The 70,931-nt window shown below is 42.6% G+C and overlaps 4 protein-coding genes and 1 long non-coding RNA gene across 8 annotated transcripts in view; 3 read left to right on the top strand and 2 right to left on the bottom strand.

Moving 5' to 3' along the window:
• Positions 1-3,124, bottom strand: part of kcng4b (potassium voltage-gated channel, subfamily G, member 4b) — a 5,160-nt gene extending 2,036 nt beyond the window's left edge. The window contains exons 1-3 of the mRNA XM_063189325.1: positions 2,868-3,124; positions 1,899-2,029; positions 380-1,224 (exon numbers count right to left, since the gene is read on the bottom strand). Coding sequence (XP_063045395.1) covers positions 380-1,144 — 765 coding nt within the window. The 5' untranslated portion in view covers positions 1,145-1,224; positions 1,899-2,029; positions 2,868-3,124. The remainder of the gene's footprint in view (positions 1-379; positions 1,225-1,898; positions 2,030-2,867) is intronic.
• A 6,013-nt stretch (positions 3,125-9,137) lies between these two features.
• Positions 9,138-10,860, top strand: LOC134438315 (uncharacterized). The gene is made up of 3 exons (XR_010032553.1): positions 9,138-9,602; positions 10,221-10,318; positions 10,469-10,860. It is a non-coding gene; the product is annotated as an uncharacterized LOC134438315 (long non-coding RNA).
• Positions 10,861-18,738: 7,878 nt separating this feature from the next.
• Positions 18,739-28,075, top strand: ist1 (IST1 factor associated with ESCRT-III). 3 transcript variants are annotated; one of them, XM_063188824.1, is made up of 10 exons: positions 18,739-18,843; positions 19,639-19,743; positions 19,891-20,071; positions 20,451-20,538; positions 22,095-22,178; positions 22,274-22,378; positions 23,471-23,671; positions 24,430-24,525; positions 25,289-25,331; positions 25,659-28,075. In XM_063188824.1, exons 2-10 carry the CDS (start codon positions 19,656-19,658, stop codon positions 25,856-25,858), a joined length of 1,086 nt encoding a protein of 361 aa, XP_063044894.1. In that variant the 5' UTR covers positions 18,739-18,843; positions 19,639-19,655; the 3' UTR covers positions 25,859-28,075. The 3 variants fall into 3 exon arrangements, with proteins under 3 accessions (XP_063044894.1, XP_063044893.1, XP_063044892.1); XM_063188823.1 differs by having other exon boundaries at positions 22,274-22,384; positions 25,662-28,075; XM_063188822.1 differs by having other exon boundaries at positions 22,274-22,384.
• Positions 28,076-29,255: 1,180 nt separating this feature from the next.
• On the bottom strand, positions 29,256-52,362 carry pkd1l3 (polycystic kidney disease 1-like 3). Its single transcript, XM_063188701.1, has 21 exons — positions 52,352-52,362; positions 52,212-52,260; positions 52,035-52,108; positions 51,887-51,949; positions 48,626-48,790; positions 46,591-46,715; positions 46,135-46,255; positions 45,212-45,340; positions 43,917-44,136; positions 43,314-43,492; positions 42,142-42,372; positions 41,655-41,756; positions 41,232-41,410; positions 40,401-40,547; positions 39,589-39,791; positions 36,234-36,421; positions 35,740-35,875; positions 35,257-35,452; positions 31,667-31,889; positions 31,183-31,267; positions 29,256-30,698 (listed from the first exon to the last, which is right to left on the bottom strand). Exons 3-21 carry the CDS (start codon positions 52,074-52,076, stop codon positions 30,652-30,654), a joined length of 2,781 nt encoding a protein of 926 aa, XP_063044771.1. The 5' UTR covers positions 52,077-52,108; positions 52,212-52,260; positions 52,352-52,362; the 3' UTR covers positions 29,256-30,651.
• Positions 52,363-54,678: 2,316 nt separating this feature from the next.
• dhodh (dihydroorotate dehydrogenase) lies at positions 54,679-69,212 on the top strand. 2 transcript variants are annotated; one of them, XM_063188859.1, is made up of 10 exons: positions 54,679-54,720; positions 55,417-55,629; positions 60,091-60,290; positions 60,427-60,447; positions 63,604-63,686; positions 64,050-64,237; positions 64,591-64,704; positions 67,642-67,795; positions 68,355-68,514; positions 68,660-69,212. In XM_063188859.1, exons 1-10 carry the CDS (start codon positions 54,703-54,705, stop codon positions 68,832-68,834), a joined length of 1,326 nt encoding a protein of 441 aa, XP_063044929.1. In that variant the 5' UTR covers positions 54,679-54,702; the 3' UTR covers positions 68,835-69,212. The 2 variants fall into 2 exon arrangements, with proteins under 2 accessions (XP_063044929.1, XP_063044930.1); XM_063188860.1 differs by lacking the exon at positions 60,427-60,447.
• Positions 69,213-70,931: the final 1,719 nt, after the last annotated feature.

The raw sequence follows: 70,931 nt of genomic DNA, 5'->3' as shown, positions 1-70,931 counted from the left end.
TCTGGCTAAATATTAGTTGCATCTTAATTTACACTTTTATACTGTATGTAACTCTATATAATGATGCTAATGCCTGATCTTAATTAAAAGACACATAGGTCTAATGCCTGGCCTTCATGAAGACACATCATATTGCGACAGATGGTTGGTTTACCAATAGTCTCAGCATTTGAAGTTCTATGGAACCTAATATCGGACCATCTGAACAAAGAATGACCATTTGATCTCGGACTAATCAGAGATCCAGCATCTGAACTCGCTCATCAAGCTGTTAAGAACCCTAAGAGCCTAAAGTTGCACAACAGGATCCATGCCTACTTCTACTTTTCCATTACCAAAAGCTTTTAACATTGTAACATGAAACATCTGCTTCCCTCACCCTTTTCTCCTCCTCCCTGAGGTCCGGCATGGTGCTTATGCACAGGCTGATGACCGTCACGGCGATCATGATGATGGAGAAGAGGGCGAAGCCTTTGCCCAGCCAGCCCGACTGGGGGTTCTCCACCATGTCTCTCAGCATGCCCATCACCTTGCGGTACCCTCTTTCCTCCAGGTGGGGGCGGTGTAGCAGGTCCAGTCGTCGCTGCCGCCACTCCTCGTCCCTGCGCTTCCTCTCGGCCGCCTCGTCCACGTCGCTCATCATGCGTCGCCGGCAGCAGCGCTCCATCTGCGCCGGGTCCACGCCCCAGTAGTTGAGCTCGTCCCACAGCGAGACGGCACAGGACTCGCGCAGCAGTCGCAGCTTGCCGGCCGCCAGGAAGTTGAGGATGACGCGGAAGGCGGCCGAGCTGCGGTCGAAGAAGTACTCGTGGCGCGCCTCGTCGAAGTCATCGCACAGCCGGCAGATGTCGTCGCGGCCGCGGCAGAAGCGTAGCTGGCCCAGTCGCGTCAGGGGGAACTCGTCCAGGGTGGACCAGGGGAAGGCATAGCGGTCACCCCCCACGTTGATGAGGGCCAGCTGGGCAGGGTCCACCTTCTCCTCAGAGGCCTCTGTTGGCTCCCGGAGGAATTTGGCCCGCTTGTAGTAAACCCCCTTGACAGTCTCGGTCTCGGGGATCTCTGTAAAGAAGCGATCGAGGCTGCTGTTGTCGGTGCTGACGGAGAGGTTGCTGAAGTCCCGGTTGGCATTGCTGATGATGGGCATGGTGGCCAGTGGATCAGGTTTTGCTTCTCAGTCCAGTTGAGCTCTGAGATGGTCTGTGGGGCCTACACTGGTTTTGTGTCCTGATCGAAAAGAAATTCATTAGGGTTGAAAGCCTCTGTTATAGCCTTATTGTCACCAAAATTGTAATGGCCAAATCTTAATACGTTACTTAGGGCTCTTGGTAATGGCATAGCCATTGTCATGATGTTGAGCGCTTCGAGCAAAGTGAACGGGCCCGCCGGCGGGCACATCTGCATAAAGACGCTACTTCAGTGTTGACCAAATGAATAACCAAGTTGAAACAAGAAAAAAGACTTCACTTTGCATAGATCACTTTTTATTTGCTACAGACACATTTCGATGGCCTGACTTGATTTTCAACGGAGGAATCAAGAAATCCTTGTATCGGTGCTCATTCCATTCATCATGTTCTCCAAAGAAGTTCAGTTGTAAGCGTACTCCAACCACAAATCGCTTGCAACTTCACTCCTCTGGAAATTATAGTCCAATGTGAGAGCACCGCAAAATATTGTACAAGTGTGTACTGAGCCATGAGAGTCCAGTGAGAGCTGGGGGCTTAAGGCAGTAGGACACAATGTACTGAGGTTTCGGATATATCTAGGGAAATAAGATAATCCTTTCAAAACTTTGTATGTGGCTTTGAAATAACCACACATAGAGTGGCACAAGAGGCATGTGCAGCACAGACTGGCATTACTGAGAATAGTGTGTTGAAAGGCACATGAACACCTACCTTGACCTTTACTGAGTGCGATTTTTTTCTTTTGTTATTTCAACAGCAAGCTCCTCTGTGGAATTTTATACAACAGAGAGGCAGAGAGCCACCTGAGTATGTGCATCAAGCTGTGCATTCTCCTACAATACCTAGGGGAAAAAAACAGAGAAAAAGAATAAAACCAAGCACAGAAAAAAACAACCACAATCCCCAACAGCTGAAGCGCATCCTTCCTCCAGCTCTTGTTAAAATGATTAGGCAATTCTTATAATTGAGTTACAAAAGTCATTACATGACGCAATGGCCTTTCTTTTTTTTCTTTAAAAGGTTGGTTGACAATGGTTATCTTAATTGGATCGCCTCATCATGCATATACTTTATATACAGAAGTCGTTCCAGAGTGTTCACTTCCCCCTGCTTATCTGTGTAAATTCATTTTTAAGACAGTGAAGCAAAGACTCTTTCCACGGCCATAAAAATCCTATGTAGGTTATTGTTTTTATGATATGACCAGTGCATTGCCTACGCATTGATGCATTTCAACAAATCAACGGGAGTAATGGAAAAACCTCGGGTGTCCGTTTGATAGACCTAGGTACTAGCTGTACTGGTGAAATTCACCTCGCATCACCATACTCTGAACATTCTACGCTTCTGTTTTTAAACACAAAATCATTGTTCTTTCCCCCAAGTTATCCATTCAACCGCCCATGTGAAAGGGTGTGTGTTTTGCAAGGGAGAATCTTAAGTTTACTTATGGATAGATAAGTTCAATTTCTTACGAAAGAAAAAGTAAACAAATGTAGAGGACACTTGACTCCTAAAACACTAGTTTAGCAACGTCCTGGACATGCCACATTTCACATTTCATTGTGTAGGCTACGTGCCTAAAACGGAATTTACATGCATTACCACCTACGTCAGATGATGTGACCGCGTGAGAGCATCTGTGACATGAATCTACGCATAAATCAGCAGTTAACCTACCTACGTGATAAAACGCTCCTCTAGTACAGGTGAGGCACATAACCTGTTGTAGTTTGCATACGCGGATGGTGCTTGTAGACTCCGCATCAATCAAATCAAAACTAGTCCTTTCAGATCAGCATCCCCAAAGTTATTGGTTAAACCCTGGAGGGGTTCAAAAAGAGGAAGACACATCCGTCCATTCCGAGTGGCCAGGAATAAACCCGATTATCCAACGCGACTGTCCTCCCAAAACCCAACACTATGTGATTTCTGGAGGCTTGTGTGCGTGTATGAGAGAGAGAGAGAGAGAGAGAGAGAGAGAGAGAGAGAGAGAGAGAGAGAGAGAGAGAGAGAGAGAGAGAGAGAGTGTTTGTGCGTAACCTCGTGCGTAAGAGCGTGCGTGCGCGGTAATAGTAGACGATGGACATGGATGGAGACACTAGGGATGACGAGTGAGTTCATGTTCAAATATAATATTGCATTTTATTATGTTATGGCAGCAGTTATAAGACAAAATTATACTCTGAGATTCCATTTAGCCCAGTCACCAATGCACCCAATATCAACATCCAATATCCAATAACTATTCCATGTCATGCCAAGCCACAACATCAAGGCAACTGATCAACATCGTAGTCATAACATAATACTAAAATAATTCACCTCTTCTATACCTAAAAGTTCACCTTGTCATATTTGCCTGTGCATCATTTTACCGCTTGTATAACACACGTCCCCAAATGCAAAGACAATGGTGACAGATGTACACACAGTTTTGTAATAGTTGAATGGTAATCACTTGACTCCTGATCCTGTTGTCTGATGCATATCAGCCAAGGATTACCAGTAATCTCCCAGACCCATGATAATATCTGAACAGCTTGCTGCTGGAAATAACCTACCTTTCAAGTCATTATTGTCGGATAGACACACTGAGAATGCATACAACTCACCCGCTCCTGGTGGTGTGAGTCATATTTTTTAAGTGAACCTTTCTTTGAAAAAAATATTTAAAACACTTACTTTGTGTTGGTGATGGACAGAGCTTTTCTTCCAGGTCATTGTGGAGCCAGACCTACCATTGTCCTGAGCGAGGCAAACACTTGAGTATTCAATGGCAGTGTTACCTGAAAGCATCATTTTTTAATGGCTGTTTTACTCAGTTTAAAACCGCCCTTTACATCCCCCTGGCCTATTTCTGTGACTTGGGTTTCCGTTAATGGGATGTGGCCGTCACGAATCAGACAACTTGAGAGGATTCTCAGCTGGAGTGTGTTTGAGGGTTTCCTTACACCTCTCATCTAGGCTTTCCTCCCCACCCCCCCAACCCCACCTACGTACACCTCATGCTCTCTAGTTTCCAGAGTGAAGCCCCAGGAAATGATGGCATGGATAAAAAAGACCGTAGTTAAGGCTAGACCTCATCATCTGGAACAACGAAACCGCACGTGCACTCTCTCTCTCTCTCTCTCTCTCTCTGAACTTAAATTGAGTCTAGAAAGGTGAAAGGGCGAGGTAGAAGATCATTACAATGCTATAAATCCCTTATGTAATCTCCAAATTACATTCTCAGTATCACGTTGCCTCAATTGTGTATCTTTGAAGAGAAAAGACCTAAAAACTGCTTTAAGAGAAGAAGAGACTATTACATTCACTCATTTGTGTATTGTTTAAAAAAAGAGTATAAATCCCTACAAATACCTAACCCTACGAATAGGTCTGCCTACTACCAACACAACAATCACTGCATCATGATAATGATTTTTTGGTATTTTCCAGGACTTGAGAGTTGTAATTGCATCTCTGTATTGACATGGCAGGTGTCAGGGGGAGGAAAAGTCTTTAATCATTTGCAAACTCTAATCAAGGACATGGGTGGGATGGCGTTAACTGGGTTTCCTAAAGTGCTCCTTTAATATTGTATGAATCCAACGCACCCCATTGCTTAATCTCCACTGCAACAAGATCCGACAAACAACCTAGGCAAACGCAGAGAGAGAGAGAGAGAGAGAGAGAGAGAGAGAGAGAGAGAGAGAGAAAGAGAGAGAGAGAGAGAGAGAGAGAGAGAACCTGCACTATTGACAATGGAATGGACTGAATAACACTGTTCTGTAACCTCCTGTCCCCTTTCCCCCTGTGGAAATTGAAAATGCTAAAGAGCTGGAAGTACATGTAGTTTGCAAATCAATCATTAAGTATTTAGTTCTCAGCGACCTCAATTTTTTCAATTAGGATGATCAATAAATGTGCAAACACAATGCATTAATGTGTAAGGTATACGTCCTTTTTAGGTGCTTGTCATCAAAGCCTGTGTTGCTGAATCAGAAATATCTCTTTTTGGTGAATATTTGTCACTATTGTTATTTCCAAGCAGGACTGAATTGGGATCAAAAATGGCCCAGGCATGGCCCATGTCTCTAAGAAAATACAAACCTAAAAGCATTCCTGAGGACTGTCGGCCCACCTGGAAATACCCTGTATGCCAGATTACCAGTCCAGGTTCGATTCAAAAGTATTCCCTCTGACTCTGCATTTTACATTAGTTGTATGTTGTACAGAAGGGAGTTTCAGATGCATGTTGAATTATGAGGAACTGAATTTCTCATTTCCATTCCAAATAAACTTACAACAGCTCATGATGAACTCCCAACAGCATTATATTGACATTTCAAGCACCAAGTGAATGCATGTAAGGCATTTTTTCACTATTGGAAAGAAAATATTTCAAGATTGAATATATTGAGCACCTAAGGCTGGGCCCCCTTCCTGGTTTTGGAAAAACTGATCCATTTGTCCTCATCTGCATAGTTCCATATACAGTAGACTAGGTGATAAAAAGATAACCTGAGGTAACTTTGCCTTGGAAAATAAAATTATTTCGTATACCATATGCTGGGGTGTTTTCAAAATTATAAATAATCTGCCCCTTGATTATGCCCTATCACTTTACGGTTACTCCACAACCTGGCCTTCCTACCTCTCTTGCTAATACACAATGTAACTCCATATTTTCGGTACAACCAATGCACTCTGTTTTCATTGCACCTTGCAATGTTTTTGTATGCGTCATCCCCTGTTATGTATTAGCCCCTTTGGTTTTATTTCATGCACCACCCCCTTAGTTTGGTTTTGTCTGGTACTGTTGAATTTTGGGCATGACAAAATTGCTGGCAACTTTTGTTTTTATACTGTTGAAATGGCTAAATAAACTTGACATTTGAAACACTGCCTGACATTTACGCATTTCAACCAAAAGGGGTGGTTTTGTAAGATAAATATGAGTATACATTGCAGAGATGTTTACTTGTGACTTGGACTTGAGTCAGACTTGAGCCACAAATGACTTGACTCGAGACTTGACTTGGCAATATTAAGAATGACTTGTGACTTGACTCGACCTGTACACTATTGACTAGAGAATTGACTTGACTTGACAGTTTTAGCTTGCAATGACTTGCAATAATATGGCAAGTCTAAATGTATTCATTTTTTGCATTTGTATGAAAAAAATGAAATATTAAATTAATTGCCCTTAAACAATGCCAGTAGGCCTAGGCTATTTTTGATTAGAACGCGACTGGCAAAGGGGGACATGCAGAGCAGTGTGGAGAGGCAATTAATGTATGACCAAAAGTAATTGTCAATGTTGAGCATAGAATACAAGGTGACTTGATAGGGACTTTGAAAAAAAATGAGACTTGGACTTGGAGTTGACTTGGCTTTACGACTTGGACTTGACTTGAATTGGTCAAATGTGTCATGACTTGTGACTTGACTTGGACTTGACTGGAAAGACTTGAGACTTACTTGTGACTTGCAAATTAGTGACTTGGTCCCATCTCTGTTATACATACTTTTTCACACCTTCTCCTAACTTAATAGGCCTACTGTCAACAGATAAAACTGTTTTTCTGACAACCACAACACAGTCAATCTAATATTGAACTTTGTTTAAGCTGTGTGACATAGGCTAGAGTATGAGGACGCACGATGTGTTGATTTTTTTTTCAGTGATCGCCGACACTGAATTGGACAATGGAAGCAGCTTATTTTTGTTTCCCTATAATGGGCTACCCCTTATTCAGTAGCTATGTCTCCATCTGGTGGTGAAACTCTGCCAGCCGATGTGATTTGGGCTTCATGCTTCATCAGCTGTTACTGAAAAATTTGGAACCTCCGACTTCTTACCGAAAGTCTCTGGCTGTCCATGTGTAATGGACATATTCTGGATATCCTGACTACCAGCAGTTCATTTTTGTCCCTCATTTGACTATGTTTGACTGTTTTTTAGTCTTTCTGCCTTCTTTTTGTTAGGTTAGAGACTGGAATGACAAAATTTGCAATGGAGAAGAATCTCTATAAAATTCCTGGTGATCTAGATTGTGATCTTTCCTGGTGAACCAGAAGCTATGTGTTGACGCCAGGCTACTGGTTCACCAGGAAAATTGTGATCCGGATCACCACCAAAATAAAATCACTTGTTCCTTTGGTCATTTCCAACAACTCCACAAAATTTCATCCAAATCCGTTCATACCTTTTTGAGTTATCCTGATGATAGACAGACAAACAAACAAATAGACAGACAGACAAAAAGACACACTAACATAGATAACCTCCTTGGCAGAGGTAATTAATGTAATACTGTTTAATCCTAACATTTAGGTGTTAAAACATGTCCTCCAAAATGTACATTGGTAGTGAAATCTTAAATTTTCCCTCTATTTGTGAAATCAGAAAGAGGGTATCAGTATCAGAAGGAGATACACTATTATCGCAAAGTATTAATGAATACTCCAAGATGTTATGTTTGAGGGCAGGGGTGGCTCTAAGCCAAAATGACCAGGGGGACCAAGGTGGGGCCATTATTTTTTCAGGGGGGCACATACATTGGCAAAAGACAAACATTTCTACTGTTCTGAATATATAATATACAAAAATGTATATCGCGTCACAGTTATTGGCTGTTCAGCACAGGGGCCACAACAGGGGCCAGGAGGAAATCTACATGGCTCACTCTGTCCTCTGTCTAGAACCGCCCATGTTGGAGAGAGATCTCGAAAGCTCCCCATTGACATGCAGTTGTCATCCACTGTGCAGCATGAGTCTCAACTTTGCAGACAAAATTCCATCCAAAAATGAAAGGAGGAGAAAATAAATCGTATAGACATAAAATCATGCAGGCTCCAGAGATAAAAGCTCCTCTTTACATCAGAACTATAAAGTAAGTGATGAATCTCCTCAGCTGAGGGGCAAAACGCCCCTCAAGCTTCAACAGCAAGTCCAGTTGCTTAAAACAAAATTGTTTTGACTTAAGCAATTTCAGACATAAACCAACAAAACAGAAACCTTTTCTCACTCATGTGTTCGATTTTTGCTAAATATTTATTGTTATGCTTTTTCAATTACCGTACATTGATTGATTGCAATTAAGGTTAACATACATTATGACCTTCCAGTGTCCACAAGGCACACAGGTCCTCATTACCCCTCAAAGCATTGTGGAAGTTTAAAAATTACACATTATGCAAAAAACTTTTCCTGGTAGTCAGGAAGGTAGATAGGCTCTAGACGCCTGGACATAGGCTATGCAGAGATCCGTGGAGTCTATAGTAGGCCTAGTGACACTGACAACCGGTTTGTTATCCATGCTTCATCAGGGCTTGTGGTCATGTGAGAGATAGCCTATGGGTTAGAAATCCATCCATCAACAATGTGGCCGCAAAAAGGGGGGAAACTGACAAAACTGGCACTGCAAACAAATTAAACAAACAGTAGGCTACAGTGCATTTAGGCTACAGGCCACATAGCCTACCACAGTATGGTATGGGACAGGACAGTATTTTCAAAGAGGTTGGATATTTAAGTAGATCTACTTTCTTTGGTATTTTGGTGTGGTCCAGAGCCATCTAATAACAGAGTTGCGCAAACCGGGGACCAGGAAGTCGGTTGGTGATGTGATTTGCGTAGATTAAAATGTTTCTTAACAGTACACTTCTGTTCGTTGGAAACTAACACAGAACCATCACATACCAAACAAAGATTAAGTACAAAGAAATTACATTACCTTTACCACATTTTCTGTGTTCTACCGCCACCTCCTGGAACTAAGTAACTTCTAATAGAACTAAAGTCAATGGGGATTTCCATGTTAACGCTCCGTGAGGCTCCATGAGAGCCGCCATTGCTGTGGAAAGATTGGTCCATAGAGGTCTATGGGAGTGGCGTAACTCTGATATTAGATGGCTCTGGTGTGGTCTGCGGAGCGTACTATCCATCATTTGCATTGACGTCACAATATTACGTAATCGATTTTGCTGGACGGCAGAAGTACACATTCGTACATAGGAATTATATGCAGACGAAGACAACTTTGACCATAAAATACCAAAGAAACACGTAGTTCTTGTATTTTTTTTAAAACGTGATATGTACCTGTCGTTATCAGACTAGGTTGGCCACGGTGGATGTGTTCAAATCATAGATTTATTCAAATGTATTCTGCTCCACTAGATGGCATAACGGGGACGGGCGGTACGACAAACTGGGAGAAGAAGAGAAAGTTGTTGCTTGCTTCCAGCCATGAACTTACTCTGCCTGCGACATATATATTTTTATTCCGTGTTTATTTTCTTCAGTAAAGTTGTGAACTTAAACCAAACCTCTGCATTGGCAAAATAAGCACATTTATGCACCGTTTCTTCATTGGTGGCTGGGCACCGCGGCTGCATCCTCTTCTTCGTGGCATGGCACAGGTAAGATAATGCTGCTAACCTAACTTACTAGGCTACAAGACGCACGGTACATTTTGTGTCAGGCATTTCGCAAAGTGGTGTTTTGAATAGCATATCTTTTCATCTCAGATGTATCTTGTAGGTTAACTTGAATTCTCTCGCTTCGTTTCATCCAAGTGGATTTCATTGTTGTTTAGCCACGTCTGCACAATGTAGGCTATTGTGAAATATAATTATATATCTTATCTTCTGTTTACATGTCCAATATGTTCATTTGTACTGTATTATTATTGACCACTTATGTTACCAGTCCATCACTGCTACCTGTCCTGTCTTGCACTTTCTGTCTGTCTGTAATTGTCAGTCCTGTCTATGTCCTGCATGTAGAGAGAAAACGTCGTTTCCCTTGTATGACCATAAATAAAGTGACAATAAAAGCTGACTTGACATACTTCAATGTTTCAAATCGGTGTTGCATTACATTGCACATGTAGAAACACATAGGACAGAATGTCGGTTACATACTTTGATTAAATAATTTTGATTTGATTAAATAAATCATTTGAAAAGATGACCTTCACAAGAGAAAGAAAAGCACAACAAACCTGTTATTTATCTTTCATTGTTTTTATTGTTTAGTATTTGCAGGTTCATCAGTCAGGTGGTCAGCACCCAAACTAAAACCATGAGTCATGGTGGCCAGGATGACGTCCAAGAATAGCATCCCAGCAGCACAGGTAAATACATGACTAGTACGTTTTACATCACATTTTAATTCAGACAATATTGCCAAGGGAGTTAATTATTCAGTACTGTACTAGTACATTACAATGCATGGCTAGATTCATTTTAAATAGCATGTTTGTCTTTTCTTTTTTTCTAATTAGATGGGGGAGCCAACATGAAGAGGTGTCCAGAGAGGCTTCTTCCTCTTTGGCTTTGCAGCAGCACCAGGACCTCACCATCAGTGATGCTGTTCCCCTCATCCATCGGGCCTACCCTTACATTCCTCCCCTGATGCACTGATCACCTCTACCAGTTGTTGGAGTTTTCAGAAGGGCTCTAAATTAACTTTTTTTATTCACTAGTAGCCAAAATGGCTAGTATGTTAATCTCCAAACATACCGGTACATTAAATAATGGGTCAAAGTGCCAAGTATGTTTTCTTTTCTACCAGCAAAACTTAATTTTCCCAGCATTTGGCTGGTTGGCTGGTGAGCCCTGGTTGTCATTGATGGTGAGTAGCTGTGATAATAAATAACTGAAATGATGAAGTCCATCCAGACATGTCTTGCTTATTTTATTGTACTAATACAACAACGTAGAACATTTTCTGTGAAAGCCCAACTGGGAAACTCCAACTCCCATTGACATTGTGACACAGCACACAAGTGTTCACTGCACGAAATTGCATTTATGCTTCACCCGTGCAAGGGGGCAGCCCCCAATGGCGCCCCAAGGGAGCAGTGTGGCGGTACCATGCTCAGGGTATCTCAGTCATGGAGGAGGATGGGGGAGAGCACTGATTACTTAACTCCCCCCACCAACCTGGTGGGTCGGGAGTCCAACCGGCAACCTTTGGGATACAAGCTGACACTCTAACCACTTACCCATGACCGCCAGTCAATCTTCAGTCTAGTCTAACTAATTATATTGTCTCCACTAAATGTATATCTCAGGTGACATGGGTATACTGGTATGGGGATAGTGCTGTATGTAAATAAAATAATATTAACCCATTTCAGCCGGCACCAAAATGCCAGCTAATTGCCTATGCCCCTTTTAAGAAAGGGGTCCTCATCCTATAAAAAAACCCCCAAATAACTAAATAAGTCTCTGAAGCACATACAGACATGATATGAGTTTTAAAAGCTAAGACCATCCTCTTGCATTAGAACATGTTAATTCAGCTCTAACATACCCACATTTTTGATATAAAAAAATCCAATATGTCATGCCTAAATGCTGTCGCTCCAGGCGCCTAGGTCAATACAACGAGTACACAGCATCCAGCATCAATGGGTTGACTATTACAGGCCTAGTTCAGATAACCATTTATTAATATAAATAAGTACTTGCACGTCTATTGTACATGTCCACCCCACAATAGATATCCCCTCCCATCACCTACAAAACCTTGAAATGTATTTGTACTTTGTGTCTAAAAATAAAGTATTTGAGCCATTGAATGAACTGATTACTACATTGAGTTGGTGTGATTAAGAGGTTGAAATAGGCTAAACTTGACTTGGTGTGCTGGACCTCTGGCTCTTCCATACATCCAATGTGTCATGACATCAGATCATCGCTCTTCTCATCTGGAGAAACAGAAAGATAACACTTAGCTGACACTTATCCAAAGCAACTTTGTTACTCACAGTGAATTGTTAACTGTCCCTGCAGCATGGGGCTTGGTGCCTAGCTCATAGGCCTACTTCAGCCTGGATGGGAGGTGAAGGGAGAGGTGTAGGATGGGATTTGAACCTGCAACCCTCCAATCGTAATACCACTTCCCAAACCATTAAGCCTCTGATGTGTGTGACTGATTTCAGAGGGCAGACAATTTGGATGACAACACAACAAAGTGGTGGACTTCATATTATTGACAACAACATCGACACTGGTGGGCCTATGCATGTCATTATAAATAGGCCAGCATGGATAAGGTGATTGGCATTTCATGACAGCATCATGCTGGAGAGTAGGCCTACTACTTGGGAAATCAGCGCTATGTACACATGGTTTATTTTTACATTTGAACCTTAACAGTATGAACGTCATAGCCTTGCTATTTCACCAAGAGCTTTATGAATTCCGTGTTTATGTTACAGCCTGCAATATCTTAGCATACGTCCATCATAGCGTAATGATGCTGATAAATAATTAACGTTAATACTGTAACGAGTCTGGGGTTTGCCTATGTTGTGTATGTCATGTTCCATCATTCTGTTCTGTTCTATTTGTGTGTGCGAGGCACTGTTGGGGTTCCAATAAGGGGAGCGGGAAGTTTTGGTGTTTACTGCGAGACCGAACCAGCTGTGCTACAGTTGGGTTACCAGTAAGCTGTGTACTTGACTTGTGTTACTTTTATGTGGCGTGGCTGTGGCCAACAACAGTCTTCATTAAACGGACACTTCTGTCTACATCCTGTGTGTTCCCTGGCTACCAAACGCTACACTGGTGTCAGAAGAAAACTTCGGTTTCGGTTTGTCTCGGTCAGCTGTCTGTGTTTCGATAGCTAGCATCTGTTAGCTTCCCGTTGCTGCGGTGATGATGGACAGTGTGATTATCAAAGTGGAGGAGGATGCTGACGATTACCCTCACTGTACGCCGGTGGTGAGGAGAGGACTAGACACACAGAGATTTTCCGAGGCACAAAGTCGGTTTCCTGGGTAAACCATGACTTCGCAGCTGCTGGTAGGGTCGAGCTGAATAGAGACGTTATCCCTCGCGCACAATCGGAATCCCTCAGAGCTCGCAAACCGGTGACGTCAGTCAACGCGCCGAGCCAGAATGTCAACAAAGATGGCGGCGCCCTGGGACAGAACGTACCGGTAGGAATTAAGACTCCCAAATACACTGGAAAAGCGGACTGGGATGCTTTCCAGGCTCAGTTCGAGTTGTTGGCTTGTGCGAGTGGCTGGTCGGATGAGCAGAAGGCACTTCAGCTCGCGCTTTGCCTGACGGACGATGCTTTATCTTGCTTGCTGCTGCTGGACCCGAGCGAGCGAGCTAACTACAGTGCGCTTACCGGGGCGCTAGGGCGGCGCTTTGGGCAATGTTTTCGGTCCGAGCTCCTGCGGTCTGAGCTGCATGGACGTCTGAGGCGAGGAGGAGAGTCACTGAGGGCCCTGGCGAATGACATTGAGGCGCTCACCCGGCGGGCTTATGCACACATGCCCAACACTGTGCAGACTGAATTGGCTCGTGATCAGTTCCTCAGAGCCCTTTCTCCCCCTGATCTGCGTGTGCACACTCAGCTGGCCCGGCCCAGCACACTGACTGAGGCACTGGAATATGCATTGGAGAGGGAGATGGTGATGGGCGCTGCGCTGCATGGTGCTGCTCCTCTGGTCCGAGCAGCTGGAGAGTGTGAGGCTGTCCAACGACCACTGTGGGTGGATGAGGTGACGGAGCTGATCAGGGGGCTGGCTCTGCCTGCTGGGCGGCGCCAGGGGAATCACACCGGGGACCTGCACACACCGCGGGACGACCAGACGCGCCTCTGCTGGGCCTGTGGTCGGGCCGGGCACCTGAAGAGGAACTGCCCTACCCTGTCTAGAGCTGCGGAAAACGGGATGGGGTCACAGTAAGCGGGACGCTGTGTGGCCCCAGGACAATGTCCCGTGCACAACCCATTCAGGGGGCTCAGGTCCCAAAGGGCGGTTGTGATGGGGAGCAACAAGTGGTGGTGGTGGGAAGGACTTCAATTTCGGACTTTTGCCATATTCCCATATGCATAGAGGGGGTTCCATGTACGGCCTTGGTGGACACTGGATCTACAGTTACAGTGGTGCGGCCTGAAGTGGTGCCTGTGGGAATACAGCTGGAGCACACAGCAGTTCAACTCCGTACTGTTACTGGTGAGCTAGCACCAATGAAGGGGAGGGGTCTGCTGAGGGTCACAGTTGGGGGGCGGACTATGACACACACTGTGTGGGTTGCGGAGGTACAAGACTCCTGTATTTTGGGGCTGGACTTTTTGCGGGAGAAGGGTTGCCAATTAGACCTGGGTAAAGCCACACTGAGTTTTAGTGATGGACAGGTAGTTAATATGAGGCCCCTAGATACCCATGCAATAGCGCTGTCACCAAGACCCCACGGCTGCTGTGTGGGGGAGGCCCAACTAGGAATCCGGGAGGTTACGAATGAAAGAACCACCCGTGAACTGCAGTGCGGGGCGGAGCAAGCCGCCGGTTGCCCAGCTGTCCCTGTGAGCACACCACAATCTTCGGCGCCGGAGACGGAGGGCTGTGGAACTACACCAGGCTGGACGGCGGAAAGACAGCGAGCACTGCGCGAGGTATGGCAACAGAGTGCAGAGGGCCTTGATGCACAGCAGCAGCAGCAGCTGTGGCAGCTGTTGACCGAGTTCCATGACTGCTTTTCCTGTGACGAGACAGAGCTGGGTCAGACCTCCCTGGTGCAACACTCCATCAACACAGGCACTGCAGCACCAATACGACAGCGCCCCCGCCGCCTGTCACTGGCCAGACAGGAGGCAGCCGACCGGGAGCTGGCCCACATGCTGCAAGCGGGCGTCATCGAGCCGTCAGAGAGCCCCTGGGCGTCGCCAGTGGTTATGGTGCCAAAGAAGGGAGGTCAGTGGCGTTTCTGTGCTGATTACCGTCGACTCAATGCTGTCACCACAAAAGACTCTTTCCCCCTCCCACGTGTCGACGAGTGCCTGGATCTGGTGGCGGGGTCCTCCTGGTTCTCTTCCCTCGATCTCCGGAGTGGTTACTGGCAGGTCCCACTCTCTCCGGAGGCGCGTGCCAAGACAGCATTCTGCACGCGGGATGGGCTGTGGCAGTTTAAAGTGCTCTGCTTTGGACTGTGTAATGCCCCCGCTACCTTTGAGCGCCTTATGGAGAAGGTGTTGGCAGGTGTTCCCCGGTCTGAATGCCTGGTCTTCCTCGATGACATCCTAGCCCATGGCAGCTCATTCGACACTGCTATGGCAGCACTGCGACGGGTACTGCGGCGGATTCGGGAGGCCGGGCTGAAGCTGCACCCTGAAAAGTGCCGGTTGCTGCGACAGGAGCTGACCTTCCTGGGTCATCGTGTGGGAGGCGATGGAATCGGCACCACAGAGGACAAGGTCAGTGTCATACGGGAGTGGCCAACCCCTACAGACCAGGGGGCGCTTAAAAGTTTTTTGGGACTGGCTTCCTATTACAGGAAGTTTGTGCGGGGTTTTTCCTGCATTGCTTCTCCCCTGTACAGACTCCTGCAAAAAGACCAGCCATTCTTCTGGTCAGAGGACTGTGACCAAGCTTTTCGCTCACTGCAGCAGTCCCTGATGAGCGCACCAGTCCTGGCACCCCCGGCGCCTGACCTGCACTTTGTTCTGGACACAGATGCGAGTGGGGTGGGGGTCGGGGCTGTCCTGTCACAGGTGTGGCCGGAAGGGGAGAGAGTCGTCGCCTACTACAGCAAGGCCCTGAGCAAAGCAGAGCGTAGGTACTGTGTCACGCGCAGGGAGCTGCTCGCAACCGTGTTTGCGATTCGACAGTTTAAGTACTACCTGTGTGGCCGTCCCTTCACCTTGCGCACTGACCATGCCTCCCTGCAGTGGCTCATGACCTTCCGAGAGCCAGAGGGGCAGCTGGCGCGTTGGCTGGAGGAGCTGCAGTGCTATGAGTTCAACGTCATCCATCGAGCAGGAGTGAGCCACGGCAATGCCGATGGACTTTCCCGACGTCGGCCGTGTAGTGCCGACGGCTGCCGGTACTGCGATCGCCGTGAGGAGAGAGAGCAGGAGCTGAGTCAGGAGCCGGGGAGCTGCGTGCGGTGTGAGCTGAGCAGGGAGCTGCGGTTGGTGGACAGCACAGACTGGGCAGAGGGGCAGCGAAATGATCCAGACCTGCAGCCGGTGGTGTTGTGGGTGGAGGCACAGCAGCGACCCCCGTGGGAGGAGGTGGCCGCTCTCTCCCCATGGACTAAAGGGCTGTGGTCTAAATTCACACACTTACGGTTGCAGGATGGGGTTCTCCAGAGGGCATGGGTGGAGCCTGCTACTGGGGAGGGGAGATGGCAGATCGTGGTGCCCAAGGGAATGCAAAAAATGGTCCTGGCCGCCATGCATGGCTCTGCTGGGTCGGGGCACTTTGGGGTTAAAAAGACTCTCCGCCGCCTGGGCCAGGCCTTCTACTGGGGTCTGATGAAGGTGGATGTGGAGGACTTTTGCCGGAACTGTGACCCCTGCACTGCTCGCAAGGGTCCACGGGGCCAGTCCAGGGCTCACCTACAACAGTTTCCGGTGGGAGAGCCAATGCAGCGCGTGGGGGTCGATGTAGTGGGGCCATTGCCATGCACAGAGAGAGGGAATCGCTACATTCTCACTGCAGTGGACTATTTCACTAAATGGCCTGAGGCATATGCGCTGCCTGATCAGGAAGCAGAGACAATAGTGGATGCACTGCTTGGGGGAATGTTCATGCCGGCTGGGGTCCCAGAATCCATCCACAGTGACCAGGGGCGGAACTTTGAGTCGAAGGTGTTTGCCACAATGTGTTCCCGCTTAGGCATCACAAAGACCCGCACCACACCCCTCCACCCTCAGAGTGATGGTTTAGTTGAGAGGTTCAACCGCACTCTGGGGGAACAGTTATCCCTACTCACCTCCAGCCACCAGAGGGATTGGGATATGCACTTACCCCTAGTTTTACTGTCGTGTCGCACAGCAATCCAGGAGTCCTCTGCCTGTACACCTGCCCTCCTCATGCTGGGTCGGGAGCTGAGAACGCCTGCAGAGTTGGCTTTCGGGAGACCTCCGGACACTCCGCCCATCCCAGCAGGTCCTGCCTATGCCAAGCGTCTGCAGGATCGCATGGACTCTGCGCACGCTTATGCTCGCAGGCAACTGCAGGTTGCAGGGGTGCGGCAGAAACGCAACTATGACCTGCGAGCAAAGGGACGTCATTCCACCGGGGAGCTGGTCTGGGTATATTCACCCAAGAGAAAGAAGGGCAGATGCCCCAAACTGGACAGTCATTGGGTGGGGCCGTGCCACATCCTGGAGCGCCTGGGGGAGGTGGTGTATCGAGTGCAACTACCCTCCCGGGGGCGCAAGGTAGCGCTCCACCGGGACCGTCTGGCACCATACAGGGGCTCCGCGACACCGGGAGAGCCTGCGACTGGACCGGCCGGCCGCCTGGAGAGCATCGGAAGCGGGTCCCCATCTGCGAGGCCTGGGCCTTCTACACGTCCTGCGGCCAGCCCAGGGGATGCGAACCCCTGGGCCTCTACACCTGCTGCGGCCAGCCCAGGGGATGCGAACCCCTGGCCCTCTACACCTGCTGCGGCCAGCCCAGGGGATGCGAACCCCTGGCCCTCTACACCTGCTGCGGCCAGCCCAGGGGATGCGAACCCCTGGCCCTCTACACCTGCTGCGGCCAGCCCAGGGGATGCGAACCACTGTCCCTCTACAACTGCTGCGGCCAGCCCAGGGGATGCGAACCCCTGGCCCTCTACACCTGCTGCGGCCAGCCCAGGGGATGCCAACCCCTGGCCCTCTACACCTGCTGCAGCCAGCCCAGGGGATGCCAGGTCCGGAGCCCTGCCAGCAAGCCCCGGCCCATCTACACCTCCCGTCGAGAGGGGAGGTACCACCCCTCCCAATGCCACTCCCCGGGGGCGGCCACAGCGGAGGAGACGTGTGCCTCCAAGATTCAGAGACTTCGTCCTCGGGGACGAGGACTTCAGTAAACGGGGGGTAGTGTAACGAGTCTGGGGTTTGCCTATGTTGTGTATGTCATGTTCCATCATTCTGTTCTGTTCTATTTGTGTGTGCGAGGCACTGTTGGGGTTCCAATAAGGGGAGCGGGAAGTTTTGGTGTTTACTGCGAGACCGAACCAGCTGTGCTACAGTTGGGTTACCAGTAAGCTGTGTACTTGACTTGTGTTACTTTTATGTGGCGTGGCTGTGGCCAACAACAGTCTTCATTAAACGGACACTTCTGTCTACATCCTGTGTGTTCCCTGGCTACCAAACNCTACATGGAAAGCATCTTACATTGACCTCACAGAAAAAGCCACTGAAATTGCACATTAGACTTAAATTAACTAGCGTTCACGAATTAAGAGACAAATGATGATACAAAGGATGGCAAATGAGAAACTTACCGTGGTGCTCATCCAGCTACTTGAGTAGGCTAGTTTGATGGTTTTCCAGTTGGTTGCCGCGATTCACCTCAGCTTTCTCGTTTTATTTTGAGATCCAGTGAAAAAACACGCCTGGGTTGTAACCCTATCTGTTTTTGTAACAAACAGCACAATGGGTGTTCACGGTGTTAAGTTTATCGGCGATCTAAGTTACGTTATGAGTTACTAAACGTTGCGAGTCCCATAGGAATCCATTCATTAATGCGGCACTCTTGCCGTCCAGTAGCCGTCCACTAGAACGTTTGACGTCACATGCAAATCATGGATACGTCACGTAAAACGTAATACGTAAGCCAGACGCGGAAGTCAGAACAGTTGTTATCGTTTTAGCCCGAGAGAAAGCCGCGTTTGCTCATTCCTTAATCGAAACACGAAGGTAAGTTTTATCTATGAATTTGTTTTGGCTTTAGATGTCTTGGTATATGATAATGTGTTGGCTTTCAATTGTGGTTACATTGAGTGCTTGAAATGGTGTCACGTATGTACATTTTGTTTTCAGGTTAACAAAACTAGCTTAACAGTGTTTACCATGCTCTTCCGGGTACTAGGTACGTTGGTATGATTAAGCAAATCGACAACATTACCGTCATGCAGTTATTGAAGAGAATGGGGTTAATGCTCCGTTCTTTAGGATGATTGATTTTTCTATGGTTGTATCAGCTGAATCTTTCGTGTTAGCGAGCTAGTCAGTAAAATCCGTCATGGACGAGAATAGCTAACAGGCAAAAATAGCTCTGAATCAGTGTTCAGCGTTTAACTCGTCTGACTCGCTTCTGATGAAGTGAATGAGGTCCCTTCTTGTAGTGTAATAACGAATAGATTTAATTGTAGTATGTTGAATGGTCTACATCTGTAGTCAGGGTGGGTCTTTTGAAATTGATAATAAAAGTGAGCTGTCAAGTATGTCAGCTAGAGCTAGCAGCTGTTTTCATTCGGCTCTGGTAAGGGGATCCCATGAAAAACACGGAAGTGGCAGTGACTCACCTCTGTTCCATGCAGTGTCATGTGAATGTTTCCACTGGACGTTGGTTTCTAGGTGGTAAAGTTGGTTGACTGATTGATTTGGGTAATATGCGTTTGCTCAGATAAATAGTATTAGCCTGTTTCACTGGGTAGTATATGTCACCTCACAACTCAAAAAGCCTGTTTCACTGTGTTTACTCCTTCCTAGGATTCACACAATCCATCATGCTTGGTGGTGGATTCAAAGCAGAGAGGTTACGAGTGAATCTCAGACTCGTCATTAACCGCCTTAAACTTCTGGAGAAGAAGAAAAGTGAGTGTTCCTGGCTCCAATTAACATTTTAAACTGTCAAGATCCCATTAACATTTAAACCTGACAAGTTCCAATTCTCATTTCTCATCTCTTAAAAATGGCTATCCCTCGTCCTCATTAAAACATTTTCAACATCTCATTTGATAGCCGAATTGGCCCAGAAAGCTCGGAAGGAGATTGCAGACTACCTGTCGGCAGGCAAAGATGAGCGAGCCAGGATCCGTGTGGAGCACATCATCAGAGAAGACTACCTGGTGGAAGCCATGGAGATCCTGGAGCTCTACTGTGACCTGCTGCTAGCTCGCTTTGGACTCATCCAGTCAATGAAGTATGTCTATTTATGAAGTAGCAATCTTTGATGTTAATGCCCAATACTGTACTGTACTGTATGCATCTGTTATACTGTATCTGCAAAATAAATGATCACCGGCCACCAAATACTGTAGATGGCGATGGAATATGAAAGCTGCAGGCAGATTTCACACACACATTTGATGCTGTGTGGCAGTACCTGACTTAAGGAAGCTAGATGAACTTAAGCTGTCTGTCAAGCTTGCCAGGCTGGAGTAATGGATGAATTTCATAAATGACTTGTTAGTGATTGGAAATGGTTCAATATTCTGTGAACTTGCATTATAACCCTTGAATGTATACTGTAATGGTCATCTTCTAATACTGCCATTGTTTGTTGATTTCTCCCCTCCCAGAGAGCTTGACCCAGGCCTTCAGGAGGCCGTATCTACACTCATCTGGGCTGCTCCCCGGCTACAGTCTGAAGTTGCCGAGCTCAAAATTGTGAGTACATGCAAGTTAACATGGGGACACGAATCGACGTGTGTCAATGTGGAGCTGCATTCACATCACCTTTTTAAAATGATGTTCTGATGTAACGATGGGAAACGATGAGCTACATCAGTGATTCTCAAAGTGTGGTCCGGGGACCACTGGTGGTCCGTGACAGAGCTCAAGTGGTCCTCGAGGGGATTTCTATTTTACCAAGACAAACTAGGAGTAAGCTTTATTTGAAGAGCTCTTTTCCAAAACGCTATATCCACCATTTTTGACTTTTTGCATTTTAATATTGGAATTCATTGTTAAGAGGTCCTATCATCCATGTGTGAATTCTTGCCATTCAAATGTTTTGAGAACATACTTTAAAACCTCTATAAAAATGCATTTTGCAATGCATTTCAATGGAATGCCCAATACAAAAATGTAAATTTCCCAACATTGTATAAAATGGATATATCTCATTTTGGAAAAGAGCTCTTCATTTGTAACATTATTACAAAGCTAGACATAGCATTTCATTACAATAAGGCAGGCTTGTGAATGTGGATAAGAAAATAAGTGATCTGCATCAAAATTAGCAGTGTCAAATTAGCAAATTCAGTTCACCCTAACCCTGAACATATTCTGAGGGGACAAAGTGGTCCTCGGTCTGAAAAAGTTTGAGAAACACTGAGCTACATGTCTGGACCACATGTCTGGACCACTGGAGAGAGGTGGTGGTCTGAGCTGTAGACCACGCCCGAGGATTGTATGAGTCATCCATCGACATGTCAACCAAGAGTCAATGTGTGAATTGGAGTGAGAGTCATTACATTCACAGGGGCCAGAGAATGAGAACTGGTTTACGCAGGACAATGCAATAAGGAGTGCCCAGATCCGTATGCTGGAGAAGCTAAGCAACCACTCAACTGAGGCATAGCCCAAAAGTGGAGGGGTCACTGTGTCAAGACAGCACATCTACGTTTTAAAGAGAAGGCATATGCGTTCAGAAATGATATCATTTCACAATTTGGACAAGGATGCCAGGTTATTTGTGGGAGTGGAGACCATTTGGAATAACCAACTTTGAATAGAGTATTGTGGCCTCACCATTTAGGTATATGATATGATGGTGAAAAAGTGGATCGCACTCGGGTTCTTCTTTTCTTCTTTTTTATTTTTTTATTTACATAGCAGCAGAAGTGTAGACAAACGTTTCGGCTGTTGCCTTCGTCAGTGTCTCACTGACGAAGGCAACAGCTGAAACGTTTGTCTACACTTCTGCTGCTATGTAAATAAAAAAATAAAAAAGAAGAAAAGAAGAACCCGAGTGCGATCCACTTTTTCACCTTCAAAGTTATTCAACTGGAGACGCACCACACGGAAGAGCGCGGTGTATTAACTACTACTTCGGTATATGATATGATAACATGTCATTCTGTGTTGAGATGTCATCCCAGGAGGATTAAACACTCTTTGCCATGTGAGCTGTGATCACTCTTACCTGCACTCCAATTTGCACGTAGACTTATCTAAATGATTGACTTGTGGAGCCGTTTACATGATCTTTTAAATTGCAGGTTTCTGACCAGTTGTGTGCAAAATATAGTAAAGAGTATGGCAAGCTCTGCAGATCCAACCAGATCGGAACAGTCAATGACCGGGTAAGAGCAGAAAGCTTTCCTTTTCATTCCTTTAACTGTTTTCTTAAAATGAACACATTTTAACATTAACCCCCCTCTCTGTTCTCCACCTGAAGCTGATGCACAAGCTGAGCGTGGAGGCTCCACCAAAGATCCTTGTGGAACGCTACCTCATAGAGATCGCCAAGAACTACAATGTTCCCTACGAGCCTGATGCAATGGTTAGGGTGAGGGCATGCGTCTTTCTTATTATTACACTTTAAAATCTGAGGGATGGGTTTCCATTGATTTTCACTTGGGCCAGGCAAGGCAAGTTAATTGGTATTATTGCTTCCAGCGTAATCTTTTTTAGGACTACTGTCGTTGTGTGTGTGTGTGTGCATGTGTGTGCACTTTCTTACGTGAACCCCGGACAATCGGCGCCATACGGCAGCCTTCAGAGCTGGCCTGTGAATTTGTGAATGTGTATATGTGCAAGTGTATTTGGAAAGCGCTTTGAGACAATTTCATTGTTGTGATACTGCGCTATATAAATACATGCTTTATTGTATTGTATTGTATGGTACATTTCATGCACAGGGGCTGTTCAATGTGCTGTACAGAAATAAACACATGCATCTCATGTAGCCCCTTAATGCACGCTGTACCCTGTGCCTTCTAGGGGTGGGTATTGGCAACAAACTTGCGATACGATACACATCCCGATACAGGGGTCATGATAAGATATGTATTCCGATACTTGGTCTTCAAGGCGATATATATCCCGATATTTTAGGCTTTTGACATTTTTTTATTATTTTTTGTACATTTTTAATCAAATGTTACTTTTTTGTCTTTACAGTTTTTGTCTCTACAGTTACGATGTAGTGCATGTTAAACACGGCCTTCAAAAAGCAGTTGGCCTACTGCATAGCAAGGAGCAACTGTCAGATGCAGTTTCAGCAACTTGGAAAACTATTTTTTTCTGCACATGAAATATTGCGATACTGACGCCTCGTATCGATATGTGTATTGAGAAGAAGCCTGCAATATTTTGAACATACCCCTAGTACCTTCAATAGTCATTGAAAAGTTAACTACCATAGTACTACAATACTATGACGTATCAGGGCCGGTAACAACGAATTTATAACGCTGTGTCTGAATGGGTTGAGGATTACTTGTACATTGCTCTCGTTTTAAGATGGGCAAAAACAGAGCAAAACTGTTTAATGCTTTCATGCTTAGACCTTTTTGACAGACTTCCATGGTGCAGCAATACTCATAAATAAATTGAGGGTTAATTCATTATTTTATTTTCCATGTCCCTGCAGCCAGAGGTGTCACCCGGAGAGGAGGCTGACCTCATTGACGTTGACAGTGACTTCAAGAAGGGTGGCATGGGTGGTGGCAGTGGTGGCGGAGGAGGTGGTGGAGGAGGAGGATTCGCTGTGCCCGCTGGAGCTATGCCCATGCCAATGCCTATGCCAATGCCCATGCCCTCTGCGTTTAACTACCCGCCACCCAAAGGAGCTGTAAGACTTGTTTGTTTGTGGACCTTGCACGTCACAAAACACATATCCAATCACATCAATGTTTAGGCCAGATGGCAATTCTTGCTTGACTGAGAATGACACAGAAGGCACAGAATTTGTCTTGCACCGTGTTGTTGAAAGAAAAAATACATGCACAATTAAATCATTTTTGTTCTTTTACTTGACCGTCGTCAGGGCACAAAGACAAAAGTGGAACCAAAGGTGTGTTTGTGCCCTGAAGAAGGTCTCTAGAAGGACTGAAAGCAGGGGACACAAGATGACAAAAAATATTTAAGTGTGCAGATAGTTTTCTTTCAATTTTCACAGTTTTTGTTGGCACCTTTTAACCGTGAATGCGGTCTAATCTGTCTAAACGTATCTTGACAGTGCTGTGAAAGTTGGTTACAACTTCATAACATTTGAAACACCACAAGCATGGTCACTTACTTACCTGCAGTATGTCATGGCCTGCCCAGAAGGATCTGTTTCATGCCTGTGCAGAACTGTGACAGTCAGATCTGGGAGAACATGTGTTTTCAACTTTATATTTTGTCAACTGACAAAATGGACAGTCAGAAAGGCAAAGTATACTAACCTGTCAATTTTCTATGTAACAGTCATTTTACCCAAGATCGAAATTGCATTAGGATAAAAACAAACAAACACACAGATCTCAACCGTATTACACAAGTACACACACGCACAATATTGAGCCCAATGGTCCTTATGTCTCCTCCCCCCACCCCCCTTTTCTACAGGAGCCCTTTAACGGTCCTGCCGGCTTCAACTTCCCGCCCCCTGGCATGGGAGGGCAGCCCCCACAACTGCCCAGCTGCCCCCCCACATATGAGTCTGTAAGTGCATGAGTTGCAGCGTCAGCAGGCCAGGAGGCCTCCATTTCAACACTCAGGGAAGAGCAGTTCATAATTTGCCCCGCGTCCCTCCCTCTTGCCTTGACTTCAAGCTTTGGGCCATTGACTCTACACAGTAAAACGTGCTGTGTTGATTCAACACTTAGAGAGCACTCTGAGACTTAAAATGATTCAAGCGAATCAACACTGCAGATTTTACTGTGTAGTCTGTACCCGTCAGTGAATACCTGTTGACTTTGATGTTCTAGTGGGCATATCCTTCCTGGTTTGCCTTGCAAATTAGAAGGATATATTGGGAGAGCACAAGTTCAGGGTGCTAGTGAATGTGCCTGTTGCACAAACCTCAGGGTGGGCTGGTAGTGCTGCATGTACGTTGTACGTCCTGTGCTAACATGACTTGCCCATCTAGTGAGGCAAAACACTAACCAATCTTTCCGCTCTTCTCATCGGCAGAATTCAGATAAGCCACTGTCAGCTGCTGTTAAGCAGTCCTGTGAGAAGAACAACCCACTTTTCACCATTTCCCGTAAACCAGCACTGTCTAACAGGCTGCACCGCATTGCACTTCTGCACTTAAAATTAACCACCACATGCATTCCCAATCTAATGCACTAACACTAATCACCTCTACTGCTTTTCTCAAGTGGTGATATGGGGGCACAGTGTCAGGATCAGATAAACAAACAGCAATAATAATATGTTTTTGTGTTTTTTTTTGTTTTCTCATCTGTGCGTTCTTCCTAAGATTGACGATTTATCTGTGAATGCCTCTGACTCCCAGGCTATGGGTGAGTACGAAAACATTTCATGTTGTATGACTCACAATTCATGATACAGAACCTAAACTTCAATTCAATTATTTTTCAAATTAATTTCTGCCATATAATTCATTTCTGAAATATATTCTGTGCACAATTGTCTGGTAAAAATGCATGTTGAGATTCAAATCAAAGCAGTCTGTTGACTTAAGTATTACAGTTGATGGTGTTGAAGTGTTGTTGTCTGCTGTAGGTGTTGGCCAGAGTGAAACCTTAGAGAGTTATGTAACTGTCCCTTATTTGGTCAGTCATTGTTTGCATGTGTCTTGTTTGTCCTCCATTTCTGTGGCTGGTCAGCAGGCCCTGGTGCCTCGGCTGGGGTGTACGACAACAACGCCCTCCCGGAGCTCCCCTCCGTACCCGACACGCTGCCCGCGGCCTCCTTCGGGGGAGGGGGAGGAAGAGGAGGAGGAGGCGGCAGCTCCGCTACAGCCTCAGACGACATCGACTTTGACGACCTGACCCGCCGCTTCGAGGAGCTGAAGAAGAAGACCTAAGATGGCCGCACCTGGACGTGGTTCCTCCCTCCTGTGTGGCTCTGGCGTTTACGGCATATCGCATTCACACTAGTCTTCAGAGGAGTATTCCAAGAACATGGTTAAGTGATAAATCTGAATAAGTTAACCTACAGGAAGTGGTAAATCAGCTAATAGGTAGGCTGCAGGCAACATTTAGTTAAGAAAATGCATGCTCTTCTATTAGATAATTTACTGCTACCTCAAGGTCAACTTAACCTGGTTTACCATTGAACCAGCTTTGTGGAATACCCCGCCAGGACTGAGAAAAATGACGCAACAACGCAACAACAACACAGAAAAAAGCTGGTCAGTTTCACTCACTGGCAACTTCTTATAAAATCTCTGGCTCCTCAGCTGTTCTGCTCCCTGTCCTCCCGCCACATGTCTGTGTGTGTAAAACATGTACCTCATCCAAGCACTCCGGCCCAGTAGGCTATACTTCTGGTGGAGGTTCACATAGCTTCTCTTTTTCTCAATGCTAATTGTTCAACTGACCAATGATACTTGTGAATTAGAACATCAGGAAAAGAAAATGAGCATCTACTACTACTACGCTTTATACTAATAACACGAGCCCTTTGTATGTATGTAGGTGTATATAAACAATTTTTACAGAGTCACTTTGAACATATGTATGGCCTCTCTGGCAGAAATGGTTCAGCGTCTTTGATTTAGATAATGCAGCATGCATGGAAATCCCCATGTTGGCATCCTCTCTATAAATATAGTGAATGTTTCCACACAGTTGAAAAATATGATACAGTTGTGAAAATGATACTCTTACACAAAGGAGCTAAGATGCCGCTCAAATTATTTGTAGTGTTCCAACTTGTCTCAAATGATAAGTTAGACCCATGTGTCTAAATACGTCACACCCTGAGCTGTAATGGAAAGCTTTTTTTTACCATCACCATCAGACAAGAAAAGCCTGCTTGTCCGGTTCTGTGTCGTGCCATTTGTTGAAGTTGTGCCCAGTGTTTTCGGTAAGAACCAGGTCTACAGGTTTACTGTAGTCTTCTGAAGGAGTCAATTCCCTCTGGGTAGTTACAAGTGGAAGTGCATCTGTCACAGAAATATAAGGGTCAAAGGGGAATCTTAAAAGTTCAGAATGCAGAGGAAGTCCTCGTGACAGCAATGCATGATGCCGACAAATACCGATAAAGAAGTCATATCATTCTTCATTTAGGATTTTTTTCTCTTGTGTGATTTTGGTTTGCTTTTCCATACGTTTTATGAAATCCAGCTTTCTTGTCAAATATACTATTTAATGTACTCCGCGTCTGGCACTTTCAGTATATTTCAGAACATTTGTTTGCTGCACAATGGTGATGATGAATGTGTATCGTTATATCTTATAAAGACACCTTGTCCCCCATTCTTCATGACTGTCACAGTTTTCCAAAATTCCACAAGAAACAACAACAGTAAGTTTACTTCCTTTCTCGTGCCATGCTTTCCCAAGTTCATCGCTCAATTATGAATCAGGTGGTGTTTCATACCCTATAATTTTATTCCCCTATTATTTATTGTTTTGGATACAGTAGGCTTGCACTGCTCCTGTGAACCTATGAACTGACTCTTCTCTGTCTATCGTCATTAAATGTCTTTTATTCTTCAGTAATATGTGGTGGATTCCATCCATCTTTTTTTGTCACAAAATATTGGAAACAGTCGGATTGCAGATTTTGGGTTCAGGATGTGTTTTGAGGATACTCACCACAGGCCAACAGTTTGCCTTCGTGTTCATCTTTTATCAGTGGCCTTGCTATTTCCGTTCAATTTGTAGTTACAAATGACTGTCTCAAGAAGTATGTCGGTGATAAACACCATGGAGTGTCAAGACTACTGAAACACCATCTTTCTTTTTCTCTCTTTTTTTCTGTGGGATAGACCAGGAAGCATAAAAAAGCGCAAAGTTACAGCTTTTTGTGTTGTATTTCAGCCCTTTCTACTTTGTACAGCAAATTGGGAGGTCATTTAGTAACAATTGCGCTTTTTGCAAAGTAAACTAATCCTTCTGTGGACTCACAAAAAAATTGAACACTATTGTACAGCAAACCTGTCAGTTTTGTCTGAAATACTTTTATGAAGTCTCATAAAAATGTAGGAATGGCTATATATTCATTTTTGTTCTCGGATTCGTACTCATTTGTCATTTTAAGAAAAACATTTAATAAAAACATCTTTCCAAGATAATGCTTGAATGTCATCACTGCTGGAAGCGATTGGATTCCATTCCCCAGAGAGCAGCATTAAATGGTTTAAAGGGACACTGTGTGAGATTTTTAGTTGTTTATTTCCGGAATTCATGCTGCCCATTCACTAATGTTACCTTTTTCATGAATATTTAACACCACCATCAAATTCTAAGTATTCACTATGACTGGAAAAATTGCACTTTTCATACATGAAAAGGGGGATCTTCTCCATGGTCCGCCATTTTGAATTTCCAAAAATAGCCATTTTTAGCTGCAAAAATGACTGTACTATAGGCAGCCCAATTTCAATGAGCAGCATAGTTGCAGTACCTTTTTTGACCATTTCCTGCACAGTGTTCCTTTAAAGCAATTTTTAAAATAATTTATTTCTAGGCAAGTGGTTACCAGCAGGTGGCACACTTGCATCTTTTTATGCTGCCTGTTGCTCTGTGGCCCCGAAGTGAAGGGACCACTGAATTAAGCAGGCACGAATGAAAAAACAATACCAAAGTAGATCTCTCTTAATAAAAGGAGGACTCTGATGAAGATGCATGTCGAAACGTTAGTCTTACTGCACTGAAAAAAATAGATAACAGAAAATACATGTCCGTGTGGCACCAGATTATTTTCCCTTTGCACGTAGATCTCTCTTAATCAGATGACAATTATGTTGATGTTTTGGTGGTGAGAGTCTAGTGGAAGTGGTGTGAAATGGAATAAAAACCTTCATCATTACCGTTTACCATTATGTAGGCTGGGGGCTTTAGAGCCCTATACCAAATATATCAAATTGAATACCGTATACATGGTGTGTTGTAGGCCGAATACCCAGATGTAATGTGTTTTTAAAACATCAGTCATTTGGCAATCCATTCCACTTTGGCACTTAATAAGATGAAAGACATCAATATTAATTCCACAATGTCTTTCCCATTCTCATATAGAAACGAGAGAGAGAGATACAGTATCATCAACGCCTCCCGTGTCTATTCTGAACGTCATCTTCAAAGTCTCAAATGTTCGGTCAATGCTGTAGGGTGGTCAATTAAGTTTAAAGAAATTACACTTTTCTTAACATTTAAAAAAAAAAAACTGTCTATTCTCGCTTACATGGTTCCTTGCAGATTTGTACCTAGGCTACATGCAGTAGTTCAGATTTAACAATAGAAACTGGACAATATGCAGGGTTGTGGGTAGTTTATTTTTCCTAATCATGGCACAGCAATCATCATCACCACCAGCCAGTGTACACAGTGTATGTTTTTGTTCAATTCTGGGAATATAGACCTATTCAAACCTCTAGTCCCACTTTGTTGAAGGAAATGCTACTACTTACTATTTATCACAATTTTACACATTGATTTTAGTTTGGTCTTCGAAAGAATGTTACTTTGACAATAATCCAGTAATAATCCAGCAATAATCTTCACCTACAACGGTCTAAAAAAAAAGAAATCAGAACAATTAAATGTATATATTCATTATTCATATCACTGTACACTATTATATCATAATTATTACAAACTGGATTACAAAAGTTGGCATTTTGTGAATATAAACAAAATACTGCCATTTTTAAAACATTCATCCATGCATTGCATAACATTACAGAGTGAAAAATATTTCATCCTTTTTTTAAATCGTTGAGTCATGTTCCCTCCAGACTACTTAGAAGACGAATCATTCAACTTCATTCAGTGATCAGTCTGAAAGACAGTGTATATGATGGTATGGGGGTGCAGTTCAGTAGTGCCTTGGTTATGGTCTTCTAATTCATGTGGAGCGTTAAAGTGAATGCTGAATGATATATACAGATAATAAGCAGCATACACAACTATCAAGGCAGGATATTTTGGAGGATGGCCTTTACATATTGATACATTATGATGGATCTGCTATGAACCAACAATGTGGCTCCATCATAAGAGTAAACTGGTGATATGCCAGCGTGCAACGCCAGCGTCAGGATATGCCACATACACTATATGCACATACGAAAACATGATGAACACAGTTGAGCTGTTGAAATCATGTCTAGGACATGATCTTTTTCTGGGACATGATCTTTTTTTGAATAAAATCATGCCATCAGTCAATGTAATTTACTGTTAAGTCTTAATTGTCTTTTATCTCTTTTTGTCTTGCCTGTAGTCTCCAATTCCAAATACATTTTATTGGCCCTGTCCCAAATTTTTGGGGATTTGTTGTAAGGATGACATTTTTAATTAGCACATGTTTTGTTTAGAAGCTTGAACAACCGATGTTATCTTTGCACAATGCTCCATCTTATGAATAGATTGAATGTTTTGAAAATGACTGCATTTTGAGTTTACCGACAAAATACCAAGTGTCCCAACTTTTTTGGCATCCGGTTTGTATACCAGACCCTTTATTCCATTATAATTGTATACCAGAGCCTTTATTCCGTTACAATACAAGCCTATCATCAGAAAGACATTTCTATGTGCCACTGCCATTTTCTTCATAAACTCTTTTTTTCACACAAAGTAGCATTTGTCATTTCATATTGGATCATGGAGTGAAGTGAGCCCCCTAGCATCCCTTTCATCCACATCAGGAGACTGCCTTCCCAGAGTACAGCTGACATCTTCTCTTTTGCTCTGCGAAACAAAACAAAACGATTTCAAGATGTGCTCTTGATCTGCTACTTTCAAAGCACCTCGTACACGCTGCCCTTTGGGAATGCCACTTACAATCACACACAAGTCACAACCCCATTCACAAAAACACTCCTTGTCACCATACCCCCCCAAAAAAGAAACTGACGTTATGATGTGCTGATGATAGAGTGTGGGACTATCGCAAAGGGAAAGGGAAATCCTCCTGCCTGGTCTCAAACCCTGGGCCTCTGGGGACAGCTTTAGGCGGGCCCAAGGCAAAGTCATCTGAAAGTCCCCCCCCCCGCAACCCAATATGTGCAATGCAATAATGTTATCCCAAAGGCCCGGGATAACTGACCACTATGTCTCCCCATTGTTGGCTTCCCTGATCTGGGATACCAAACATGCACTCTGACTGCAGCACTGAAGAGCAAGGCTTAAAGTTTCAAAGTTCCTCCTTCTCCTCTCCAGTATGAAATCTCACCTTTTAGCAATATCTCCACTTCCTCACTCTCCTCCACAGACACTCGCTTCAGGATCAGAGCGAAGAAGATCGCCACAGCTACCACCTGTAATGTCACAGTAAGAATTAGGGTTTGGAGGTTAAGGCGTGTACATCCACAAAAACAGTGATCCAAGTGCCAGACAAAAGTTTGCCTGAAGATGATGCCACTAGTGGATCGAAACGTTGCCGTATATTATTTATAGTTATATATTTTTGGAGCTCGTGCCCAGTGTGCCGACCATTCTATCACACATGGTAAGAATTAGCGTCATGGAAGCATTCTTGAATTTACAGGAAAGTCACACTTCTTCCAAATGCAAAACGCTTCCAGAGTTGATTTGAGGGCTACCAGAGACACGAGTGATAAAAATGTATTTCTGATATGATTTGTTTTGCAGGAAGTTCTTATCTGCCATCAACCGTCATGGTCGGTCCACTAACTTGGTCTACTGCTCTGTCATACCTTGAGTGGCTGCAGGACGAAGATGCTCTGGAAGAGAGACAGCCCCAGCGAGATGACCCACTGGATGGACATCTCCTTTCCGTAGACGAAGCCGTAGAGCAGGGTGAAGAAGGTGGAGATGCCGCTGATGGAGAAGAGCAGGAACCAGCCCACAAACACAAACCACCAGGGCAGCCAGAAGCTAGACTGGCTCTTCTTCTTCTTCTGCCCAATGACCACTGGCCTGATAGGGGGGGAGGACAATCACACTACTGGTCTTGTTTACATCAGACATTTACTGTAATTCAGAATGAACTCAATTTAATTCGGAATAAAGCTTAATTCCCCTTTGAAAACATAATGCAAACACTTCACAATTTGGAATTAAAAAAGCAATGTAAACTCTGCTGAACTATTTAATTCAGAATTGTTAATTTGGAATTAAAAACATAAGGTAACACTTCCAAATAAGGGGCCATAATTAACAGCAAAGTAGCTATAACCTAATACTTTAGTAAGGGTTAATAATCATTACTTAACGCCACATTAGACACATATTAATTGTTATTAATGCATATGTCAAACATTAGCAAGCAGTTACTTAACTATTAGATAACTATTACCTTGTGTTACAAGTTCATAGCATAAAAAATATTTAACTAATAGATAAGTAAGGGTACAGTAATAGTTAAGTAGCTATTAGGTCATACTTAACTAAGGACCAAAATTAACACTTACTTAATACAAAAGTAAGGCATAACTAATGAATAAATAATACCGAAATATTGTCTGTAGATTGAGTACCCATCATGCACTGCACTTCTTGGAGCTAATATTGTCAGACATTAACTTAAAGGGACACTGTGTGAGATTTTTAGTTGTTTATTTCCAGAATTCATGCTGCCCATTCACTAATGTTACCTTTTTCATGAATACTTACCACCATCATCAAATTCTAAGTATTCATTATGACTGGAAAAATTGCACTTTTCATACCTGAAAAGGGGGATCTTCTCCATGGTCCGCCATTTTGAATTTCCAAAAATAGCCATTTTTAGCTGCAAAAATGACTCTACTTGGACCATACTAGGAAATATTTGTTTATTGCTTAGTGAACTTTCATGTAAAGGTGAAATTTGACAATAGGCAGCCCAGTTTCAATGAGCAGCATAGTCGCAGTACCTTTAGTGACCATTTCCTGCACAGTGTACCTTTAATTATCACAAAGGAATGGTTTAGTTTCGCTTCAAAACTATTAGTCTTCATAATGTTCTGCATTTACAGTGTATTGTAGGGTTTCTACCATTAAAACTAATAAGTGGTATATGAACAAATTACATCTCATCACCCCACCATCATTGAGAAGTGTACGTCCAATCCTTGCTATATAATGGCTCCTGTTGCCACTATTACAGTGATTTGAACGAGTGAACTCTAGACGTCACAGTAGACTAATTACTTAACTGTTAGGTATGCGCAGCCAACTCTATTATAAGGGTCCCAAACACCAATATCTATGGATTAATTAACCATTAGTTATCCGCAGCCAACTCTAATATAAGGGTCCCAAACACCAATATCTATCCATTAATTAACCATTAGTTATCCTCAGCCAACTCTATTATAAGGGTCCCAACTCCCAATATTTATGTATTATTTATCCATTAGTTATGCCATATTTTTGTATTAAGTAAGTATTAATTTTGGTCCTCAGTTAAGTATGACCTGATAGCTACTTAACTATTAACTGTGCCCTTACTTATCTATTAGTTAAATAATAATATGCTATTGTTATCTAATAGTTAAGTAACTGCTTACTAATGCTCAACATATGCATTAATAACAATTAATATGTGTCTAATATGGCGTTAAGAAATGATTATTAACCCTTACTGAAGTATTAGGTTACAGCTACTTTACTGTTAATTATGGCCCCTTATTTGGAAGTGTTACCAAACATAATGTATATGTGGCCACTGCCTTGTTAAGCACATATTTAAAGGAGAATTCCTCTTTATTTAAAGATGGCCTCTCAACGTCATTTAATTAATATTGCCGTGTTCCCAATTGTTATTGAATGTGTTACGCGTTGGTCCTGTTTTAAAAAACGTTCTGGTTGCTTTGTTTCAAGACGTTTTTGCAAGCTGGCAAGGTGGCTTGTGGAGAAACGAGAGAGTGTTCCGTGTTTCTCGTGGAAATGCGTCTCTGATTGGCTCACTCCTCCTGCTCTCAAAGAAACGCGTCTCTGATTGGCTCAGTCCTCCAGTTCTTGGAGAGAATGTAATGGGAAACAGAGTCGCCACTTCCCCGGGTGGTACTGCACTATAGGGGCGCCAACGGAGGCGTGTAGGCTCCATTCAGGGCTGTGCTCTTTCGACAGCGACCCCTAGGCGAGCTGCAGGCACGGAGCAACCGGAGTGAGCAGGCTTTATGTATGAGGCTTTGTGCTGTGTGTGTACCTGAGAGTAGCAACCAGCTGATAGCTAAGCTAAGCTATGTTTCGGGCCACCAGACGTTGCTTGTTTTGAAAACAAGCAGAAAAAAATTACTCGACATGTTTTTAGATAAATGGGTCGATATAAACCTTTGTGGGCAACGCCTTCTTTCGACGTGACGAAACACAGAAAGGCTTTCGTGATTCGCTCGTTTCTCTGCATTATTTATGTAAATTGGGAAACACCGGGAAACACAGCCAGGAGAGTTGACGCACCGCTATGAGAGCCTTGCAAGTGAGTTTAACTTGGGGTGACCGTCCGATCTTCGAAAGGAGTGAGTAAAACTGAGTTTTATCGGAAGTTGGCCTTTAAACAAGCAGCTACATTGCTCATGCTACCCTTGACTAGTCCGTACCTGACAAAGCAACAATTTTTGGTTTAGCCTTTTCCAAGATCCTGGCCTTCTAATGGGTACATGGGTTGGTTTACATTTTTTTAAATCCCTTACTCTAACCATCATCTAAAATGTATTGCTGTGTTATAAATGTTGTAAGGTGTCTGCTAATGCTATTATTCTGGCCTATTAGCACAAGCCTAATGGAGAAAGGCAATCACATGTGAACGTATATGTGGGCAGAGCTATGCAACATGTTTGATTTGTCCTACAGTAATGTCTGTACATTGAGTTGTGTCAAATTAATTTGATCTGTCTTGTTAGTTTGATCTGCAATGTGTAGAATGTGTATTTAAACTATGGGCTGCTTGACACCTTAATTTCCCTTGGGATCAATAAAGTAATGTAGTGCCATAGTCTACACTGGCTCAGCAACCACCAACAAATGTACCGACTAATTTAAATGGCAAATAGACTTACCTAAAGCACACCATAAATTGGTCTGCTTTAATGAACGTGTGAGTGGATGGGGTGCGCATTTGTGTATGCTCATGCACATGAATGCACATCTTTGCATGTGTGTGAATGTGTGTGTGTGTGTGTGCGTGCGCGCGCGCGCGCGCGTGTGTGTGTGTGTGTGTGTGTGTGTGTGTGTTTGTGTGTGTGTGTGTGTGTGTGTGTGTGTGTGTGTGTGTGTGTGTGTGTGTGTGTGTGTGTGTGTGTGTGTGTGTGTGTGTGTGAGTCTGTGTGTGAGTCTGTGTGTGTGTGTGTATGTGACCGACCTCTGCACGGTATGGCTCATGGCCACCATCTCGGTCTTCTTCTGGAGCAGGTCCACCATGCTCCTGACACATTGGAACTCCTCTCTGCAGGAGAAGGCTCCCTCCCCCACCTGCTCCATGGACTGCCACAGGTGCCCCAGCGAGTACAGCACAAAATGGCTGCAGTGCACCCAGTGAGAATCAGGCTCCGTTTCTCCTACACGGCCAGAATGTGCAACACAACAGGGTAAGCATCGGGGCAGTAGAATTTCATAATGTATAAATGTTTGTTTTTCATTCCTCCCTTCATCCCTTCATTCCTTCATTCACTCCCTTATTTATTTCCTTATTTTCTGTTAGTGTATTTGTTGTGTATATTGCTTCATTACTTTTCTACTAATGTGAAAATGTCACAGAGTGCACCAAACAGTTTAGAAGGCCCGGGACCTTGACGAGGTAAAACCAGTCTCCCTTTGTCTTTATATACAAAGGTGGCATACCTACCTTGCATAACATGAATTACTGCATGAATGCTATCCAAGGCTCCGGCGAGGTCGGCGGAGACCTGAATCTTTCTTTCCACTGGCGCAAGCTGATTTTTGGGGCTTTTCATGAGGATATTCAGCACGTCTTCGGTTTCCTAAGAAAATAGCAGACACACACCACACAGGGGTTACCACCCCACTCACATGAACATTGGGTGTCCTGCTATTCAGATTCTGAGTATTCCATTCAAGCTCGAGAACCTTAAGAGTGTCAGACAAATTCGGTACATTGCCAAAAGAAGTGTTAATGCATTATATATTAAACACCTAAGTAGCTCTTAAGAGAAGACTGAGGCCACTGCGAACAGCTGAGTTACTCAAGGTTTTTAGACTAAGATTTTAGGATCTCATGGAAAAACACCTTGCACACACACAGACTCACACACATGCACGTACACATGCACACACTTACAGTAAACACACATAGGCAGTGATTCGTAATAAAAAGAGGACCTTGAGGAGTGTTGGCATGGTAACAGCCGAGGCCTTCTGGTACTCGGTGCCGCTGTGCGGGGCCTTGCGCGGCAGGAGGCGGGGCCTGATACTGCGGAAAATAGTGATGATGAGGATGTTGATGGGGAACATGAGCAGGCCGCTCTCCACCCCGATGATCACCTCCGCCCAGGTGATCTTCAGGGAACCTGAGGAGGAAACATGACGCCAGGAACATCAGGTTCCTTCACAGGACAAACTGACCACAGACCTTCATTTACAGAAACGAAATGTTATTGTTCAATAGCTCCGCCCAGATGATCTCAAGTCAAGTCAAGTAGGTTTTATTGTCAATTTCTTTACATGCACTGGTCATACAAAGAATTTGAAATTACATTTCTTGCTTTCCCATACAGACATAGACTAATCTAGGTAAGGACATAGACAGTATAGACATAGACAGTACTTATACATGGACTTAAGACAGTATGGACATAGACAGTGCTCATACAGACATTTAAAGTGCAAGACTGGACAACAGAAGACTTGTAGAGGACATACATTAAGAGGTATTTGTTGTGCTTTTGTGCTTTTCCTAAAAAAAAAAGTCCTTTATAGCGTTCTGACATGGTAATAGTAGCATTTTGAAGAAAAATAAATATTAAAAAGGTCTGTCAAGTACACCAGCAGCAGTGTGTGTGTGTGTGTGTGTGTGTGTGTGTGTGTGTATGTGTGTGTATGTGTTTAGTGCAGGTAGAAGGTGCGGTGTGCGTCTTGTGTGTGTGTTCGTGTGTCTGTGTGTGTGTGTGTGTGTGTCAGTGTGTGTATGTTTGGGTTTAGTGCAGAAAGTGCAGTGTGCTTGTGTGTGTGTGTGTGTGTGTGTGTGTGTGTGTGTGTGTGTGTGTGTGTGTGGTGTGTGTGTGTGTGTGTGTGTGTGTGTGTGTGTGTGTGTGTGTGTTTTGAGTTAGTGCAGGTTGAAAGTTCAGTCACAAGTATAGTAGTGCAGGTGGAATGTTCAGTCGCAGATATGGTGGTGGGGGATGGGGGGGGGAGGGGGGGTTGTCAGTGGCCTTGCTGGCTAGAGGCTGACAGTGGAGGGAGAGTGGGTTGAGTGTTCAGCATCTTGATCGCTTGGTGCATTGTGCTGCTCGCCAGCCTGGTGGTACGGGAACGGAGGCGCCTGTACCTCTTTCCAGAGGGCAGGAGGCTGAACAGTTTGTGTGCAGGGTGGCTTGTGTCTTTGATGATCATCAGTGCTTTCCGGGTGAGGCGTGTGGTGTAACTGTCCTGCAGGGAGGGGAGTGGTACTGATCTGCAGGGATCCAGAGAGGGTAACATGGGGGGGAACTTGTAGATGCAGATGCTTACTCCAGATGGGGGTCCGTCGATGGGCCTGTTCACTCTTTGCAGAAAATACTAAACTACACCATAAAAACATTGCTATGACATTACAGAGAACCTTAAGTAACAGGTTAAGACATGGTCATTACAATTTTGGTGACAGTAAGGTTATAACATAGGCTTTGCGCAAAGGGGTTAAGGACAGTCATGTGTAAGCGATGAGGGTGTTAGGCTTGTAACCCCAAGGTTTATGGGTTTATGGGTTCATGGTTTGATTCCGGACAACCCAGGCTGGTGGGGATTAACCAATGCTCTACCGCATCCTCCTCCATGACTGAGGTACCCTATGGTACCGTCCCGCCGCACTACTCCCTTGGGGCATAATTTGGGGCTGCCCCTTTAAGGCATAAATACAATTTTGTTGTCTGCTGTGTGCTTTTTCCCAGGTGGACTTGGTCACATCACGTCTTAGCGACACACTATGACTATAGCTTAGTTTAGTGCTGCCCAGACATTCAGGAGGAGTCTTTAATTCAGAGAAACTGCATGATGTAATTGTAGCTCATACTGCAGCTCATTACACAAGGGGAACATCAGGTGCCTTGGCAGGACCCAGCGTGACTAACACACATCTGCCCTGCTATTTAGACGGGTATTTTCAAAAACAAAGACCTTTCCCTTCATTTGTGAGATTTTCCCGTCTGAAAATGAATATTTCAAGAAACTTTGTGATATAATTATAAAAGCTCTGCCAGGGACCCTGAAGTGGCAACAAAGGAACAGCAGGTTCCTTGCCAGGAAACACAGTGATTACAGCTCACAGACTTACAATAATACAGGCGTTTCGGATGATTTTGTCCTGGGTCCAGCCCTAGCTGTCAGCGGCCCTGCTTTCATTTGTCGTAGAGGTATTCAGGAGAGTCTCTGGTGAGACACCTTGTAATAGCTGAGGCAACATGGGAACATTAGGTGGCTCGGTAGCACACAGTGTGACTAGATCTATAGTACTGCCCAGATGTTCAGACAGAGACTTTTCAAGAAACTTCATCAGAAAATTCTCATAGCTCTGTCCACGTGATCCCCAGTGACCCTGAGGCAGTACACAGGGGACATTAGGTGCAAGGGTAGGACACAAAGTGACTAGATCTTAAAGGTAGACTACGTAATATTTTTAGGAGTTTACTTCCAGAATTAATGCTTCCCATACACAAACATTCCCTTTTCCATGACCATTTCCAAGTATTCATTATGATATGATGTATTTTCAAACCTAAAAAAGGTGGATCTTCTCAGTGTCCACCATTTTCAATTTCCAGTAATATGACAAAAAGACCAACAAAGGTCGGCGTCTGCGCCTTGAACTTAATGCTCGTGTATTGCTTGGTGCGAGCACTCCCAAAAAAGTAGTAATCACTCAAGAAAATGGAAAAAAGGAGGCGGACACAAGACTTGTGAAAAAGTGTATTGAAGCCGATAATATACAACAGAAGTCTAACTGGAGATACAGACGTTTCGGAGCTAGTTCATTCTCAATGTCTCCAGTGGCTACTGGAGACATTGAGAATGGACTAGCTCCGAAACGTCTGTCTCTCCAGTTAGACTTCTGTTGTATATTTTCGGCTTCAATACACTTTTTCACACAAGTCTTGTGTGCGCCTCCTTTTTTCCATATTCTTGAGCAATTTCCAGTAATAGACATCCTTAGCTACAAAATCTACTGTGCTTACAGTCAGACTAGTAATTAATTACTTATTAAATATTTATGAAAAGACCAAACTTGGGAAAGGGCAGTATAGTTGCAATGAGCATCATAGGTGCAATAGACAATCCAGACAGTATTTCAAAGGAATGTTATAGTACAATTGTAGTGCTTATAAAATGACCAGAAATATTATTACAGAAATTATTACAGAACTATTATAACAGAAATGAGTGTACTGTGACACTTTGTCTTCAGCTCAGTCTCTCTTTTTCCACTGTAGTATTTTTTTGAAAGCCCAAGACCATTGCAAAGGCGACAGAGACTCACACTCACCTATCTGAATGATAACGGGTGAGTCTTCGTCCACCGGAGTCTTCCAGAACATGATGTTGATGGCCATGGAGCAGAGCAGCAGGCTCATGCAGCAGGAGACGCGCTGGGCTCGGGTGAAGGGGCTGCGGCGTGGAGGGTCCACGATGGACACCCAGATGTGCTCATCCCTGAACCCAGAGGAGGTGCGCGTCTGAAAGATGTTGCTGAGGGGGAGAGAGGTTGACAGGTGGGCAATTATTTATTTATTTGTTTTATTGCATTTATTGTGACATGACAGTTGAAGAGTACGTTTTTATTTTATTAATTTTTTTCCTGCCCATTGCCGTTATTGTGACAGGGCAGTTGAAGAGGATGTTTTTAGATATTTTGAGGTACTTTCTTGGCTTTTTGCCTTTATTGTGACAGGACAGTTGATAGGTGTGACAGGAAATTATTGGAAGAGAGAGAGATGGGGAGGCATTAGGATATGACCCCGGTCCCCCTCGAACCTGTGGTCCCCATGATCACCTGCCCTAGTGCCCTTACATGGTATGAGTGTGTTAGTGCAGTGCACCACAGCACCCCCAGGTGGTGAGCTACATTTGACATGTTGGATTCCGTTACAAAGGAGAGAGTTGAGCAGCATTAGATACACTCCGTCAATTCCTGAAAATGTAATACTATTGCATAAAGGCAGCAATTTATACAGGGGGATTATTGAACAAAAAAGCTTCTGCGTACATGATACGGTTGAATAACCTAAGTCTATTTTTGCATTTTCATATTAATGAACCTTGGGACACACTGATGATTCAGAATGCCACAATAGTCACCTGAAGCTGGTGAGTTCGTTTTTCTTGGCTGGGGTGAATGTCCTTTTGATGAGTCCTTCTCCTTTGTTGGAGCTCAGCCACGAGGAACAGAGAAAGTGCCAGACTTTACGAGTCTGCTGGTCCTGTATAGTGACTTTGTTCAGATACCTAGTGGGAGACACCCAAAAAATGTCACATTAGATTTCATCTACTTTGAGAGTAATTTGTTTTCTGTTATAAGACACTCTTCTTCAATGCTTGGTTTAAAGAGCCAAGAAGCCGAACCACCACACAGACATGGTTCTGTTCCTAAATGTGTCATTGCATGCCACAGGCACTTAAAACACCCCCGCCATTTGTGCTTATGAACTGAAGTACCCTTCATCAAAGGGCGGGAATAATCAGCTACATTCACTGGCTAAGCTCTGTCAGAGACAGACAGAAAGTCAGGTGGGGAAGAAGAACAAAGAGGTAAATGAAGTGGTGCAATGTCATATTGCCATGTCATACTGTCATGTTGACGTGACATCTTGAAGAAAGGGCACGCGGAAGAGATGATGACATTCTTATATCACTCTCATAATTCCACCTGTACCACCACGATTCATATTTTTATAATTTTTATTTTATTTTACATTTTCCACTGATCGACAGGAAAGTCAGACAGTATGTCACAATGACATGCCAACTCGATATATTTATAGCACTATCTTGAACACTGTTGGAGCTGAATCTAAACACACAACAACATGTGTGTGTGGTAGCAAGAACGCATTGTAAACTCTTTTTAAATTGAGTTAGAGAGAGAGAGTTAAAGGGTCTCCAAGGGCCCCCCCGCCCAGTCCTCCTCACCAGTTGGGGTGTCCTCCGGAGTTGTCGTGCCACAGCCGGATGCTCTGGAGGTCTCCCAGGCTGAAGGGCGTGGACAGCAGGAACATGTCCACCCCGCCGCGCTCAAACACTGGCTTGTCAGGGTCTGACAGGTGGTGGGGATCACTCTCTCCGTCTGCCCCTTGCAGAACAATAGACACCTACCAGACAAGAAGAGAATACAAATGAGGTATTTGAAATGTATGACCGAGGTTGTTTTTGGATCTTTTTAAATGGGTGTGTGCACAACATTTAATTTGTTGTTGTTGTTGTTGTTAAAAGTGTGACTGCTTTTAATGCTGTTAACACTGACAATTTGTAAAACATTATTCAGTAACTTTTTCACAATGGCAAAAAATCCTTATATCTGTAAATTGGATGGCACACTCTGTGCCTCTCTCTCACCATGGCAGAGGTGCCAGCTCCGCTGCGGAGACCCGTCTGAACGTTCAGGATGTAATTATAGTTGGCACAGGGGTGGTTGTCCTCCAGCAGCGTCATCTTCCTCTGAGCAGCAAAAATACAACACGTGTGTCAGACAATACCATGTCTGCACATCTTCTTTCAGGAGACACAGAAGACGAGTACGGTATGATATGAAATGTCTGGACACGCTGAGGAATCAACAGTTGGCGTTCAAACTGCTTAACTGCATGTAATACTGTAGGTCAAAGCAGCCAAGTCGTCTCTGTGCTAAGTGAATTTGAGGACTCACTACACATATTCAAAAAGAAAACAAAGCTACACACTACACGGAGCATTGTGAGTGGAGGACAATGCAGGATTACCTCCTATGGTGCGACCCTAGACCAACCCACCAGGGAAAACATATTTTTTTGCAGCCAGGGTTCAGCTAGTTTACTGAGCAGCCAGCGGTGATGAGGTGGTATACCTTTCTTGAGGCCTGCCGGTCTGCGTAGCATGCCCACAGTAGAGTAATCAAGTACAGACCAAAGAAACAGCTGAGCAGCACCACGACCACATAGTTCTCTGACACGGTGGCAAAGTATTCACTTATGCGAGACAAGTCTACGTAAGTTGGCGCGATGAAGAAGGAGCTCCCGAAGAAGGTCAGATGGTTGCAGAGGCACTGAGTTAACTCGGGCTCTGTGTTGGGTCCTACCTGGAGACACAAACACGCACGCACACGCACACGCACAGGCACAGGCACAGGCACAGGCACACGCACACGCACACGCACACGCACACTTTAAATAAAAACTAAAATCTCTAACATGGTAGAAAATAGCAGCTAAAAAGCTAATCTTGATAGATAGATAGATAGATAGATAGATTATTTATTTGTCCTTTCGGAAATTTGTTCTGTGCCATTTTCAGATCTTACAAATTTTATATTGCTTTAATGAGACCCTGAAGATGCCTCCTTATTTGTTTATCATGTTATTATCCCATTAAATCAAGATTAATTATTCGAGAGGGAAACTCGTTTCCACCAAATGTACTTGCAGTAGTTGCATGCACCCAAAGACTTCCTTAAACCCCTTAGCAAAGAGCCTATGTTATAACCTTACTGTCACAAAAATTGTATTGGCTATGTCTTAAGCTGTTACCTATGGCTCTATGTACTGTCATAGCAATGTTGTTATGATGTAGTTGAGTAATCTCAGGAAATAGTGAATAGGCCTGCCGGTGACCCCATCTGCAGTAAGAGGCTACGCCAGGGGTATTCAATTAAATGTCAACAAGGGCCAGTTTTTCAAATTCTTCCCAGTAAAGGGGTCGAACTATATGTATGTATTATGGCTGCGGTCTGTCAATGAAAAAAATATGGGAGACTTCATTGAAGTGGCGGGTCTGGGGGTCAGCTCGATACGGAACCCATACTTTTATCTCTAAATTCCAAAAAAACGATTCTTTATTTCCAGGGGCTTGTGGGGGGCCAGAACCTTGCTGTCCAAGGGCCGCATCTGGCCCCAGGGCCTCCATTTGAATAGCCCTGGGCTACGCTATCTGGGGTTGAGCGCACTACCTCTATAAGCTAAAATGTATGAAAAAGTATTTGACATTTGAATTTAAAAACATGATGCAAAAAACAGTATTTACCCAGCATCCATAGGTGCTCCATGACCCCTGGGTGGAGTTCCAGAACATGCACTTGGTGAGGAAGGTGGTGACCTCCACTTGGAGGCCTTCGCTCCATGTGGAGTTTAGGCTGGCGTTCACAAACCACGTCCCGTTCAGCCCGCTCCGCAACTCCGGAGTCACAAGCCAGCGGTAGTTATCTGATCAACAACAAAATAGCCCAAAACATTGTAAACTTACACAAAGTGTTGCCATTTGCACTGGACATACAGTTAATGTGTCCATCCATTGAAAAATCTATATATCGGAACAGGGAACATGTTCCCACTAGTGTAAAATCTAAAATCCTAACCTTCATAAATTGTACAATGCTGTCACTATCTGAGTATTGAACACAACTTGTGAGTCACCAGTCATTCTACAAGACGGATGCTGCAACAGCTTTCAGAGCAATGTTCCCAGGGTCCGGGAACAAAATACTTGATGATGAGAAGTTGATGACTGGTAATTACGTTTCGTGATGAAAATGCCCAATATCAATATCAGTTACATTATCCTAGCAACGCTGCTTAAAAAGTTTCCACGACGTACTATACCTTGACCTTGACAGATGCGGCACCTTACCTTGAAAAGTCAACCAGGTTTCTTTCCAATAGTTGGTGTCATTAGGTGGGGAGCCCTCGCCCAAGAGGACTCGGAAGGTCACATTCTTGTTGGGCTTCATAGTGATCACCACTGTGGTGTCAGGGTCCGACACATTGAAGGAAGTGATGATGGCCATCAGATTGTCTAGCTCCACTTGTAGAGTGGGAGGCTTGGACGCATCTTTGCGAGGCAGATAGATCTGTTATGAGATGGGCATACAGTGCAGAGCAATAATGAGTACACCCCCTTTTGAAAAGGAACACACACTACTTGTTTATACACAAGTTATTTACAAAATGTGCATAAAGTAAATTTAATACAACGTATGTAAAGCTTTCCAACTTAAATTACATGTTAACTTAAATTACATGTTTTTCCATTTTTGTGAAATGATGGTGGTGCCAAAGTGAGAACAGCATATTGCGTGGCATACTGTGTCATGGGAAATATTCACCCCAGTTTAGATTTCTACTTCCTTAGATAACTGTGGAGAACTTGCATACAGTAACAACGTTCTATAACTATTCTCATTAAAAGATGCTCCTGCTGAGGTGTTGAAGTCTGTGGCCCACCTCGATGTACTAACATTTTCTACCACAGTATATAGTTTTTTGATTGGTAATAAGTCAAGCTTTGATGGTCTTCTAATACCATGGAACTTTCTGATATTTTTTCTTTGTCAGGCCTTTGTCCTTTCTACTCCATGTGGTGTCATTGCATACAGGAGGGGGCTTTGCGCTGCAAAATATATTTTTACTGCCAACTGTTTGATAGACAACTGTGTAATGAGTCCTTAACCTCTTCTGAGACTGATTGAATGCTTGCTCAATAACTAAAATGTAGCTTTTCTTTGAGACTTTCATTGGGGCGTTATCATTTCTGCACCACCCTAATTTGCCCAAAACTGAAAAGTGTGGTATACGGTCTACACTAATCATATTATAAAATGTACATTTATGTTGCACCTTTAAATGTAGAATATGCATATTGTGTGGATATATTTTGTGTTTATTAAAATATTGTTGAAAATGTTCTCATCATGGCAGTGCACTGTAGTTACTTTACCAGACAGCAAACATTATTCACCTCACATTACATTTAGCTACACTTATCCAACGCGGTTGGTACAGGGTACTTGTTACAGTCCCTGGAGCAATGTGAGATGGCACATCAGTCGTATACAATTCGAACCTGCAACCTTCTGGTTGCAAGTCCATATCCCCAACCATTAGGCTACAGCCACCTATTGTTTCCTCATTTTGTTGCCACATTACCTCAAAGGGCTCAGGCAGGTCCTGAACAGCAATCTTGCCATCCTTACTAGTGAGGTCCAGCTTGGCCACCTCTCCAGAGATGGGCTCGTCAGAGTCACCTATCAGGGGGTTCACCTTGAAGCTGTACATCTACAACGACAAAATCCACACATTGTGTTTTCGCCACTACTCTTTAGTTGCACCAAGTGCAGAGTTTTTTCTACCCTCTTAGTGTAGATAAGCCTATTGACTGGTCCAGTGGTTCTTAACCTTTTTTCTTAAAGCACCCCCTTACCTCTGTCCAAGACAAGCCGCGCACCCCCAACCCAAACTTCTACACACGTATATGCACAAAAAAATGATTTAAGTGAACAATTACAATTAATCTTGCTTAAAACATTTACCAATACCTTAATGACTTTACATGGGGACCAAAACATGTTTTGTGTGGTTTAATTTGGCCTTATTATAATGTTTGCAAGCAGAATTTTGGACACAACCTCAACACAAACAAAATTCCGTACACCCCCTGGAATCTCTGGCGCACCCCCAGGGGGTGCCCGCACCCCAGGTTAAGAACCACTGGACTGGTCTATTACATTGCATTATGTTAAATTACACTTAGCTGACATTTTTATCCAAAGCGACTTACAGTTATTTTAAGTACAGGATATTGGTTACAGTCCCTGGAGCAGTGTGGGATACGGTGCCTAGCTCAAGGGCACCTCAGCCATGGAGTTGCCCTTGAGATAGGCACCTTATCCCACACTGCTCCAGAGACTGTCTGTTCACTCTTTGCTGAAAAAAACTCAACTACATCATAACAAGCTTGCTATGACATTACCAAAGGTCTTAGGTAACAGGTTGAGACTTGGTGATGATCATGTTGGTAACAACAACCTTGCAATTGGTTTAATTGAAATACTGTGCAGTGGGTCTCTAACCTCAACATTGACTGAGGTATACTTCGCCAGAAATCCTAGTGAGGAGGAGGAGGGGAATTTGAAGAACACCCCATCATTCTTTGACCCGAACTCCAAGTTACTCATGTTGTCTGGGTCGAAACTGAAGGAAAAGGTAGGAGGTAAAGTGTGAAAGACAATAAAGGTGTTACATTTACATGCATGTTTACCACTACCACCAAGTATTCATTATGATATTTATACTTTTCACACAATTGGTGGATCTTCTCCATGTCTGCCATTTTGAATTCTTTGGCTGCAAAATGTAATCTACTTTGGTCAGATCAATAAATATTAGTTTATTGCTTTGTAAATATTTGTGAAAAGAACCAGTTTGTGAATGGGCAGCATAGAGTAAAAAATGAACGACTAATATTACATAGTCTACTTTTAAGGAGGAGAACGGCAACAAAAGTAAACTGATTACTAATTACTAACCTGTTGGCGTGAATTGTGGCTGTTGGAGTTGTTATAATTGTTGGACCACTTTGACCTCCACCAAGGGTTGATAAAGAGTTGATACTCAGAAATATGACTACCACTTTAGAGAACATTTCTTCATACTGTGAGAATAGCAGAAAAGTAAACAAATCAGCTGGGCTTTTGACTTGTTCACAAATTGGCCTTTCAGTGCGTTGTTGGCATTAGATTCCCAGATCTTCCCCCCATGTGATACTACTCTGTACTAGGTGAACGGAAATTGTAATCATGTGACAGAACCACAGGATGCAGTAATATAAGGATGCAGGAGCATGTACACTGTGTGCAGAATTATTAGGCAAACATGTTTTTTGACCATATTGTCCATTTTATGCATATTTTCCGCCACCAACCTTTATGAACATGAAAACCTATTGGATTTAAGCATTCCAGATCATGCATATTTGTATATTAACATGGGGTGTGATCAAAGGAGCCCAACACCCAATATCCGGTGTGCATAATTATTAGGCAACTTTGCTTTCTTCTGGGAAAATGGGCCATAAAAGAGATCTAACAAACTCTGAAAAGTCTATAAACAATTTTGAAGTCTTCCAGAGGGATGTGGCTGTCTTGAAATTGGCAAGACGTTAGTCACGTTAGCACAGAAGTATCAAATGCACAGTTGCAAAGTCATCAGTCTCGCATGAAATGTCACTGCCAAAAATGGAGAAGAATTTAAGCTGAAACTACAAGAAAATTATTACCCTGCAGTGCTATCATATTCCAGAATGCAAACTTACATCATGTGTCCAGAAGTACAGGTTTTTGAGCACTCAGAGACATAGCCAAGGTAAGAAGGGATGACACCAGACAACCATTTAACAACTTAATTAAGTCAAGACTGGGTCAAGAAATACCCTAGGACAGAATTTTCAAAGGTATTATGGACTGGTGAAAGTGACTATTAACAGACAGGGTGGGTGAGCCCATAGCTGGATCTGTGAGGAAAATGTTTGCATCTTTCAAGAAGACAATGGTATTTATGCAGTATTCTGCTGGCATTTGAGTAGAACTCAGGAACTCATCTGAGTGTGCACATTACCAATCTAGCTATGGGCTCATCGATCTGGTCCATTAACAGTCACTTTCACAAGTTCATGAAACCATTGACAAAATTGTCTAAAGACCTTTCTTGACCCAGTCTTGACTTACTTTTCTTGTTGAGTGGTCTTCAGGTTTCAACCTGTTTTAACTTGGCCATGTCTCTGAGTGCTGAATACAATGTTCTTCTGGACACTCAATGTAGGTTTCAGTTCTGGAATATAACAGCACTGCAGGGTAACAATTTTGTGGTAGTTTCACCTTCAATTCTTCTCAATCTGGCAGTTACTTTGTGAGCACAATGTATGTGACACTGATGGCTTCGTAACGGTGCATTAGCTGGATATGAACAATATCTGGGCAATTTCAAGACAGCCACATCCCTCTGGAAGACTTCAAAATTGTTTATAGACTTTTCAGAGTTTGTTAGATCTCGTTTGTGGCCTATTTCCCTAGGGGAAAACAAAGTTGCCTAATAATTATGCACACCTGATATAGGGTATTGGGCTCCTTCTATCACGCCATCTCTTAAAATACAAATATGCATGACCTGGATTGTTTAAATCCAATAGGTGTTCATGTCCATAGAGGTTGGTGGCGGAAAATATGCATAAAATGGACAATATGGTCAAAAAACATTTTTGCCTAATAATTCTGCACAGAGTGTATGGCTGCGTAAGACTTATGAAACCGAAACTCATCAACAGGATTTGCTTATTTGTTTTCTCCCCCTAACATGGCTAAATGTGGAGTATTAATATGACTGAAGAAACAGCACTGTGCATTTATGATTAGTGCATAATTTCCAAATGGCACGGCTGTCAAGCAGAAAAAAACAAGTTAAAAAAAGAAATATTATCTTTCCTAAATATCATCATGGCAACTCTGCAAACATTGACATATGTGCACATGACACAAAGGTACAATTTACTGCTATTTTTTCACATACCTGATCAACATGGCCACCTGTGCCCGAATTGCACAGTGTGACAGTGTAGGAGAGAATGCCCCCTGTGCAGTTGATGAGGGTTTGACGATGCAGTTCATTCTGCTTCAGCACCTCCTTAAAATTAGGCTTATCAGTTGCATCGGAGAGAAGTGTCAAATATTCCATCTGATGGTTTGAGAAAAAAATGATGATATGAAAAGAATGTTCCTGACTAGCACAGAGACTATGTCACTATGCCAAGAGGCTATATGCTACTATGCCTGTGCTAGACACACTGTAAAACTGTAAAACACTGCATACCAATTAAATTGTAAAAAGTAAGTTAGTAAAGCTACCTTTGAAGTTTAGTTAACTCACAGTGCAGTACAGTACAGTCTGGATGTTGCAGTGGTGGACAGTAACGAAGTAAATGTAATTCGTTACTGTACTTAAGTAACATTTTCATACTTTCATACTTTACTCAAGTATTTTTATTTGGTAAGACTTTATACTTTTACTTCACTACATTTCAAAGCGAAATTTAGTACTTTCACTTCGTTACATTTACAGAAACACTCGTTCCTTACTCGTTCCTTTTTTTTTTTAAAGGCGATACACGGCAGGTGAATTAATTAATTTTTAATGCCCTGGTCAAATGAAATCTGACATTTCACGCTTGTGTGAAGAAAGTGAAACTGAATCCGATTGGCAGACTCAGAGATTCGCCATTGTGATTGGTTGTAATGTGTCACGTGACAACAAGCTCCACTGTACAGAATTAGTTTCAGAAGGAAAGCGAGCAGAGCAAGACCACTGATGTGTCCACTGTTGCGACTTGCGAGACGAATTGAAATAAGAAGAAACGGTACTTTCTAGTAACATGCAGAAAGCACAGCAAAACAATAAAGCAGGCGACAATAACGTTGTTAGAGTGTATTAATCTGCACGTCGTATTCGTTGTGTGAGGGGGGAGAGGTTTAGCTCGCAGGCTGCACTCGCCTGACGACGAAATTTGTCAGATAGGCTTCGCGTTTGAACTGAATAATCAGTGAAATGATACTTAATGTAGGCCCTACTGCTTATTTGACTTACTGCGCTATATCTGTGTTATGGCTTACAATAGAGTCACTTAATTGCCGCTTTTGTAGCGTGTTGGTTTCTTGAGTCAAGTAGCCTACACAGGATGCCTAAACATGCTGCTTATTCCAAACTATCCAGGCGCACAACTCCGTGATAGCATTCTTTCCCCTCACATTGCAGTATTTTCTGAAGTAGTTGGGGATATCAATTACTTGTCTAATAGACTCCCCTGTCACCAAAAAAATGATTTGCTTCAACTTTATGGAAAAGAGGGAGTGTAAAGGGTTTGTATCTTTACATGAGGATTGCCATGCCCACCATATGTTACAAAGTGAGGCTACATGCAACATGTATCCTTGCAACATGTATCCTTTCCCTTAAGTCAGGTCAGTAGGCTACAGTGGATATGAAAAGCACTGGCAATACCACCAAAGTGAGGTTGTAAAAAAACAACAGTAACAAAGCAGAAAAAAAAGAGAGAGAAAAAAGTGGACTTTGGCTAAATATTGGCCCAGTGATGTGCACAGGCACAAAAGGCTTTTTCATGATCAGACAGATAAGTGTTCCAATTAAGTTGTATCAAGTAGGCTATTGCAAATCATTGGCATCTAGCAAATAGAGACCATTACAAGTATTTGAAGATGTTCCTATCTTTAAAGGTAGCTTAGAATCACAAGAAGTCTGTTTGTCCATACATAGGCCTAAGCCAACCTTAACATAACCAAACACATACATACTACTACTACTACTAATAATAATAATAATATAAAATAATAATAATAATAATAATAATAATAATAATAATAATAAGAAGAAGAGGTCTACCAAAACCATAATTATAACAAAAATTAAACATAAAGTACTTTATTGGCTACTCCAACTCCTTGCTGTTACAAATAAGTAGGCCTATGGACTGTAGGCCTACGGCTGGGGGGGTATTGTAGTAGTTGTTCTAATAGGCATATTATCAATTTCAGCCTAATCATATTTAATATTAATGGCCCTTTCATGTGTTCTTTTGGGCATGTTAGGGTCAGTATTAAATGTTTAGAGAGGTGAAAATGAACTTCTGATGCTATAACATCCATGGACTTACTCCACAGTGTTTCTGAGGCCTGTTATGGCCTAGTTCTAACATGTTGGTATAGTCTATGCAAATCAGAGGATATTTAATTAGATATGACCAAACTAGGCCTACAACACTTAAATATTAAAATTGCACCAAAGGCTTCATTTTTAAATTTTTACTTTTTACTTTTAGTACTTAAGTATTTTTGACGGCAGATACTTTTGTACTTCTACTCAAGTAAAAAAGTGAGGTGAATACTTTCACTTTTACTTGAGTAGTTTTCAATGCAAGGTAACTGTATTTTTACTCAAGTACATAACTGGTGTACTTCGTCCACCACTGGGATGTTGTACTGCATATGCAGCCTGAATCAATAGTTTGTTTCATCAATCATGAATTCTTTCATCAATAGTACTGACAACACTTAAAAACACCAAAATGTTGAGAAGGCCTAAACCATTTCAATTAGCTAACATCACCTAAAATTGGTGAATTTATTTAGCCATTGCACTGGCTCCCAGTGGGTGTTCAGAACTGAGTTTAAATCACTTCTGATTGTCTATGTCACTCAATGATCTAGGCTATAAATATATGGCAGATAGAGCGATAGACTCCTAAAATATGTCTTAGGTCGTCAGAGTCTCCTGTAGGCCTACCGGTTGTGCCTAGCGTGCAATCCAGAGAGGGTGAAATGGCATTTAGTCATTATGCTGCCAACTGCTGGAACCAGCTTTCTATTAAAATTAGAACTGCCCCAACAGTGTCATGTTTTGAAAAGAAACTAAAAACAGCTTTATTTTCCTTTGTTTGGGGTTAGTTCTACCTTTTTAATTTCTACAGTATTACTTTTTATAATATCGTTCTTCTCTTTTTTCCGTCTTTCCTCTCAAGCACATTGAATAGCAATTGTGTGTATAATAATGTGTTATGAATAATACTATTGCTATTAAATTGATTCCAAAAACTGTGTCATTTTCCAAATCATATATTAAATTTAACATTATACAGACTCAGCTTAAATGCAAGGTGTATCTCTGTAGGCTATATCTCACACATATATCACCCATTTGGGCATGAGCAGAATAGATCATGTTGGCAGTACTGATTGGCTACCCGCATGCTTAATATCATACCCTCTGATCGTGCGACGGGCCCACTTCCATCGTCTCTATCCTATCCAGTAGGCTAGTCGCCTCCTGTTAAGAACATATCCACAGAATATTTATTAAACAATGATGAATAAGCAAATACACAGCCTCAAAATGTATTCATCAAACCTACCTCTAGAAAAGAAGAAAGTTCTGCATTAAGTTTTGTTTCCATGGTATTCAAACGTTGCTCAATGTCTGCTTGTTCTATAACAGAGAGAGGTGCTGAAGGCAATGAAGTTTGAACATGAATTATTTGCTATTTCATATAGGCTTATACGCCTAAGAGCTTTATTAAATTATTATTAACCTGCCGCATTCCGCTTGGCTCTATAAATTGTTCTCTCCTGGGTATTGATCTGAATACAGAACACAAAAATGGTTATGCATTCACACTAAAGCAGTAAACACGCAATGAAAATGCAGAGATTGTATGATTTTACAGCTCACAGTTCCATTGAGTTCCGTTGAGTTCTTTAAATCTGTAGGAAAACAAGAGTTTGGTAAATAATTGTTATCATTTTAATGTGCATTATATATATATGGATCTTGATATTTGAAGCTGTTTATTGTTATATTGTTTATCATTTCAATTACTGTTTTTTAAACAACATTATTTCAGTTCTTGTTTTTTTTAAATAATTTCAATTAGCATACCTAGCTGACAAATGTAGGAGAGAGACACATTGCAAAACTGTGTGGTTGCCACTTTGAATGGATCCATGATGAGGAATGAGCAGTAGTGTGAAGTCTTGTTTGAAGTATTCATCACTGATGCTATAGATTTAAAAAGATTTAAAAAGAAAAACTTAATAAATAAAGAACATAGACATAATATTTTGAGGAAATTAGTGATCTACGTACATCTAATACACTCAGCTAATCCCAAACATTTTATGCCACATCCCTGATAGTTTGCGAGGTAGTGAAGTGGCCAACATCTTGGAGGGAATGAGTTTGCACATCAGTGTTTAAATACTGTTCCAACAATCTCTTCATTGTTGTACAGGCCACTACTACCCTTAAGGATCAACAGAGAACAAGCCATGGTGCTGTATGTCCATGACAGTGGAAGTAATTGGTATGATCATCGCAGCCAATCTTCTCTGAACTGATCTGACAGCCAACCAGCCAGATAGTGACACATGCAGTGACAACCTGCCCATCACAATGAACCTCCATCCTTGTTGTTCACAAACATCCACCTTGATTCATCCAGTCTATTGCACATGCAGGTGCCGCCACTCACCTTACAGTAGCTGACCTCAGCAAATGACAACTGTACTCATCAGCGTTTCGCTGACATTGACCCATTCTCTAATGTACCATTTGTCTTTTTTCAGAGATGTTTTGTTCACAATTGCAAAAAAACACGTAGACAAAATTCGAATGTCTTGGTACATGAATTCAAAGAACCAAATATTGTTGTCATCATCCTCATCATAGTTAGGTACTGTTCATCAAATGCAGTCTATGGCTCAGCGGATTACATGCTCGAATCCCACTCTGATCAGAATGTGTGTGTGGTCTTCTACACCTTAACAAATTTTGTCCTAAGCTCTTTTTGGGAAAGGGTGCCCTCTGCCTATTAAATCCTAAATATCTCAGCCTCTGAAGCACAAACATGAAATGAGATGCATTTAAAAGCTAGGACCCTTGTGTTGCCTTAGAATGTGTTCATTCAGCTCTAACTTACCCACATTTTTAATAAAACAGCTCAAATCCCAAAAAGCTGAATCCAGCGTATTTGTGTCTCCAGGACACAATGGGCTAATCCTGTGGTGCGAAGAAGAGCCCTTGATCAAATCACCTAACCTCACAGTGCTCCTGTAACCAATATGTAATAGCTGTCAGTCGCTTTTGATTAAAAAAAAATCATCATCCTTACTCACCATTGAATGGGTTCTTCTCATATTTTCCCATAATGCTTTGGCCCACCCACCAGGCCTCAGCTTTTCTGTTTTTTGCCTCCAGCATGTCCTGAAGAGCCGCATTAATATCACAATTCAAGGCCCGAAGCAGCTGCCCACCCCTCTCCCCGCAGGTCTTATTGGCCTTAGTCCACGACGCGACCTCTGAAGAGAACTCATAAACAACATCATTGAATTCAGTCAGTAGAAGTCCTGTATAATTGGAAAACTCCTCTTCACAGGTAGTAGGCCTAGGCCTATTAGTTGCAGCTGCAGACAAAATACATCTGTCGATGCACAAAAGAACACAAAGAATGGTCAAAATAGGCATTTCTGTCAGAGACCACAAAACTAACACACTTGAACACACCGGCGAGAGAAAGTGAGGAACCATCTGTCCCAAGTCAGTCTATGCAAAACAAGTGAATCTGTGAGTGAAAACAGTGAATGTGAGACACTTGATTAGGGAAATAACAATGCAAACACAAACAACATGCAAAGTGTCCAAGTTCTGTCCCAAAGCTAAGTTGAGCTTCTTGAAGATTCTAAATTCATTGTCTACATATTTATTTTAGTAATTTGCTTTATTTCTGTAAGGTTTTTTTCCCCATTTTTTTTTTTATTATAGGCTAATGAAATCATGGCATGATGTCACTGATCACACAAAATAGGGTAGGCTATACGACTAAATCATCTCCATCAAGGGACAGGTTTGAACCAGGTCTTACCTTTATTTTTAAAAAGACAATATTGTCAAGACTTGTTTTCATGGTGGTTGAAAAAAAGCAGTTTTTTTTGTGGTGGCTTTACGTCAAATTATCGCGAGACTATGGTCCGGAAGTTCCTATCTGTTTTGGTTGTGCAACGTGAAAATGCATTTCAATGTGATACATGGCGGGACAACTGAAGGTAATGTCAAATACAGCATGCTCATTTAAAAGACATGATAGCGACACTTGTATCATAGCGTGACTGGTTACAATCGGTTTATAATGAAAGACGTAGACACAGTGTCCCTCGAAACGAAATTGACATTATTTAGGCTGGTAACTCATGTTTTACCCAAGTTGCGGCTAACATGGCTAGTAAGCTAACAATATTAGGTAACATATGAGTTGTATAATAATGTAATTAAATGTTTAAAGTGTCGGTCACGATATCATGAAATATACCATGAGAAGAATATACATAGAATAGAATATACATATAGAATACATACGAACAGCGCTATATTCCCAAGGAGACTTCAAGTTGGAGACCCCCTCTGAGCATTCATATCTGTTCAAATTCGTATGTATGGTATGGGGAACCTCAGAGCCCAGAGCTGCAGCCATGCAGTCAAAAATCCAGGAGTGTCAAAAGTCCATGGGAATGGTCCAGAGGGGGAAATAGAGAGATTGTCCTGACCTGTATTGCTGTACTTGAGAGTCGTTCAGTACAGTAGTCCTGAGTATGGGACTACATACTCTGTATGTGTCTGCAGTTAAATTTCCTACAAGTAGGTGAAATGCTGAAAGCAAATACCCCCTAGAAAAACATTAAGGACCCAATATGCAGCTATCTTGTTATTTGGGAATGCATTTGATCTTTTAATGTCTTTTGCAGAAACAACTGAAGGAAGCGGCGGGAATCATAGGTGCTGGTACTGCCCTGTTTTTCTCGTACCTCACTGCTGTCGGAGATGAGCACTTCTATGCCAACCGGCTCATGCCCATGCTCCAGAGGGTGGTGGGCGCCGAGACGGCCCACGTCATGGCAGTGCGCTTCATCAGCTGGGGTCTTGTGCCAATCAACAGATACAAGGACCCTACTTCCCTGGTTAGTATCTGAATGACTGGCAAATGATGGGCATGTCTTTCGCTACACAGTGACAATGAATGTGCATGACCTTCACATTTGGGTCATTTCACGTGAAATCAGACACTTTGGGACCCGACCGACACCGATTTCAATCATACTTGCTGTGCCTGTTTAGTAGCAAGGTAGCACCCCAGAACTGCATTTGTGTGAATCTGACACCAATATTAAGGGAGAAACAGACTAGCAAAGGTTTACATATGAGGGTAGGACACTATACATTCAGCCTTGATTATATCAGTCAGTGTAAGTCACAAAAAGTTGTCTAAGGTGTTGTTTCAAAGCTATTTTCTGGCTCTACAAATTACACACACAGCATGGAATACAACAACATTCAGAATATGAATTATGATGCATTGAAAAATAAAAAATTGAATATCAAAAAAAAGTTTTTAAATGGCCGGTTTCCTGTCTAAACATAGCCAGTAAGGTCATAAACAACACCTGAAAATGGGGTGTTTGGTTCTTTATTCATTTCAGAGACAATGGGACATTGAAATGAGTTGTAATGAAGTAGTAATAGAGTAGTGTCAGGGACAGGGCTGGACTGGCCATCTGGCATAACAGGCATTTTCCCCGTGGGCCCTGCACCCTCGTCGGTCCCAATTCCAGGTAATCAAAAACTACACAGCTGCTGCCCATTGTCAATGGACACAGTGGAAGTTAGACCATTTTCAGTATTCAAAGAAGGCAGGGTTGAAAGAATAGGCGCAGTAAAGGATTTTTTTTAATGTTCAAGCATCAAAGGGCTAGCATGTGTTAAGGAATGTATGCCGAGCATTGGAGAGGTGAAACTGAACTTCCTGCATCCTCATGGACCATCTCCATCCTTCACATATTCCAATAGACATGCTATCATGTGATATAACTATGGTATTAACATATTACTACGAGGTGATCTGTTTGAGTCACATTATCTTTGAAATGAATAAAGAACCAAACACCAGCATTTTAGGTGTTGTTCATGACATTGCAGGCTACATTTAGACAAGGAACTGTCCGTCTAGGGATGGGCATACGGTGAAAATTTCTTCGTCGATCGTCGGGAGAATTAATGATTAATAATCGGTTAACCATTAACATTTTTATATTAAAAACAGCACACATTTAGGTGATTAACAAGAAAAGTTAAACCTGAATTGGTGCGCAATGCGCTAACGAGGGAGGCTTCAAGTTGCGAGCCAACAACGAAGGTACATAACGGTGCAGACATCGAGGCGAGGATAGGTTGAGATGAATCACCGCCGTCTTTTACAAGGCTTGGATGCGCGGTGTTCAAGTGATACATCATGGTCGTTGTCGATTAACTGTATTTGTAATTCACATTGCAGTAATTACAGTACACTTTGTCATTTTCTAACCGAAAATGGTCCCACGCCACACTTCGCCGAGACCTCTTCATGGTTAGGCAAAGCCCGCTCTATGGAAGCTCGCATGTAACAAACAAGTCAAGCCAGGGTACGGTGATGGTGAGATATTGCCCCCTGCTGCCCAAATTGTGTAGGTGTAACAGCGAAATGCATTGCATTGAGGACGTGCACTAATGACCTACATTCAAGTTTTTTTGTTTTGTTTAACGGTTCGTCTGCGAAAATTAATTTCTTCGACTAAATGTTTAATGATCAATCATCGGTTAATCGGTTAATTATGCCCATCCCTACTCTCCGTTTTAAAATATACGTTTTTTTTGTTATTCAATTTTTAATTTTTCAATTGATCATAATTCACATTATGAGGGTTGTTGTATTCCATGCTGTTGTGTAATTTGTAGAGCCAGAAAATAGCTTTCAAGTAACACCACAGACATCTTTTTGTGACTTACACTGACTGATATAATCAATGCTGAATGTATGTAATGCTGAATGTATAGTGTCCTACCCTCATATGTAAACCTTTCCTAGTCTGTTTCTCCCTTAATATTGGTGTCAGATTCACACTAATGCAGTTCTGGGGTGCTACCTTGCTACTAAACAGGCACAGCAAGTATGATTGAAATCGGTGTCGGTCAGGTCCCAAAGTGTCTGATTTCACGTGAAATTACCCATTTAGAGCTGAGCAGGCTTTGGGGATGCCCAAAAAGGCCATTGTAGCCTTTTCTTGCATATCATGGAATGCACGGCAACCCATCTCACTCTTTGTAAATGAAATGGAACCCTAGACTGATCTGCATATACGGTATATGGGTGGTTGACGTGACGCCTTGTTTTTTTCGCAACATTTAAAACCTACAAAACTGTTATTTTTCCTTTAAAAACAAATGTCAATGAAAGAAGATGTGGCACATTATGTTTCATATTAGTCTTAGATGAGAAGAAACATTCTTGTTAAGATTTAAGTAAAGGTTTATATGTCAATATCCTGCGGTATGACTGTAACATTAATGAAACCTGGAATATAATTAACCAACAACATTTTGAATAATGTATGAGAAGTATTTGGCATGATTGCATATATATTAAGTTTATTAAGATATGTGAATGTGAAAAAACTCAAGACAGTAATATTAACTACAAGTTCAATTTCGTAACACAAATTGCGTCCTGTGGGGTGACATGTATGTCAATGTTTGTGAATGGGCAGCTGCAAGGCCAACTACAAGGGTCTTAAAGACTGGCTCCTAACCAGTCAGTACCTCAGTTATTGGAGAGTGCTGTGGAAGTTTAAGGTGACTATTAACCTCTTAATATGTCTTCATATTGCAATGTTTCTGTCACACAAGGCTTAGGTTCATTTCATAGTGTCCTGTGGTGTGACTGCTCTTATAGAAGGAAAAAAAGTTTTTTTTAATAAATCAAAACACATATTAAGATTAAACACACTATTATTATCAAGTTAGTGTGAGCTCAGATGTCAGTCATGTATACAAAAGGATTAAAATGGCCATAATGCAGTGAATTTCCTGTGGTGTGACTTAATTTTCCTGCGGTGTGACATGCCTATGCAATGTGTTGATGCAGGACACATTTTCCCAAAAATGGCAAAAATAAGGCGAAATTCCACGGACCACTAAGTGCTTTTTTTTTTCAAATTTTCCCATCATTTTTTTCAGGAATTGGATTTTTTTTTTTTTGCGTTACGCCCTTAAACGTCAACCACCCATATTCAGAGATATTGTTGCTAAATGTGTCATTATCATTATCATTTTGGTCACAATAACCTTAATATAGTGGCTCTGTATGGAAGCCTTTTCAAATGTTCGGGGACACTTCTGTATCCTCATCGTTTGGGCATCCTTTCAACACAAACTTCTTGTTTTGCACTCTTATAATATCACTCAACTGGAATTTCAGTTGTCTATGGTTATTAAGGCAAAACATCTCATATAATTGCAATTAGTGTAAGATTTCGTTATAGTCAACAATAGTTGACTTAAGTGCAGCTTCAAATCAGAACTAAAGAAAGTTCTCCATGACTCTGTTGACAAGCTGGTGCATCCAGCACACAATCAGCATTACAAGAAGTTACAATAGTAAGCAAGAGGAAGTGGACAAAAAAATCAATGAGTGTAAAAACACGTCAGTGGCAAGTATTAACTTGCACAGAAAACGTGATTCTATAAAAAATAATAATAAGTCTGTCAGTAGCCTGTCTGTGTGCATGCCAGCTCTTGTGTGGGTGTATGTCTTCTGAATGAAGTCTTACATCATTGGTTGCCGCTCATGCTGTACTGGATGCCGGATGTGCTTCCTTCAGCAGCATGAAGTGGGAGCAATGTTGCCACTTGCCATTGTGCTAGGTAATATACTTGTACATATTGTTGAGTTAAAGTTGCACTGTGTAATGTTTTTAGTAGTTTATTTCCAGAAGTCATGCTGCCCATTCACATGTTACTTTTTTCATGAAAACTCACCACCACCATCAAATTCTTAAGATCATTCTAAAGTATTCATTATGACAGGGAAAACTGCACTTTTCATACGTGAAAAGGGGTATCTTCTCCCTGTCTGCCATTTTGAATTTCCAGAAATAGACATTTTCAGCTGCAAAACGTACTGTACTTAAGTCATACTACTAAATATTAGTTCATTACTTAGTAAGTGTTCATGAAAAGATACAATTTTGCAATAGGCAGAAGTTACAATGAACAGCATAGTTGCCATCCTACACAGTGCACCTTTAAAAGGCAGCAATTTGTGACCGGTCTCCTTTCCTGTCATGTATGCGGACACTCACCAGCTTGACTACTCTGTCCCCCATTCAGTCCACTACAACACAGCATACTTCCAGCCACCATTATAGTAAAGAGTCCTTTTCATGTCAAGTGTGGACTTTTCTTGTGATGGCATAGCACTAAAGCAGGCGCCAGCCAGTTTGATTTCTTGAATATGCGCCATCGAACACATGAACATTTTTTATACTTTTGCTGCCATTGTACTACTTTCTCTCTTGCTTATGAATGGAATGATTATTTCTTCTTGTCAGGCAGTGAACGTCATGGGCCAGACGTTCCGGAACCCAGTGGGAATAGCGGCTGGCTTTGACAAGCACGGAGAGGCAGTGGATGGCCTGTACAAGTTGGGCTTCGGCTTTGTGGAGGTAGGCACAGTCACCCCAAAGCCCCAGCCAGGAAACCCACAACCACGCGTGTTCCGTCTGCCCAGTGATGAAGCCATCATTAACAGGTAGACTTCCCATGATGTAAATTTAATAAAGTCAAACAGAAATCAGGTTTACTTTTACAATACCTAGACATTGTACTAAGCCAGAGTGCGTTCAATTGAACTCACTGTTCTGCTTTGTGTCATACCCCATATCCAGTGAGCAGTTCCAGGCAACCAGGTATTGTCACATAAAAAAGTTGTTTGAGATGAAAAAAAAAATACTTGCATGCTGTAATTGTGGCATTACACCTCTTGCTCAGACTCATTGTCGCACCAAACACACCAAAACAGATTTTGTGTAATCCCTCTAATGTGGCTGATGGTATGCATTTTTTATACCCATTTTCCGGTTGGTGTTGGCTGTAGGCTAAAAACAGAAATTTTAATAAGTACTAATCAGAATACTGGTGCCCACTAACTTTCAGTTCAGTTGATAATGTGTATCAACAATGAGTTAATATTGCTGGTGGAGTTTGAATTGAAAGTTAGCTGCTTTGTTCAGAATATCTCTGAAGCAAAAGGTGAGAGCAGTCGACCCACTCAGTCTCAAAGTTGTGTCCTCACAGGGTATCGATCATGCATTCTGGCTGCAGTACCAATCAGCCAGGGTCATTGCTCTGGCAGTCAGAGCTCATCCTCAACTGTATGGATGGTACTTCGTTACAATGTGATGAGCTTTGCAGTGTCAAGGATTTTGCTCTTGGTCAGAATTGAGATAGGCAGTACATTTTAGAGGAAGTGCAAGGCACGGTGCAAGGCACGTGTTACCTTGTGTTGTTTCAAACCTGGGGGGCACTGTTTTATTGTCAGTTTCTTCATATGCACAGGTCATACAAGGAAATTGAAATTATGTTTCTCTCTCTCTATACCATGAAGGACATAGACATTCACAGGACTGACATTTACAGACTGACGTCAAAGTGCAAGACAGGACAAGTATAGAAAGTACCATTCGATAGGGAAAAAACATTGTACACATGAAGTTACATAACAATGCTCATTATTCATTGAGTCTCCTGAAATGCTCTCATCACATTGTCACGTTGTCCATGTCCTTGAATGTTCAAGAGCACATTGTAAGGAAAAAACATGTGCACGCATACAATACACTGCATTTTACCATTCAAAGAGCATACAAGACATTTTCCTTTGAAAACACCTGGCTTGACATTTTCACTTGAGCACGCCACGGATGTTAAGCCACCAGTGTCGAATCTGGAAGCTTGAGGAGGACTCTGTATACAAATCCAAGCTGGTGTTATTTGGTTCTGGCGCATCAAGATGTTTGAATGGCAAATTAAGTATGGAGACAAGTCCCGGGCGCCTCCCAAGGGTCAAAGTCATGCACAGTCCCTAGGCTTTGTGGAATGGAACAAGGCAGGGATGTAGCACCACATTCTGGGCACTATGACACAGCGCCAATGACGCTCCCTTCCCCCCAACACCACCATTTATATCATTATTACCTCCGCCAAAAAGGTAATGTTTTCGGTCGTATTGGTTTGTCTATTTGTTTATATGTCTGTTTGTCAGCAGAATAACTCAAAAAGCCATGAATGAATTTGGATGAAATTTTGGAAATGACAAAAGGAACAAGTGATTCCATTTTGGTGGTGATCACGATGCAGATCCAGGAATTTTTTAAAGATTCTTCACCATTGTGGGATAGGGTGAATTTTGACATTCCAGTTTCTAACTCCTCAAAAACAAGGCAGAAAGACTTGGAATAAATGAGGGTGTAACATAGTCAAATGTCAAACAGCTTCCTCGGCGGAGGTCTGCACTCTCTGAGTGCATTTCTAGTTTATATATGCAAACAAATTGATGACTCCCTGTGTGACTGTCAGTGCCACCAATACTCCTACATCTATACCTCTGGAACAAATGCTGAGTTGCATCTTACAGTCCCTTTTAAATGTCCAGTACATCCCAATGCCTCTCTGTAAAATATTTTTCAAGCATCTGGGGCAGCCAGTTCCATGATGGGCATTGCGCCTATGAGGAGCCTTTTCAGTTGTTTGGTTGTTGCGCGTAAAATGAAGGTTTGTGTGGTTTAAAAAAGGAATTACAGCACTCTTGTGAAAATGAACAAAATCATTCTTGGTTTAAGGGAATGAAATTATATTGTTTGTATTTTGATTTCACATCAAAATGTCTCAAACCACCCATCCAAGAATAGTTATGTATAGTATGTAAGATTTTTTTTTACTGCGTAGTCCCAGTCGATGTGCAATACCCAGATCAGAGCAGGCAGAAGAAAGATGAAGATCGATTTTACATTTGGAATTGTTTTGCAGAATAAAGTGCTCAATAGTTATATTTGAAAGCAGTCTGTTTAAATTATATTTTAAACGGTCTGAAAACAGTTAAGCTATAAAATAGCATTGCTATTTTCTTCATGTCTGGCAAGAGGTGTACAGCTTGCTGTGGTGCCTCTGTCATGGTATTACACTTTGTTTTTGTTTAGGTAGGATTCTTTTTTTTTCTTTTTTTGCATGGCCATGCCTTGTCTTCGAATGTTGCATAATATTTGTTGGTGGCGCTGTGAGTTGTTCTGTCCAAGGAGATGTAATCAGAAAGTAAGCACAGCTACTTGGAAGAATTATCAGTTATGTTGACACAAGCCATTTGCTCTCCAATTGATTTGAGTCCTGCACTCCGTCATGCTTTCTGTCCCCTCTCTGTGGTTTATTAAAATCTTCTTCCCTTAATCGAGGGCTTTTGAATCAAAGGCATACTTGAATGGCAAGATAAATTGGTTCCTTCATCGCTATCTTTTTGCTGGATAAATACTTTCATGGATAAACATCAGTTGGAAATGATTTCGGCACACAAGAAGGATTTTTTGATAATGACATGATTCTGTGCAATACATTTTATCCCTCCCTGTGGCAAAATCCTGTCTCTTGCTACATTTACAAATCTCATTGAGATTAGGTTAAATAATCTCATTTTGGGGATATTCCAAGAACCTGGCTCAGTAGTAAACCAAATAAACCTTGACGTGATGGTGGTAAATCATCTAACGTAAGAGACTTGAGTCTTCATTTCTCAAATGCAATGACACATGTGGGGTATTTATTACCAGGTTTGCCATTTACTGTTGGATAACTTAACCAGGTTTACCACTTAACCACGTTGGTGGAGTACTGCCCTGCCAAATTTCTATAACCATTGTTGTTTAACCATTGTTGTTGTATAATCATTGTTGTTGTAACCATTCATCATCTCAAAGTCTTCCATTTTAGTAGTGGCATTGTTTGCTAGTCATTACAAAAGCTCAGTAGGAAAATAATTGGTATTGCTTATTGGTATGGGTATCTGTCTTTTTCAGGTATGGATTTAACAGTTGTGGTGTCTCTGAAGTACTGGAAAGATTAAAGGAAAGGGAGACAAAACAGATCGAACTTACAAAAGGTGACAAATGCACTGCCGTGCTATTGGTGTGTGTGTGTGTGTCTGTGTCTGTGTGTGTGTTCAGTTGTACGTATGAGAGAGTGCGTGTTTGAGTGTGAGAGAGAGAGAGAGAGAGAGAGAGAGAGAGAGAGAGAGAGAGAGAGAGGGGGGGGGGGGGGGGGGGGGGGAAGGAGAGGGGGGGGGGGAGGGGGAGGGAGGGGAGAGAGAGAGAGAGAGAGGGAGGGAGGGAAGGGGGGAGAGAGAGAGAGAGAGAGGGAGGGAGAGAGAGAGAGAGAGAGAGACAGAGAGAGAGAAAGAATTAATACATGCAAAGCAACCTCAAAGTCATCCTCCGTGCCTAACAGCCTGCTCTTCTCTTTGCAGTGGGCCTTCCCCTGGGCGTGAACCTGGGCAAGAACAAGCTGACGGAGGACTCTGTGGCCGACTTCCTGGAGGGCATCCAGACACTGGGGCCGCTGGCCGACTACCTGGTGGTGAATGTCAGCAGCCCCAACACGCCCGGCCTCAGGAACCTGCAGGCCAAAGAGGAGCTACGCCACCTGCTGGCCAAGGTCAGAAACGCAACCATCGCATATTCATCAATTTTTTATTTTATTTTTTACAACCAATTACATCTAGTTGAAACCATGTGCATGATTGTCTCTGTATATGTTTGTACGTTTGCTCTTGTGTGTGTTGCATTTGTATGTACTCTTATACTGTGTGTGTGTGTGTGTGTGTGTGTGTGTGTGTGTGTGTGTGTGTGTGTGTGTGTGTGTGTGTGTGTGTGTGTGTGTGTGTGTGTGTGTGTGTGTGTGTGTGTGTGTGTGTGTGTGTGTGTGTGTGTGTGTGTGTGTGTGTGTGTGTGTGTGCGCGCGTGTGCGCGTGTGCGTGTGTGTCTATGTCCCCGTGTGGTGTGTCTCAGGTGCTGGGTGAGCGTGACCGGCTGCAGGTGGGCAGGAAAGTACCCGTGCTGGTCAAAATAGCCCCCGACCTCACGGCCCAGGACAAGCAGGACATTGCTGAGGTGGTTGTAGAGGTCAGTACCAGGAGTTCAGTTCACCTCTCTCCTGAGGCTGGACATGTACATGGTACCAGGCACTGGTCTGTGTAGGGCCAGACAGTACCCACACCTGCCACGGTCATTGCATAATCATAATTTGCATATTTTTGTCCCCTAGCCTCAGTGTTATTAACAGTATTAATTATTACATTAATGATGCGCTGAGGTTTAAAAATAGCAGCAAGAGAACATGAAAGACAGTCTTGCAGGCTAATAAAAGATTTTGACTCTTTTTAAGCGTTTTGCCTTTAAGACATTGTGTTTCACTTTGCCGAGCTATTTTGTCTGTCTATTAGACCTAGAGCGATAAGAACAAAGTCATGGCAACATGGTCGACTCAGCTCTCTGAAAGGGGTGATGCTGAAATTACTTGTTCTGTGACTGCCATGTTGTTTTTTGTTTTGTTTTTCAAATATTTGCCGTATTGGGAAAGTGTAGTCTTGTATATTTAAAACGTATAAATCATATTAGACAGATTGATTTACGCATCTGAAATGTTGAAATGGGGTGTAGTCAGTAGTAGTCAGCTGGCACTTTCCCCACCAGATGCTGTCTGTGTGCTGTTTGAAATGAATAACAGCATGGGTGTTGTAGAAGCCTTGTCTTGTGTGTTCATATGCAGCTCAGTATCCTGAATATGAGTCTTATCTTATCTTCAAATGTGTGTAGCCTGGATACTAGCAACAACAACGCTCTGTGGGAAGCCTCAGTACCCGGGATACAGTGTTTCCATGCAACAATATCCTGGTTTCTTTCAGGAAAAGGTGTGTGTTCAAACATAAATTAGGGATACTTAAATATCTCGATCATATTTGGAATACTGAACTGCATATAAACACACTCATTGATTTTTGGAGTGTTTAGCTTCCAAGGTAACTGAGGGTTAATAGCCTGCATGTCTGAAACGGACTCTTAATTATGTGTTTCCTGCTCTTTCGCCTCCATTTTTACAGAATGGTGCATTATGTGTCTCCTGATGTATTGATAAGCCCATCGAGACTGAGAATTACAAATAATGTCTGAAAAGGATATATTGGCTCTCTATTTTAGAGAATGGCCTCTATTTTAGAGAATGGTGTATTGTATGAATTCTATGTCTCCTGCTCTATTGAAAACAAATGTTATAGATTGAGGACCAGTTATGTCCAGGACAGCCATTCAATCAGGTTACTAAATTGGAGAAATGTTGAGAGGAATGATTAGTAGACTAGAGTAGAGTAGAGTAACTTTATTAATCCCCAGGGGGAAATTCAGGTATCCAGTAGCTTACATAAATACACAAATAAACAAATGCCCACATGGACATTTCAAGACACAAATAACACAGGAATAGTCAGGGAGGGGAAAATAAAACTAAAAATAGTAAAGATAAAGAATGTGAAAAAGTAATATGTAAAAAATGTAAAAAGGTAATTGTGCAAAAAGACATTCTGTGAGTTGGGATAGACCATGTGCAGAAAACATACTCTGTCAGTTAAGGTAGTAGACAGTCTTAACATGACCAGTGTTGACAGATACATCTATGATATAGTATAGTATGTAGATTAGTTTTCTAAAGAATAATAAAAAAAATCTATTTTCCTTACAGCCACAGTTTGCATTGTTAGTAATTTAAAACAAGTTAAAGGGGATTTTTTTCTTGCAGAATTTTAGCATGTTTGCTCACACTTCCCTTGACTTGTCAGAAGCATCATTTTTTGTTCAGCCCTTTCCAAGATTGTGGCCAGTTAACTGGAGACTTAAGGCATTTTCCACATACAACCTGGCTGTGCCGTGCCGTGTCGTGTCAAGCTTATGGTGCTGTTAAACCAGCCTGGTGTGTGTTTCAAACAAACCATGTTACCCGGAGTATGGTTGGAGTTACATTTTTGGCATTGTAACGTAGCAGATCTCTCACCTATTGAAGGAGGCTATAAATAGTTTTTTTAGTAACATCATATTTGGATACTACAATGTTGATTTCTGCCTTCGATTTTAATACCAAATTTATACAGTGTCAAACTAAAGTGCATCCCAGACTGTTGATCTGGTGGCCGCCATGATTATTTTTTGATTCACCGGTGAGGACGAGCTGACGCGGATTCTGGGTAAAAGGTAGCAAGAGACCCACTCAGCTCGCTTCAGCCAGCCGTCTGGTTTCGAGCTGAGTAGAGCTGTGTCGTGCCCAATCGAAAAGCTACAAGTAGCGACCAAGTCATGCTCTGTCGAGCTGTACCGGGTGTAAAATGGGCAGTGGAAAAGAGCCTTTACTTTACTTACATAGTGTTAGATACTCCATACTCCAAATATAATCCCAAAAGTTAGTGATGAGTTGTAAGGTGTCTGCTGAAGTTGCACACCTTTTGGGATGGTATTTGAAGATGTTTCAAACACTATGTAAACAAACCACTCCCCCCGCAATCAGGGCAGGATCTCGGAAAGGGCTGACAAGTCAAGGGCAGTGTGAGCAGTACAACTACACTTTGACACTGGCCCAAATTTCCCTTCAAGTAATTAAAACAAAGGTGGAATTCACATGTTGTTACCATTATGATCACGTGGAAAGGGTGGGCTGTATTTGGGCCATGATGTAACCTAATGTCCCACAGGTCTGTTTCTGTTTATGTCTATTGCTTGCTTGCTTTCCATCTGAAACTACTTTGTGTACTGATTAAATGTATCATTCTTCCATTAGCCAAGCAGGCACACCTGATGCGGCTCCCAAGGAGCGCGTCAAGTGTTTTTTTTCCCAAATAGCAGGGAGAAAAATGAGATACTAAATGAAGAGGAACACTTAGATAAGGTCCACAAACAAACCCCTTTTGTTAAACTGTGAAAAACACGTTCTTGTCTGAGACTGTGTGAAATGAATGTTTTTCCTCTCTCACCCCCTATCTCGCACTCTCTCTCTCTCTCTCTCTTTCTCTAATGTAGCTTGGAGTAGACGGAATCATTGTCTCCAACACGACGGTCTCCAGGCCCGCCTCACTGAAGGACTCTGCGAGTGTCGAGACGGGTGGTCTGAGTGGTCAGCCACTCAAAACCATGGCCACGGAGGTGGTGCGAGACATGTACCGCATGACCGCAGGTATAAACGTGGACTTCTCTTCACCCTGTTTGCACTGTAACTTTTGTACTTTTACTTTTAAAAAAATCCCCCAAAAAACATATTAAGAGCATTCCTGAAATTCACATTGCGTCTGCATTGTGGCTTAGAAAAATCACCCCTCAGGTGTTCTACATCCAGCTCAAAACCTCTTTAGTAATTTTCGGTCATCAATTAATTGGAACATTGCTCTGCAAATACGTTGTACAATTGTATCCCATCAGGTTACACTGTAATAGTCCTGCCCAGTAAATGGACAAAATTTGTGTTATGAATCGACAGGAATGATCTGTTTCCTAACACCTCAGGGTGTTAATTGCTCCGTACAGCACGTGTAAAAGAGTCCCGGTAGTGATAATAATAGTCTGTGATGTTTGTGTGTCCCGGCCGGTAGTGAAGGTGTTCCCATCATAATAGTGGCTGTGATGTTTGTGTGATGTGGGGAAGGTACCCATCATAATTAGTCTATGTGATGTTTGTCTGTCCCGGTAGTGAAGGTGTTCCCATCATAATTAGTCTATGTGATGTTTGTGTGATGTAGGGAAGGTACCCATCGTGGGCGTGGGAGGCGTGGCCAGTGGGCAGGATGCGCTGGATAAGATCCGCGCGGGCGCCTCTCTGGTGCAGCTCTACACGGCTCTGGTCTACCAGGGCCCGCCTGTCGTCACCAAGATCAAACGGGAGCTGGAGAAGCTACTACTGTGAGTGGCATTGTTCGCAAAGAGCATCTCAGGACAGACCGCATTGTAAGCTTTCTTGTGTGCTAAATAAGACCACAGATGGGTAGCACTCGTCATGACATGTGCGTTTGTGTTTGTCTCCCCTCTTATCTGTCCGGGCGTGTAGGGAGCAAGGCTTTGCCAGCGTGTCTGAAGCCGTAGGGGCTGATCACAGATCAGTGAATTCAGCAGCAGCAACGGCAGCAACTGCAGCTCCATCAGAAGCAACGACGCCAGAAGCACAGAATCCAGACAAAGAGGACACAGAGAAAGCCACAGGTGCCTCTGCAGTTGTCATTTAGAAGGGGAAATACATTTCATACATGGCGCTGCTTAATCAAAAATCCTGTTCTTACTTGAATTCAGTGTCGAGGCAAATTTGTCTCACTTTGTCCACACTAAATGGCATACCTATATGGTACAGTGTATAACTCTCAAGAGGGATCCTGTTGAAATGGTTAATAATTGTGCATATTGTAAAAAAAAACATATATATTGTTGGTTAATCACTATTTAACGATAACTGAAATGTTGTTCAGAGCAACTGTGTCTGTGTCATCACTGTGTTCTCTTAGCTAAGATCAAAACAATATTTGATATGATAATGTGGTTTGCCAGTAGTACAATGTATCAACACACATTGTTCTGTCTGAAAGACAACAGCAGGGCAGAAGAATTGATTTTTTGTGTGTGTGTGTTTTTTTTCTTGTGGGACACATCAAGTGAATTTGAGATTCACAATAGAATAGAATGAAATGAAATGATCACGCCATCCAAAAGTTGTTTTTGTTTTTGAAAAATCCTTTTGGTGGGCACTGCAGACATGTTGCCTAATATCACATAAGCCTGTTATATATGCCTTTTTTGTGTATGCAGAGATGCTCATTAGACAGCTACGAGATGTGAATCTAAAATGTAAGTAGGTAATGCATGCAGTGGCTTATGCAGACACACAGTATTCATCACATCTGTAAATTATTGAAGGGAAGCACCCATCAATGTTTTTAGGGAAATAAAGTGTGTTCCTGGAACACCTGGATACATAAAGCTTTCTAGCATTTCTTTCTCATCAAATTAGTGACTTCAGAAAATCACACCTTGGTTTCATATCAAAAAGACAAGCGATTAAACTTACTTTAGTCATATTTATTTTCCAGGCGATTCTACTATATGGTTGGTTAGTGGCCCTGCCGTGGCCTAATGGTAGGGCACTGGGTTACTACGCCGGCGACCCAGGTTCAATTCTGGCCCGGGTCATTTGCCAATCCTTTCCCGTCTCTCTCTCCGCACTCATTTCCTCTCTCCTCCACTGTCCTGCCAAAAATAATATAATAAAATAGTAATATGTATATAAGAATAGATTATATATGAATATTATGATATACTATATTATTAGATATAGATCATGTATAAAAATAATATTTGGTTAATTTGAAATGATTAATCTCAACACCATCTCCTACAGTTCCCAGGCTGAAAAGAAAGAGACACAGAGCTGTGTAAAGATAAGCAGCCAAACTCCTGTCAGTCTTACTGACATAAATCTAAGCCCTCTGCTTTTTTTCTGGCATGGATAGATGTTGATGTGCAAAAAGGTTATGGGTTCCACAATGCACAAACAACCAAGAAAGCCAAAATGTCAACACATCATTTTCCATCACTATCTGTGAAGCCTTTGACCCCAGCTGCAGCAGAAGGTTTTGAGTTGTTTCCAAATGCAGACTCTGACAGCTCTTCTTGGAAAAGCGTGGTGCAAATCGTTTTCCTAACAGACTCAATCAAACCGGATTACTTATTGAAAAAGTCTCACATAGGTAGTATTCTTAGAAACTACATCTGCAATAAATAAGAGGTTCATATGAGGTGCTTCATGCAGAAATCACAACTTCACATAACTGCAAAATTGATGGACATTTGTATTAAATATGAATCTCTTTCCCGACACAGTGTGACCATTGAGATCTCTCGATGTATTATCCATGTACACAGCTATGGGATCATTCTCTCCTCGTGTGCTCCATCTCCTTTTGCTACGTTTCTGTGTGCTGATGTTGTTATGCATAGGCTACATTCTGCACCTGTTGAGTTTCCACTCAGGTACAAACAGTGGTCAAGAGGACACATCCTTCAGTCCTCACAATTCAAATGTACCTGTTCACCAATATTCTAAACAAGCAGTTTAGAAGTGTTATTGTTGTTATTATTGCTGTGTAACCAACCATTGATCAAAACCTTTTCTCTTGGTTACCAGGTGAACTTGAAGAATCTAGAGTCTACTCAAATATTTCGGGATGAATGTGTTGACTAAATGTAATGTGCATTACATTACATTACATTACATTACATTACACTTGACACTTTTAGCCAGAACAACTTAGTTATTTTAGGTACCGGCTATT

The sequence above is a fragment of the Engraulis encrasicolus genome, chromosome 22, assembly GCF_034702125.1.
Source record: "Engraulis encrasicolus isolate BLACKSEA-1 chromosome 22, IST_EnEncr_1.0, whole genome shotgun sequence".
Lineage (NCBI taxonomy): Eukaryota > Metazoa > Chordata > Actinopteri > Clupeiformes > Engraulidae > Engraulis > Engraulis encrasicolus.
This window is presented reverse-complemented; position numbering and strand designations above follow the sequence as displayed.

Excerpts from the sequence above, each read along its gene's own strand:
- pkd1l3 (XM_063188701.1), bottom strand. The coding sequence starts at position 52,076 with ATGGAAACAAAACTTAATGCAGAACTTTCTTCTTTTCTAGAG. Across the intron at positions 36,422-39,588 it reads ACCCGTTATCATTCAGATAG|GTTCCCTGAAGATCACCTGG; the intron begins GTGAGTGTGAGT and ends TTTCCTCCTCAG. Across the intron at positions 35,876-36,233 it reads CCATGCCAACACTCCTCAAG|GAAACCGAAGACGTGCTGAA; the intron begins GTCCTCTTTTTA and ends CTATTTTCTTAG.
- dhodh (XM_063188859.1), top strand. Across the intron at positions 64,705-67,641 it reads TTGCTGAGGTGGTTGTAGAG|CTTGGAGTAGACGGAATCAT; the intron begins GTCAGTACCAGG and ends TCTCTAATGTAG. Across the intron at positions 67,796-68,354 it reads CATGTACCGCATGACCGCAG|GGAAGGTACCCATCGTGGGC; the intron begins GTATAAACGTGG and ends TGTGTGATGTAG.
- ist1 (XM_063188822.1), top strand. The coding sequence starts at position 19,656 with ATGCTTGGTGGTGGATTCAAAGCAGAGAGGTTACGAGTGAATCTCAGA. Across the intron at positions 20,539-22,094 it reads AAGTTGCCGAGCTCAAAATT|GTTTCTGACCAGTTGTGTGC; the intron begins GTGAGTACATGC and ends TTTAAATTGCAG. Across the intron at positions 25,332-25,658 it reads CTCTGACTCCCAGGCTATGG|CAGGCCCTGGTGCCTCGGCT; the intron begins GTGAGTACGAAA and ends GTGGCTGGTCAG.